The sequence below is a fragment of the Barbatula barbatula genome, assembly GCF_947034865.1.
Source record: "Barbatula barbatula genome assembly, chromosome: 25".
In the NCBI taxonomy this organism is placed as follows: domain Eukaryota; kingdom Metazoa; phylum Chordata; class Actinopteri; order Cypriniformes; family Nemacheilidae; genus Barbatula; species Barbatula barbatula.
In genome coordinates, this window is record NC_136788.1 from 5310837 (window position 1) to 5382925 (window position 72089).

The 72089-nt window shown below is 40.3% G+C and overlaps 3 gene segments (V, D, J or C); all 3 read left to right on the top strand.

Moving 5' to 3' along the window:
* Positions 1-1285: 1285 nt before the first annotated feature.
* On the top strand, positions 1286-1733 carry LOC306890870 (Ig lambda chain C region-like). The segment is given in 2 exons: positions 1286-1295; positions 1411-1733.
* Positions 1734-12388: 10655 nt separating this feature from the next.
* On the top strand, positions 12389-54408 carry LOC306890765 (Ig lambda chain C region-like). The segment is given in 2 exons: positions 12389-12429; positions 54020-54408.
* A 7449-nt stretch (positions 54409-61857) lies between these two features.
* Positions 61858-63085, top strand: LOC306890116 (Ig lambda chain C region-like). The segment is given in 2 exons: positions 61858-61895; positions 62643-63085.
* The last annotated feature ends 9004 nt before the right edge of the window (positions 63086-72089 follow it).

Consider the following 72089-nt stretch of genomic DNA (forward strand, 5'->3'; position numbering starts at 1 on the left):
TTTTACTCAAGTAATGCTTATAAATGTTTTTTTACACAATAATCCTAGTAACCTTTACTTTAAATATTATAAAAAATTACTTGATGATGTTTATGTATTTAAATGGTGTTCAATAAAATAACACTGACACACATTTTACTTGAATACTTTTATTTCTGTCATGATTCTGCCTGCTCTTGTCTTGATTTTCTGGTCTAGGGGCAGAATCATGACAGACTCAAGTGTTTTATGTGGAGAGAAACATATTATTGTCAATCAGGACATAATATGCGTTCTCTCCAGTCTCGTCATTTGGCCCCGCCCCTCTCGTTCCTAGTATAGCTTTCCTCCTGTGTCTCATTACCCACACCTGCCCATTGTTATCTCCTTTGTTAGTTTTCCTATAAGATGCCCTCATGTCTATTGTCTTGTGCTCGTTTTACTTGTATCCTGTTCCTGTTCGCCATGTATGATGTGTCGCTGCCTTGTATATAGAGTGCCTTGTTCATGTTCTGGTCCACTGTAGGTGTTTTGTTAAGTTATCTAGTAAGTTTTGTATTTGGTTATTTTTGCCCCACACGTGGGAAGTATTTGTTTTTGAGAGTTAGTTTTGGTTAGTGTTCTCCCCTTTGAGGGTGTTTGTTTTGTATTTTATTAAAGTCCTTGTTAACCCCTTCATCCCCGTGTCTGCCTGCACTTGGGTTCTTCTCACACATCACAACATATTTCTATGATATTCCTTAAAGATGGGAACATGAAATAAAACAAATCGTAAAACTTAGTCCCCTCGATGACAATGATGACATACTGGCATCTTCCTCTTCTACAGATCTGCTCAGTACGATGATTTTCATGACATGACTGGAGAAGGTCCTTAATCATCTCCCTGCTGGTATCCTGTGAAATACACAAATCAGTGCAAAGTGGTTAAAATACTGTACAGTATGAATTTTTCAATTTTCCTCAAAGGGTTCCTGTTCTGAGACAAACTGTCCACTTGTCTTAAAGGACAATTCCGGTGAAAAATGAACCTGGGGTAATTAACACATGGTTACCGAGTAGATCGTTCTCTGGGATGCGTTTTCATGATAATCGAATGTAAAGAGTTTTATCTCTAAAAATAGATTAGCTAATAACGCTAGTATATGGGGCAGAGAGGAAGTTAAAGTAAATCTCTAGTTAATTAATACTTAAATATAATGAATATATGTCATAAAGATTATATGTTTCTACATTAATGATTTAACGTTAGTTTTCCTAAAGTGTTTCTAAAAAGTGTGCAAACTGTATGAACATTCAGATCAACATGAATGAAAGTCACTAGAAAGTACCAAAACTAAAACGTGTTTTATTTGATTATTTTGATCTTTGATGTTTATCATGTAGAGACTGAAGTTGTTTGTGACTTTGTGACTATTGTGTGTTTGTCAGGCTTCACTCGTCCTACAGTGAGCGTCCTGCCGCCCTCCAGTGAAGAGATTTCCACAAAGAAAACAGCAACACTGATGTGTTTGCTCAACAAGGGTTTCCCCTCAGACTGGAGTGTGATGTGGAAGGTGGACGGGAGCAGCAGATCTCAGGACAGCAGTGTTGGGCTCCTGGAGAAGAACGGTCTGTACAGCTGGAGCAGCAGTCTGACTCTCTCTGAGCAGGAGTGGAGCTCAGTGGTCTCAGTGACCTGTGAGGCCAAACACAAAGATAACAGTCAAACAGTCTCTAGAGAACTCAAGAGACAAGATCAGTGTTCATACTAGACTCTCTCTCTCTCTCTCTCTCTCTCTCTCTCTCTCTCTCTCTCTCTCTCTCTCTCACTCTTTCCTAAAAAATAAACAAATAAAATCATATTGAATCTACGAGTCGTGTTGTGTCCTTCTTTGTCAATCCTCAAGCATGTAGCGATCTAGGAAATCTCATTTATTACAGTTTTTCTCAATTATTTACACACAAATATTGGTACTTGAGACACAATGGCCATAACATGTAACTCATCCACCAACCCCCTGAACCAATTCTGCTAAACTACAAGCACAATTCCTGCTTTACACTCACATTGCAGATCTAAAAGACACTTTTATTTAATAAAAATAAAATATATTTGTTACCGTGTATTTGTGTGTTCTGACTATCAAAACTATTTACAGTTTTTTTACGATTGCTTAAGCACAATTTTGAAAACAGGGCCCGGCTTGTCAACACACTATACACAATTAATACAACACTACACCAAAGTAGCACAACACTTCAGATCATTTGCAAAATGAAACGCATTTGTCAAAACTATCCACAACTTTTTAAAAACAATATTTTGTACGAAACACACACATTTCATATGACTGTAATATTTTTGAACCATTTACACACTGCTGTTGCTAACCTAAAACACTATTAGCAAGTCTAATTCTCAGGGATTAGAGTACTGTAAATGAAGCACACAAAAGTGCAACTATACAATAATTCACCAAACACTACACAAGACCAATGCTAAAGACTGAGGAAAATATCATTAATTTCTCTCCATATACCCAAATCAGTCAAAACGGAGAATCACAACAAAAAATGTCCCAGTTGTCATGTTACTACAGTAGTGTGCATAACACTGTTAGCTCAGCAAACAACAGACAAACGTAAAATACTGTATCCAGTACAGGTAACAATTACAGTAAATAACAACAAACACAAAATCATCTGAAAAAACTTTACTACAGTAAACATACTATACATTATCTCTTCGCCTAGCTGGATCTGGCCAGAGAATTTCATCAACATCACAAGCAATATCCTCATGAGCAAGACAACGCGGGAAGAACCGTCTTGAATGTCGAATCCATCCTTGCAAAGCTGCGGCATCGACTTGGTCACATGCGTCCTTCATGGCCTGAATGAGGGGTAACTGAGCCTGGGGCTGAAGATCGTAAACCTTCCACCACCATGCAGAGAAAAACTCTTCGATAGGGTTTAGAAACGGAGAGTATGGTGGAAGGTATAGTACTGTCAACTGTGGATGGTGTTGAAACCAGTTCTAGACCAAAGCAGCGCGGTGGAATGACACATTGTCCCAGATGACAGGATATTGTATCTGGTGCATTTTTATTACCTGCTGTGGCGATGTGGTGCGATCGGTCTAAAAATGTGAGAATGTGAGGTGTGTTGTAAGGGCCCATTTTGGCATGGCGGTGGAGGACCCCATGCTGTGAAATGGCAGCGCAAAGGGTGATGTTACCCCCACGTTGCCCTGGAACATTGATTATAGCCCTGTGGCCAATGATATTTCTGCCTCTCCTTCTTACTTTTGTGAGGTTGAACCCTGTATCATCAATATATATAAATTCATGGAGGATTTCCTCAGCATCCATCTGCAAAACTCTCTGAAATACAGTGAAAGAAAACATTGTGTAGTTCAGGATAGGTCTAGTGCAGAGGTGCCCAAACTAGGGCCCGCGCGCCAAAGTTGGCCCGCTGCAACCTTTATTTTGGCCCGCGATGCCCTATATGGTAAGAGAGGGAAAACACGGCAATCATACAGATTTTATTTTCTGATTTGACATAATATTAAAAAAAATTTCATGACATGTTTTTGAGTGACAATGATTTGCCAGCAGGTCATGACTGAAGTGCCCTTGAGCAAGACACCTTACCCCTGATTGCTCTGCAGTAATGTGCCACTGTATAAAACTACTTGTAAGTCGCTTTGGATAAAAGCGTCTGCCAAATGAATAAATGTAAATGTAAATGTAAAATTAAAGGATTAATTATTTATGATTAAGCAAATTTTACTCTTATTTGCGCATGCCTACTGTGACTCGCAGAAACGGCGCGAATTGCGTCAAGGAACGTTAACATTAATAATGGAGAGAGGACGGCAGTGGCACACAGACAAGAGACATTTTAAAACAAATTGGCAAAACGATTTTCTTTTTACTGAGGTTAATTCAAAGGCAGTGTGTCTAGTTTGCAAACAGTCAGTCGCTGTGTTGAAAGAGTACAATATTCGTTGTCATTATGAAACAAAACATTCTTCGGCTTTCTCAAAGTACAGCGGAGAAGCACGAAAGCAAGAGGCTAACAAGCTGCTTGCTAAACTTCGATCGGAGCAGAGTACACTGCTACGTCCTTCGTCGGCTCAAGAAAATGCCACACGGGCCAGCTATCAAATTTCTGCATTAATTGCTAAAGGTGGAAGGGCCTTCGCAACTGGAGAGTTTGTCAAAGAATGCCTTGCAGTAGCTGCAGAAGCAGTATGCCCCTCTCAAATAAGAAAATTTTCGCAAATCAGCTTGTCAAGGAATACCGTTACCCGACGCATAGTGGACATGGCAGAGGACATTGGTGAGCAAATCAAGGCAAAGGCAGCAGCCTTTTCAGCCTTTTCGATAGCTTGCGACGAGAGCACAGATATATCCGATTCCGCACAGCTGTTGGTATTTTTACTTTGAGTAAATGAAGATTTAGAAGTGACACAAGAGCTTGCTGGCACCGAGACTCTTTCCGGGACTACTAAAGGTGAGGACCTTTTCTTTGCGGTTGAGCGCGCGTAAGAAAGAACGAATTAAAATGGAAGAATATGGCTGGAATTACAACTGACGGAGCCCCAGCAATAGTAGGGAAGAAATGTGGCCTTGCTACGTTGGTGTCTCAGAAAGTCCATGAGTGTGGGGGGAAAGTCGTGAAGTACCACTGTATTGTACATCAAGAACAGCTATGTGCCAAATCAATTGGGCTAGTTGATGTGATGCGTGAAGTCGTCAAAATTGTGAATAACATACGCTCCAAGGCGCTGACTCACAGGCAGTTCAAGGTACTGTTGGATGAGATGGATGCGCAATATGGTGATGTGCTGTACCACCAGGAGGTTAGAAGGCTGAGCCGAGGAAAAGTTCTCAAGAGGTTTTTTGATTTGCGTGATGAAATCAGAGCTTTTCAGGAAAGCAAGAACAGTAACTTCCAAGTGCCAATGGACCAGAAATGGCTTTCTGACCTTGCTTTTCCTTGTGGACATCACAGAGCTGCTTAATGTTTTGAATGTTCAGCTCCAGGGAAAAGACCAGATTATTACCCAGCTTTTCGATCATGTCAAAGCCTTCAAACAAAAAACTACTGCTGCTCAAAAGACATCTCTCAGCAGGTAACATTCATAGTTAAAATATTGACCATTTTATGTGCATTCAATAATTATATTTTGTTTGTATTTAGTGCATATCCAGTGGTATCAGCTGTATTATTTTATATATTTGTTAATAAAGCTAATCGTTTTTTTTATAAAGTTCTTTTAACTTGTGTATTGTCTTTTAGCTTTTTTTCACTGTTTTACATACCTGCTGCATATCGTTCAAATCACTACTACACGTATCTCACTGTTCCCCCTCTCTCTCTCTCTCTTCTATCCTTAAATTCAGGTTTATTGGCTCATTTTCCCTATCTTAGAGAGGCAGGACTGATGAAAGATAAGGTACCCGAGTACGATGCTGTTCTCAGCAACCTTATCCAGGAGTTTGACCGTCGCTTTGAGGACTTCAGAAACAGTGCCGCTGACTTTGAATTATTTTCTCAACCCTTCACCATCAGTTTGGACACAGTCAGTGATGATCTTCAGATGGAACTAATCGACCTTCAGTGTGATTCAGAACTCAAACACAAGTTCAGGTCCCAACCGTTGATAGACTTCTACAAATGTGTCCCAGCAAACAGGTACCCAAAGATGTGCAAACAGGCACAAGTGATGCTGTCTCTATTTGGCAGCACCTATAACTCCGTGAGCAGACTTTTAGTCTGATGAATTTGAACAAGTGTAAACTGAGAAGCTCACTAACTGACTCTCACCTACATAATGTACTGACTTTGTCAGTAAGTCAGCTGCAGCCCAATATAGAAAAACTTGTGAAAAATAAGGACCAGCTTCATGTATCTCATTAGAGGAGACTGGCTGCACTGCTATTATAGCAGATTTGCTGTATTAGGAATTGATTTCATGTGCACTCAATTGCACCGTTTCTCAATTTGAATTGTTATTTCTATATGTGACTGTTGCTGTGTTTTAATTGTACACAACTTTGTACATGGCACTCTTTCTATGTTCTGAATGTACTTTATATAGTGTACAATGTAAGTTATTGAATATTGAATTGTAATTTCATTGAATTGTAAATTTCTAGTTTCATTGAACTATAAACCTTGGAATATAAACTGCATTCATTATACAAATCACAGAGTAATGTATTTACTTTATCAAATGCTAAATAAGTCCTAAATAAATGGGATAAAACTTTAATTTAAATATTATACAGTTTGGTATAATTTCACAGATATTTCGGCCCACAGCCCTCAGTCAAAGAATTGACACAAAGAATTTGAACAAAGAATTCTTCATAGGAATAAGTTTGGGCACCTCTGGTCTAGTGTATTACAGTCAATGCAAAAAAGGCATGTGTGGAGTATGCAACATCACAGTGCTAAAGTGAACAATACAAACCTCCACACACTCATGCCGCAGCCGTTTGACCCTCTCTGAATTCCGCTCAAAAAGCTCTCAATAAAGTTGTTTCATTTGAACCTGATGTCTTTTCAGGATGCGTGCCAGTGTTGACAGGGAGACCTGATGGATATTATGGAAAATGGCATGGTCACCGATAATGTTTGCTTGTAGTTCTCTGAGCCTGATAGCATTACTGGCCAAAACCATGTTTATTATCTCTCTCTCTTATTCTTGCGTGAATATGGGCCCTCTTCCTCCTTGTCGTTCCCGACCCTCAGTCCTATGTAGAGAATACAGTTTTTCTAGATTGTTTACACACAAATATTGGTACTTGAGACACAATGACCACAACATGTAACTCATTCACCAACCCCCTGAACCAAACTACAAGCACAATTCATGCTTTACACTCACATTGCAGTTCTAAAAGACACGTTTTTCAAAACACTACACACAATTCTCTGCATTTGGCACAATTTTCGGGCAGAAAAATCTCTTGTTTTCACAAGGAACACACTGACTCATCACATGGGCAAACACCTGTCACAAACGCCTATACCCCTTCTCCAAGCTATGGAAGTATGTGGAGATATAGCAGCTGATGCTTTTCATGGCTGGACTGAAAAACATTGCTTGTGATGTTGATGAGGTTCTGTGGTCAGACCCAAACCCAAGAGAAGATGCAGCATAGTTTATTTTCTGTAACTGTATACAGTAAATTCTTCCGTTGTTTTGTATGTAGACCACTGTTTGTGCAACTTTGCATTGGTTGGGATGTACACTGTACATTGTTTTTGTTGGAAAAATAAAATATATTTGTTACAGTGAATTTGTGTGTTCTGACTATAAAAACTATTTTATATATATATATATATACACTACAAATATTTTACAACACACTTATGTATGTACTGTCTGTAATAAGTGTAACACTGAACCAAATAAAGAGCAAAGTCATTATGATGAATAGAGAAGTGTTTTCCATTCATCATAGTGTTTTATAAAGATCACATCAGTGTTCAACTGGTTCTTATAAATGTTTATTCGTATGATGGTTTGTGTGTGTCTGTCATGAACTGTGACAGAGAACCCAAGTGCAGGCAGCAAAACAGATGAAGGGGTTGAACAAGGACTTTAATATATATACAGAAAACAGGAACAAAACAAAAACCCACGAGGGGGTGGCAAAACAGGGTAGGCCTACACAATAAACTGAACTAACTAAAGACTAAACACTAAACACTTGACAAGAATTGCATCACACTCACACTCACACTCACACTCACACTCACACTCACACTCACACTCACACTCACACTCACACTCACACTCACACTCACACTCACACTCACACTCACACTCACACTCACACTCACACTCACACTCACACTCACACTCACACTCACACTCACACTCACACTCACACTCACACTCACACTCACACTCACACTCACACTCACACTCACACTCACACTCACACTGACACTCACTAGACTAACAACTCAAAGACATGGCATAGCATTAAGCGAGAAACAGTAAGGCATACCAGTACAACGAACGAGCACAAGACAATAGACAAGAGGAGGCTTTAAAGGGAAACAAACACAGGATAATTAACAAGGGTCAGGTGCGGGTACTGAAACACTCAGGGAAGGTTAACGAGGAAACGAGATGGCGGGAAACACTGACGAGACACGAGAAAGCACATGGCAGTCAGAATCACAACAAAGCCATGTCTTTCTCACACAAAACCTAAGGCTATGCCATGACTCCGCTGCAAGACCAAGAATAAACATGACATGATAGCGGAATCATGACAGTGTCATTTCTGAGTTCTGAGAGTATGAGGCATGCTTTCAGAAAATGTGTGTAAACAATTGAGAAAACTGTAAGACATTTTCGGATACACAAATACATATTATCCTCTCTCTATTTCGTCTGTGTGTTTGCGTGATTGCATGCGTGTGTGCGTGCACTTGTTCGTGTGTGTGTGTGTGTGTGTATGCGTGCATGCATGTGTGTGTGTGTGTGTGTGTGTGTGTGTATGCGTGCATGCATGTGTGTGTGTGTGTGTGTGTGTGTGTGTGTGTGTGTGTATGTGTGCATGCATGTGTGTGTGTGTGTGCGTGCTTGTGTGTATATGTGTGTGTGTGTGTGTGTGTGTGTGTGTGTGTTAAAAAATTTAAAAAAATTAAATAAGCAACTAACACAGACAGACAGTAAATTAGTGGCAAGACATCAAAAGTAAATTAGTAAATAAATGATAAAATAATAGTAACTGTAATTTAAAAACTCAAATGTAACTCTATAGTTTTGCTTTATCAAGTGTTATATGAGCAGCCGGGAGTGCAGATGCCATGACAAGATAGAAACAGAGGTCATGACCCCTGCAGTTTTGATATGAGAAAAATATCCCGTGCTGTTCGCTAACTAAAACTTCCAGCATCACATTGTTGTAATAGGGAAGGTGCTGTTTGTAACCTGGATGTATGTATTACGGATGGGTGTTAACTATTTTTATTGCTAGCAGGGACTGTTGGCTTTGTCCCGGCTGCCTATTTCCGTGGGTATGTGGCTTATTTTAACTTTATTTTCTTTATCAGAAAATAGTTTAGTGGTTTGTTATTGTTTTTAGTTGGGCTTGTGTATCATGTCGCTGGACGAGTGTCTACCAGGAATGGCGTGAGCTGCGGCGTTTGCTATGCAAGATATAATGCGTTTGTTTTGGCCTTGTGCGCTTGGCGTTTTGCTGTTACTTGTGCGGCTGAACACAGAATCTGTTGCTGCTGTTCACGTGTCTTGACCGGCTCCTCATGTGGCCGCATCCAACGCTTTGATGCTGTTTGCTGCGCATTCCTGCTTATATGAACTTTGGTTTGCTCTGCTGCCATTGGCTGCCTGGTGTGTAAGTTTATGTATTTATCTTTGTTTTGTTTGTTGTTTTTGTCATTGCCTCACGTTTCATTGTGGCGCATTTCGTGCTTTGCTCGCTGATCTTGCTCTTTTGTTGTATGAGCAGTGTAATGTGAGGTGAGCTCGTGAGGTTATATTGTTTTTGTTGTATTATTTTATTGTGTTGAATTGATATTTGATTTCTAATGTATCTGTAATTATTATTTGTGTATAAAGTGTTTGTCTTTTATCTTCGTTGATTCGGGGAGGGGGGGGGGGATTTGGAGGAAGTTGCAGGTTTTTGTTATAAGTTTGTGGTTATACTGAATGCTGTGTTTATTAGTATTATTATTATGTTTGTTTCTGTGGGTGTGTTTGAGGAATTTGGTTTGAGTTCTTTCTTTCTAGTTTTGTCATTGGTTAGCTCAGTGGTTCTTAACCTTGTTGGAGGTACTGAACCCCACCAGTTTCATATGCGCATTCACCGAACCCTTCGTAAATGGAAAAATTAAATGATTTTTTTCAAATTCTAAACATAGGTATATATTTTACTGGTGCACAAAATGAACCGTGCATCAACATCCCTGTGTTTTATAGAACAAAACCATTAAAAAAAATTTTCATCTCCATGCAGGTTAAGGAAGTGTTCTCTTAGTTTTGCCGGTGCTAGACTAGAATTGCAAATCATGCAGTTAGGAGGCTGACTCCCACCACGTTCCGTTATACATGTGAATCCATATTGAACATATTCGTCCGACCAAATTCTTTTTTTGCTCGACATAGTTAGTATGAAGGGATTCAAATATTAAGAACGAAATTACACGACGTACCATCACGACAGTCACAAGTCGACTACTGGGTGCACCAAATTCCCTGCAGCACAGATAGGCCAAGCGATGTTGCGTGATCACCTGCAGCCAATGATGGCCAATCGGGGCGTGTCATCACGAATCATATGAGTCGGGTGTGTGTCTTGACCGCCACCGAACCCCTGAGACTGACTCACCGAACCACTGGGTTAGCTATTAGTCTCTTCCCCCTTAATCACAATTGTCTTTTCTTTCATAGTTATGTGTGTTTCGTATCTGAACGGTCAAAATAAGCAACAGTACTAAAGGTTATTTGTTTAGATATTTCAATAATAAGGACTTAATAAAGATGTTTTATATTTGTACCCAGGTCTCTGGCCTGATATATTTTCTCTCTGGTATTGAACCTGTGAGACCTCATTGGGTCTGATGTGCCATATTGTGGGATGACATTATTGTTCAGGCACTGTGGGAAAAACCTTCTGGCATGAAGAATCCAGGCTTGATATCGCTCTGCGGTTATATCATTGTAAGATTCATCCATCTCTTGAAGAAGGGAGACATGCTGGTGGGGACGGCGAAAATACAACTTACCTGTTATCAGATAACAAACAGACCAGTTAAAAATCTATAAACATAATAAAAGATTCATTGATTGAACATTAAGATCACTTGAATTACATGATAGACAAATATATTTAAGAGAATAACAAGATATGCAAATCAAAATCTTGATATTGATAATATTATACAAGTCAGAAACTGTTTGTAAACATGCTGAAATGTTTGAGAAAAGTGTATTTTTGATTATCTGTTGTGTAGTGTTTTGTAAATGTACAAATTGCACCAAATCAATAATAAATAAACATGTATCAAAAGTAAATAAATAAGCAACTGCTTAAATGTTTAAAAATAATATAATTAAAAATATAATTGTTGTTATTTAAAGGAAACTCTCCTCCCTCAGCAGCTGCAGTATGTGTGAGGTGTATCAGTGCAGTCACTGTTCAGTCTGACTGACGGAGGTTTTTGTTCGACTCTTTATCACTGTGTCAACACCAAGCTACTACCACTGTGTAAACTCTGACAGTAATAATCTCCTGCATCTTCAGTCTGAACTCCACTGATGCTCAGAGTGAAATCTGTGTCTGATCCACTGCCACTGAATCTAGATGATACTCCAGACTCGAGGTTTGATGCTTCATATATGAGGAGTTTAGGAGCTTCTCCAGGTTTCTGTAAGTACCAGTGTAAGTAAGATCCAGCAAACACTGCACTGCTGACTTTACAGTTTATTTGAACATCTCGTCCTGGTTGAACTGCTGTTGTTGATGGAGTCTGAGTAACAGTGTACTGTCCTCTACACACTGAAAGAAACAACAAACATGAAATATAAGACAACACTGAAACAAATGAAGATTTCACTCTTCAATGAATGAATAATAATGATGAAAATGTTACTACACAAACCTTGAGCAAACACTGTGAGTGTCCAGATGAAGATGATGCTGAACGTCATTGTTGTTCTTGTTGGTTTGTGTGTTGTGTTGTGTTGTCAGTCATGAAGTGTTAAACTCACAGCACTATAAACACTCTCAGATCACTGAAGCACGTGATCACAATGCAAACTCACTCTCTACATTTACATCATTTACATCAACGCACACAAACACTGTTTTCAATTCTGCACATTGTCTTTAGTATTTAAATCACATTGTTTTACTGCTGTTTCATTTCATGTGTGTTATTTATTGATCAGGTGTTGTATGGATCTGTGATGTTGGATGTGTTATTGTGTGTATACACTTGTGTATATGGAGGAGTGACAAAATGTATCGGTTCTCTTTACATCTTTCAATGTTTTTCTTGTCATATTATGACTTTGTTCCTGTCCCATCATACTTTGAGCTTATGAATCTCCTGTAAGTGTAAATTCAGAGGAATATTCTTGTTAAAGCAAACATCACATGAGCATTCAGTAGTGAACTATAAAGCATCACTGAATCATCTGTGACGTTTAAGTTTGGGGTAATATTTCTATACATACGGGAATATATTTATAAATACTGTATATTCACTTTTTAAAATATGTTCATATTTAAGACATATACAAACAGTTAAATGAAATGTGTTTGATGTGTGAATGTGTGATAAAGTGTAGAGATGTGTTTGTGATGTGTTTATAGTTACTGAAGCGTTCAGAGGTTTTTGTACAGTCGCTCTATTAGTTTGTATCACTGTGGTGGACTTTCGGCGGCGGCACCAGACTGGATGTTGGCAGTAAGTAAATAATTCAATAATAATATACAACAGATTTCTGCTTTTAAATATAAAGATCAAATGTGAAATATAAAATGAGACGAAGGTTTCAGCATATTTGTGTAGTTTAATAAATAACTTTTAATCATTTGCACAGTGTTCTAGTGCATTTTGAACTTTTAAAACAAAGCCGCTGAGTTTTCTTTTCTGCGTTAAATTGTGAGTAAAAAAAATTCAATTATTTATTAAATGAACGTGAAAAGAAAGAAAGAAATGTGTGTATTAATATGGATTAAAATTATTGATTAAACTGTATTATTTGCACAACTTCCAATTTACTATATTTTTTGGATCATCATTTTTTAATAGTACATTTGTTTCGTGTGAAATACAATTGATAAAGCTTGCATTGCTGAAATAAAACATCACTTGTTATATAGAGAGAGATTTAGATTCAATAACCAAATATTTGAATTATAATTATGACTATTTTATAAACTGATGATGTTATAGGTATTTTATGTTTATTATCTCAATATTCATAAATAAATAAAATGAATATACGTCATAAAGATTATATGTTTCTACATTAATGATTTAACGTTAGTTTTCCTTTGATTGTAAAAGTGTTTCTAAATAGTGTGCAAACTGTCACTAGAAAGTACCAAAACTAAAACGTGTTTTATTTGATTATTTTGATCTTTGATGTTTATCATGTAGAGACTGAAGTTGTTTGTGACTTTGTGACTATTGTGTGTTTGTCAGGCTTCACTCGTCCTACAGTGAGCGTCCTGCCGCCCTCCAGTGAAGAGATTTCCACAAAGAAAACAGCAACACTGATGTGTTTGCTCAACAAGGGTTTCCCCTCAGACTGGAGTGTGATGTGGAAGGTGGACGGGAGCAGCAGATCTCAGGACAGCAGTGTTGGGCTCCTGGAGAAGAACGGTCTGTACAGCTGGTGCAGCAGTCTGACTCTCTCTGAGCAGGAGTGGAGCTCAGTGGTCTCAGTGAGCTGTGAGGCCAAACACAAAGATAACAGTCAAACAGTCACTAGAGAACTCAAGAGACAAGATCTGTGTTCATACTAGACTCTCTCTCTCTCTCTCTCTCTCTCTCTCTCTCTCTCTCTCTCTCTCTATCTCTCTCTATCTCTCTCTTTCTCTTTCCTAACAAATAAACAAATAAAATCATATTGAATCTACGAGTCGTTTTGTCCTTCTTTGACAATCCTCAAGCATGTAGCGATCTAGGAAATCTCATTTATTACAGTTTTTCTCAATTGTTTACACACAAATATTGGTACTTGAGACACAATGGCCATAACATGTAACTCATCCACCAACCCCCTGAACCAATTCTGCTAAACTACAAGCACAATTCCTGCTTTACACTCACATTGCAGATCTAAAACACACTTTTCTTTTCAAAACACTAAACACAATTCTCTGCATTTGGCAAAATTTTCGGGCAGAAAAATCTCTTGTTTTCACAAGGAACACACTGCCATTCAAATATCCACACGGACTCATCACATGTGTAAACACCTGTCACAAACGCGTATAGCCCTTCTCCAAGCTATGGAAGACACATGTGGAGATATAGCAGCTGATGCTTTTCATGGCTGGACTCGACGTGCTAGCCGATATTTCCCCTGGTGCTTGGTCAGGGAAAACATTGCTTGTGATGTGGATGAGGTTCTGTGGTCAGACCCAAACCCAAGAGAAGATGCAGCATAGTTTATTTTCTGTAACTGTATACAGTCAATTCTTCTGTTGTTTTGTATGTAGACCACTGTATGTGCAACTTTGTGTTGGTTGGGATGTACACTGTACATTGTTTTTGTTGGAAAAATAAAATATATTTGTTATCGTGTTTTTGTGTGTTCTGACTATAAAAACTATTTTATATATATATATATACACTACAAATATTTGACAACACACTTATGTATGTACTGTCTGTAGTAAGTGTAACACTGAACCAAATAAAGACCAAAGTCATTATGATGAATGGAGAAGTGTTTTCCATTCATCATAGTGTTTTATTTAGATCACATCAGTGTTCAACTGGTTCTTATAAATGTCTATTCATATGATGGTTGGTGTGTAATATGAAAACAAAATACAATTTTGAGAAGAAAGAACATTGTTTTGAATGTAAAGTTTCATTTTGCAGGAGAATTTAGGGGTTTTGCCCCATTGTATTTTATATTATTTGTGTGTAGAGTTCTGAGAGTATGAGGCATGCTTTCAGAAAATGTGTGTAAACAATTGAGAAAACTGTAAGACATTTTCGGATACACAAATACATATTATCCTCTCTCTCTTTCGTCTGTGTGTTTGCGTTATTGTATGCGTGTGTGCGTGCACTTGTTCGTGTGTGTATGCGTGCTTGTATGCATGTATGTGTGTGTGCCTGCTTTTATTTGTGTGTGTCTGTGTGTGGTGTGTGTGTGTGTGTGTGTGTGTGTGTGTGTGTGTGTGTGTGTGTGTGCTTGTGTGTGTGTGTGTGTGTTTGTGTGTGCATGCTTGTGTGTGCGTGCTTGTGCGTATATGTGTGTGTGTGTGTGTGTGTGTGTGTGTGTGTGTGTTAAAATCTTTAGAAAAATTAAATAAGCAACTAACACAGACAGACAGTAAATTAGTGGCAAGACATCAAAAGTAAATTAGTAAATAAATGATAAAATAATAGTAACTGTAATTTAAAAACTCAAATGTAACTCTATAGTTTTGCTTTATCAAGTGTTATATGAGCAGCCGGGAGTGCAGATGCCATGACAAGATAGAAACAGAGGTCATGACCCCTGCAGTTTTGATAAGAGAAAAATATCCCGTGCTGTTCGCTAACTCAAAACTTCCAGCATCACATTGTTGTAATAGGGAAGGTGCTGTTTGTAACCTGGATGTATGTATTACGGATGGGTGTTAACTATATTTATTGCTAGCAGGGACTGTTGGCTTTGCTCTGCTGCCATTGGCTGCCTGGTGTGTTAGTTTATGTATGTGTCTTTGTTTTGTTTGTTCTTTTTGTCATTGCCTCAAGTTTCATTGTGGCGCATTTCGTGCTTTGCTCGCTGATCTTGCTCTTTTGTTGTATGAGCAGTGTAATGTGAGGTGAGCTCGTGAGGTTATATTGTTTTTGTTGTATTATTTTATTGTGTTGAATTGATATTTGATTTCTAATGTATCTGTAATTATTATTTAGTTTATAAAGTGTTTGTCTTTTTTCCTCGTTGATTCGGGGAGGGGGGGGGGGATTTGGAGGAAGTTGCACGTTTTTGTTATAAGTTTATGGTTATACTGAATGCTGTGTTTATTAGTATTATTATTATGTTTGTTTCTGTGGGGGTGTTTGAGGAATTTGGTTTGAGTTCTTTCTTTCTAGTTTTGTCATTGGTTAGCTAATAGTCTCTTCCCCCTTAATCACAATTGTCTTTTCTTTCATAGTTATGTGTGTTTCGTATCTGAACGGTCAAAATAAGCAACAGTCCTAAAGGTTATTTGTTTAGATATTTCAATAATAAGGATTTAATAAAGATGTTTTATATTTGTACCCAGGTCTCTGGCCTGATATATTTTCACTCTGGTATTGAACCTGTGAGACCTCATTGGGTCTGATGTGCCATATTGTGGGATGGCGTAGTCAAGGAGTCATGAAACTTAAGTTTCAAATCAACTTAATGTATGTTTTTCAATCATTACTATGTTCTGTTAGTTATAAAGAAACATGTCCTCTCACATTTTATAAGATGGCATTGTAACCTATAAAAAATGTCAGAAAGTATTTAAGTATGTACAACAATACTGTGGGTGCATTGTGGAAAGAGGGGAACGAAATGTAAATGGAGATATAAAATCCACAAAATATTCATTAACATCAAGCCAGTCTTCAACATTTAGCCATAAAGTTTCATCAACATCACAGGGAATGTTCTTATTGTTCAGGCACTGTGGGAAAAACCTTCTGGCATGAAGAATCCAGGCTTGATATCGCTCTGCGGTTATATCATTGTAAGATTCATCCATCTCTTGAAGAAGGGAGACATGCTGGTGGGGACGGCGAAAATACAACTTACCTGTTATCTTACCTGACAAACAGACCAGTTAAAAATCTATAAACATAATAAAAGATTCATTGATTGAACATTAAGATCACTTGAATTACACTGAAATGTTTGAGAAAAGTGTATTTTTGATTATCTGTTGTGTAGTGTTTTGTAAATGTACAAATTGCACCAAATCAATAATAAATAAACATATATCAAAAGTAAATAAATAAGCAACTGCTTAAATGTTTAAAAATAATATAATAAAAAATGTACTTGTTGTTATTTAAACGAAACTCTCCTCCCTCAGCAGCTGCAGTATGTGTGAGGTGTATCAGTGCAGTCACTGTTCAGTCTGACTGACGGAGGTTTTTGTTCGACTCTTTATCACTGTGTCAACACCAAGCTACTACCACTGTGTAAACTCTGACAGTAATAATCTCCTGCATCTTCAGTCTGAACTCCACTGATGCTCAGAGTGAAATCTGTGTTTGATCCACTGCCACTGAATCTAGATGATACTCCAGACTCCAGGGTTGATGCTCTATATATGAGAAGTTTAGGAGCTTCTCCAGGTTTCTGTAAGTACCAGGCTAAGAAATCACCATCATACACTTCACTGCTGACTTTACAGTTTATTTGAACATCTCGTCCTGGTTGAACTGCTGTTTTTGATGGAGTCTGAGTAACAGTGTACTGTCCTCTACACACTGAAAGAATCAACAAACATGAAATATAAGAAAACACTGAAACAAATGAAGATTTCACTCTTCAATGAATGAATAATAATGATGAAAATGTTACTACACAAACCTTGAGCAAACACTGTGAGTGTCCAGATGAAGATGATGCTGAACGTCATTGTTGTTCTTGTTGGTTTGTGTGTTGTGTTGTGTTGTCAGTCATGAAGTGTTAAACTCACAGCACTATAAACACTCTCAGATCACTGAAGCACGTGATCACAATGCAAACTCACTCTCTACATTTACATCATGTATCTGAAGCTCCTGAAGACATTAAATGCAAAAAACTAAATTCATGTTTCACTTGTTGCTTTATTATTCAGCTGGTGAGTCTATAATTTACACAAGACTCACTTCACACAGACACATCTGCCTCTATCAGCAGTTATTTACACTATTTATTTACTGTTAGTTCACAGATACAGAATAATAACAGTTAAACAAAACATAACCGGATCATCTTTAAATATCCTCTGCAAAACTGATTATGATGTTATTATTCATATTTGTGAAAATGTTCATGTGAGTAAATGTGAAATGCAGGTGTTGTGTTGTGAACATGATCTCTGGAGACAGAGCCGATCTATTCTGAGTCTCTTCATCCTGTCAATGCAAATGTGATGTTCAGCTCAACACTCTCAGTGTCAATGTTTGATGGTTCAATCATCTGAACTGAAACACACAAGTTTCACTTCTGCTCAATGAAGACATGAGACACTTATGAACTTATATGAGTGCTATATTGAAAATGCACAGAAACCTTTTGATTTTAAATCATGAATTATTCTGGCCATATTGTAATACATTATAAGCAAGGCACGTTTATTTGTATAGCACATTTCATTCACAATGGTAATTGAAAGTGCTTTACATAGAAGAAATTTAAAATATCCATTTGATAGAACAGTGAAGAAATAAGAATATTTTAATTTAATAAAAAAAAGTTATTATTCCGTTTAGAATATAAAATATATAAAACAAAGTAGAGCACAAACAGTCGGACGGTCAGAGGCACGGTGCACATTCATTAAATGCAAAGTTAAACAGATGTGTTTTGAGTCTGGATTTGAATGTGACTACTGTGGGATCACATCTGATCTCTTCTGGAAGCTGGTTCCAGCTGTGGCTCACATAATAGCTAAATGCAGACTCTCCTTGCTTAGAGAGAACCCTTGCTATTTCTAGCTGATGCGATCCTAATGACCTGAGTGTTCTTTTGGGTCTGTATTCAATGAGCATATCTGCAATGTATTGAGGTCCTAGGCCATTGAACGATTTATACCAGTAATAAAACTTTAAAATATATCCTATATGTAACTGGAGGCCAGTGTAAAGACCTGAGGACTGGTGTGATATGATCATATTTTCTGGTTCTGCTCAGAATCCTTGCCGCAGTGTTCTGTATGAGCTGCATCTGTCTTATTGTCTTTTTGGGGAGGCCAGTTAGGAGTCCATTACTATAATCCACCCTGCTGGTGATGAAAGCATGCACAAGTTTCTCTAAGTCTTGACTGGAAACAAAGCATCTAATTCTTGCAATATATTTCAGATGATAGTATGCTGATTTAGTTATTGCTTTGACATGACTACTGAAGCTAAGGTCTGACTCTAGAGACACACTGAGATTCCTGACTTGATTTTGTTGTTGTTTGACCTTTAGAGTGAAGGTACGCGTTCACCTTGAGAACTTCATCTTTATTTCCAAACGCAATGACTTCAGTTTTGTGTTTGTTTAACTGAAGGAAGATTTGGGAAATCCAACTATTTATTTCGTCAATGCATTTGAGCAGGGAGTCAATGGGGCTGTAATCGTTTAAGTATATCTGTGTGTCATCTGCATAGCTGTGGTAAGCAATTTGGTTATTTCTCATTATTTGGCTCATTGGGAGCATGTACAGGTTGAATAGGAGAGGCGCAAGAATATCTTCTGTCTCTGTGCTGTGATGCGGGCGGAACCCAGATTGAAAAGCTTTTCTCTTCACTGGTGTAATCTATGAATTTTCTGAACATATTTTGTGATACTGATCCGCAGCTGTTGGTGTATCTGATCATCATTTTACATCTTTTGAGACACTTTTGATACACTTACAGAAAAAAAACATATATCTGTTTTATCATTGTCTTTCTGTGTTTTGCATGTGTGCATGTGTTGTGTTTGTTTGTTGTATGAGCAGCTGCAGTAGTTCAGACGTGCATTCAGAGATGCATGGAAAGAATTTGGAGTAGGATTTACTTAAATAAAGTTAGGAACGTTTTGTCACTTACAAAATGTCAGTAATTTCAGTCTTTGTTCCCGCCATCTCGTTTCCTCGTTAACCTTCCCTGAGTGTTTCATTACCCGCACCTGACCCTTGTCAATTATCCTGTGTTTGTTTCCCCTATAAAACATCCTCATGTTCATTGTCCTGTGCTTGTACCGTGTACCGTGTACCGTGTACCGTGTACCGTGTACCGTGTACCGTGTACCGTGTACCGTGTACCGTGTACCGTGTACCGTGTACCGTGTACCGTGTACCGTGTACCGTGTACCGTGTACCGTGTACCGTGTACGCTGTGTCTAGTTTATGCCAAGTATCTTGTTCATTGTAGTTTGGTGAGTCAGTCTAGTATTGTCCTTAGTGTTTATTTTCCTAGTCTAGTTTAGTCCATGTCCTGATTATTATTTACCTTGTCTTGTTTTACCCCCTTGTGGGTTGTTGATTTGTGTTTATTTTTTATTAAATTCCCTGTTAACCCCGTCATCCCTGTGTCTGCCTGCAATTGGGTTCTCTCTCTACACCACGAATCTGACAGAATGAACGAGCCATTACTGAACCCAGCAGGCAGCATGGACACAGGAGACCGTGTAAAGGAGGCGCACCTCCTCTTTGGCCTCCGCCAGGGAGAATCCTATATTTGGGACTTCGCCGACCATTTCTTGCAGACCGCCAAGCGAGGCTGCTTCTCCGAGGAGGAGTTGAAGGCGATTTTCAACCGCTGCCTCGCAGAGCCACTCTCCCAGTCGGAGATGAGGAGGCTGGGACCCCTGGGCTTCACGGATCTGGTCAGCTGGATTTGCGATCGGGATTCGCCCAGGGTCTCAGCCCATCCCTACTCCACGGCCCTCTTGGACTCGGGCCCTGAGGGTCTGGTTTTGCAGATCGGGACCATGTGCCTCTCCTCACCCTCTGCACCCTTCGACTCCTCCAGCAAGGAGCTAGTCGTGCTCCCCACCGCTTCTCCGCAGCCGGCCACACCTACCGTGCACCGGCCAAAGAAGAAGCCGAGGAGGGGGGGTTGTCCAGCCCGAAGCTCCAGCCGGAGGAGAACACCGGGACTCAGCCCAAATATTTTTTGGGGGGGCGCCGTATGAGCAGGAGGGCCCGATCGTCTAGCGGGCCTCTTGTGGTCCCAAGTCCGGTGGTCCCAAGTCCTGCACCCAGTCCTGCCCGGCCGGCCTTCCAGCCGGCGCCAAGTCCTGCACCCAGTCCTGCCCTGCCGGCCTTCCAGCCGGTGGCTCAGCCGGCCTTCCAGCCGGCCTTCCAGTAGGTGGCTCAGCCGGCCTTCCAGCCGGTACCCAGTCCGGCAGTTATGCCGGGAACAAGAACAGTTCTCCCGAGGACTTCTCCCATCAAGTCCCCGGGGACTCCACGCTCGCGAGCGCCCCCGGGAACTAGGACTGTTCCCCCTTGTCCCACTCCCTTTGGACTTCCCCCCATGGACTCAGGTGTTCCCCCCATGAACTTTGTTGTTCCCCCTCCCCCCCTCCCCCCTCCCTTGTTTGTTATTTTTATTATTTCATCCCAACCCTTTTGTAATGTATTTGTGTCTGCCCTTGATCTTGTTTAGTATGTTTTGCCTTGTCTTGTCGTGTTCCCAGTCTGCCTTGTCTTGTTACACCTGGAGGTGTTCATTAAAGGGGGGGCTTCTGTCATGAATCTGCCTTCATGTCATGTCTATTCTTGGTCTTGAGGCAGATTCATGACAAAGTCTTGTGTTGTATGTGAGAGAGAGAGATGTTGGCTATCGGCTTTCTATGCTCTCTCTCTGGTCCGTGTCTTTGTTCCCGCCATCTCGTTTCCTCGTTAACCTTCCCTGAGTGTTTCATTATCCGCACCTGACCCTTGTCAATTATCCTGTGTTTGTTTCCCCTATAAAACATCCTCGTGTTCATTGTCCTGTGCTCGTTCATTGTATACTGTACCCTGTAGTTTGTACCTTGTACCTTGTTCGTGTATGCTGTGTCTAGTTTATGCCAAGTATCTTGTTCATTGTAGTTTGGTGAGTCAGTCTAGTATTGTCCTTAGTGTTTATTTTCCTAGTCTAGTTTAGTCCATGTCCTGATTATTATTTACCTTGTCTTGTTTTACCCCCTTGTGGGTTGTTGTTTTGTGTTTATTTTTTATTAAATTCCCTGTTAACCCCATCATCCCTGCGTCTGCCTGCAATTGGGTTCTCTCTCTACACCACGAATCTGACAGTAATGCTTATAAATCTTTTTTACACAATAATCCTAGTAACCTTTACTTCAAGTAATTTTAAAATAATATTTAATGTTGTTTATGTATTTAAATGGTTTTCAATAAAATAACACTGACACACATTTTACTTGAATACTTTAAGTAAATACTTCTATGATATTTCTTAAAGATGGGAACATGAAATAAAACAAATAGTAAAACTCAGTCCCCTCGATGACAATGATGACATACTGGCATCTTCCTCTTCTACAGATCTGCTTAGTACGATGATTTTCATGACATGACTGGAGAAGGTCCTTAATCATCTCCCTGCTGGTATCCTGTGAAATACACAAATCAGTGCAAAGTGGTTAAAATACTGTACAGTATGAATTTTTCAATTTTCCTCAAAGGGTTCCTGTTCTGAGACAAACTGTCCACTAGTATTAAAGGACAACTCCGGTGAAAAATGAACCTAGGGGTAATTAACACATGGTTACCGAGTAGATCTAAAAATAGATTAGTTTATAATGCTATACTCTTCTGCATACATACACGGTTGTAACAAGTGGTTATTTGAGTTACTGTTGCTTTTCTATCAGCTTGAACCAGTCTGGCCATTCTCCTCTGACCTCTGGCATCAACAAGGCATTTGCGCCCACAGAACTGACGCTCACTGGATATTTTCTCTTTTTCAGACCATTCTCTGCAAGCCCTAGAGATGGTTGTGCGTGAAAATCCCAGTAGATTAGCAGTTTCTGAAATACTCCCCATCTGGCATTTTAACATTGAGTCACTGTTGAATCAACGTCAGGTGCCAGAGTTGGATAACCATTGAATTTTGTTTAGATTTTGCAAATCTAATCAACGTTGAAATAGCAACGTCATTGCAACATCACGTTTCTCAACATAAGTGAATTCGCCAACATTGAATCAATATTGATTTATGTTTAGATTTTGCAAATCCAATCAACGTTAAAATTTCAACATCACTATAAAGTCCTGCTTTTCAACATAATTTTGTTAAACTGTATTCACTTAAGTATTGATGTGTTCAACAGTAACACCAAACACCTTGAAATGGATACATAAACACTAAGTTTGTGGACACACACTCAGTCAGCTAGGAAGTAGCGAATTGATCAAAGCAAGACCAGGAAGAAGATTAATAAAGACATCACACAAGTCAAACTTCAACCCATAGAAAAACGGCCCAAACATTGGGCAACATTGAACACAGCTGGTTAAATCTTTTTTCTTTCGGCCACTGCCACCCATCCTCTCTGGTGCATTTTTCAAATATTTGGCCATGTATTCATCTACTTTTGTTGTAGTGGTCTCAAATGAGCTCAAGACAGCATCTGATGAGGGAAAAAAACATCAGTATTAGCAAAGGCTAACCTCTCAAATTAAAGCAATTTTTAAATTAAAAAAGCAAAATTAAGTATATAACTAAGTATATACATTAGTATTTATCAACGTGCAAGATCATTGATAATCATGTGCTTGGGCAAGCAACAAAAGGTAGTTGGTAGTAACCAGTGCTGCTGCTAAATGTACTAAATATTTAAGCCTAAATGTTTTATAAAGAAAATCATTCAATCAAAATAGGTAAGCTGTACTCATCGGTTTTTCTATATTTTCCACATCAACCTGTATTTAAATTCGACAAATGTAAATTATTTAAAGAATATTAAGTTTGAATTACTATCAGATTCAAATAGATGGTTGGGTTAGGTATGTGGACAACTCACCGTTGAAGGAGACTTTCAGGTCGTGTTCTTCCAAATCTCTCGAAAAGAGAAGAATGAAATCTCAACTTTTGTGGATGAAAAGTGTGTCATTGTGCCACGTTCGACCAACAGAGACATCCCTAGGCCTAGCACGCACGCGCGCACGCACGCACTCCCTAGCACACGCGGTTAAACTAGTCTGCCCATACACACAATATTGATTATCACAATGTAATATGTCGGCCAGAGTCAGGCACACTTAAAACTTATTTAGGAATTTTCTAGTTACAAAATGTGTTCAAAAACGTTGCTTACCGTTTGAGCTGTTACACAGATTCAGGCCGCAGCGGTCCAGTCAGAATCACTGTTGCCAACTCCTCAGTAAGGAAAGTAGCTATTGGCTGTCCTACAAGTTGCTAGAAGTCGCCAAATGATGTCATCACATGATTTGCATAATTGACCATGTGCATTGTGCATGTTATTTTGATGGACGCTGTAGGAGAGAGGAATAACGTCACTGGAGAGACAAAAGGTGAATAAAAAACACCCCTACGTATGTTTAGAACCATAAATTAACTTTTTTTGTCGATTATTATTTTATAAATAATTCCAACCCTCCTCCTTTATCCGGGCTTGGGACCGGCAAAAGTGACACAAAAGAGACACTCTGGCGGAGTTACTTTGTTTTTTTTTGTTCCTTTTTTTTTTTTTTTTTTTTTTATATATATATACTTTTTATTTTGGTTTGGTTTTTAACCTACAACAAGACATAGTAAAATATGAACATTTTAACCATAACATTTAAGAACTAAATGCATACACAATCTACATTAACAGTCTAAATGGACCAAAAAGAGTCCTGTCAATGGCAATCTGAGAAAATGGTAGCTAGTCTAGTCCCAATTCAGGTTAATTTCGCCCCCCCCCCTCAAGGCTCTCCATAGCAGGTTCAGCAACTGAGGGAGCTGACTTAAATGAGTAAGCAGCTGATGTGCCAAAAAGCTGCAAAACATTATCAGGCAGTTGATGCTCATAGCAAGCCTCACCAGACAGCTTCAGTCCATAGCGAATGTACAGGATGGAGTTAAGGGTCTGCAAGGACATCCGATTTCTAAGCTTGCTTTTTACCACACTCATCTGGCTGAATACTCTCTCGACTTCAGCATTTGAGTGTGGTAAGGACAACACAGACACAGCAGCCATGGCAAGTTCTTGAAACGGGTTGATTTCAGCTGCATCTCTGAACTTCCAAATCTCACTCCAGAAACCCAGTGTGTTTTTTGTCTCATTCCATTTGCTAAGATGGATGGCACGCCATTGCTGGACAATCTTGTCTATCTCTGCAGGGGAGTAGCCAAGGAGCTTGACAATTTTTTCCAATTCTCCAAGACTCTTATTGTGCTTTAAAGTTTCCTCCACAATAAAAACAGACATGTACTGCAGTGCTTCAATGTTGTCTGGCAGTCTCACCCTCAACTCATTAGTGAAAGAGATGGTGAAGGCTACACACCGCTTTCGGACATTGTTTACATCCTCAGGCACAAGGTGGAGCTCAGCTGCCTTTGACTCAAAAAGGTAACCAAGGTACGGTGTGGGACTGATGTATCCATCTATTGGCCCTTTGAGTACATCAACATTTGCCAGTGGATTTATCACCCTGCTGCTCACAGACTTGATCAGGCTAACCAAGCTGTCAAGTAGCTTAAGAGGATCTACTTGCTCTCCCTCAAAAGCCTTGATGGCCAACTGTACCTCACCCAGCACTGACTTAAAAAAAGTCAGATACAAAATGTTTTGAGGATCACTATACATGGAATATAAAACCTCAGCCATGTAGCAGTGTTCACTGGACTTGGTGACTGAGAAATGCAGCCTAAGCTCCTCCCACTGGTCCAAAATGCGTGAAACTGCAGGTTCAATGGAGAGCCAACGTGTGGCACACACCTTGGTTATCTGTAAAGGTTTTTCACCACAGTTGATGGTCTCATATATGGCCCTGTAAGCCTCCCTGCGCTTTGGAGACACTGAAAACCAGTTATAAGTCTCTCGTACCAAGTATTCCACACTACGGGGGATGGTGTCATTGGAAGCGTGACTTACAGCAAGCTGCAGAGAATGGCACACACAGCGAATAAGAACCAGATCTTTGAGGCCATACTCTTCCTTCAGCACTTTATGGACCCCATTGTTAATCCCTGTCATAACAGAGGCATTGTCAGTCCCTATCCCCAGGATTTTCTCTTTTTTAAGACCACACTGCTCGAGGAAAGCCACAACAGTACGGGCTATAGATCTGGCATCTCCTCCCTCCAATTCAACAAGCCCCAGAAATGTTGAGACGATTGTCTGCTTGGTGTCACTAAAATACCTTATCACAACCCCCAGGTATTTCAAAACACTTACATCTGTAGACTCATCGAGGATGAGGCTGAAACGCTGGTCACCCACATCTGCGACCAACTTTTTCAGAAAGTATGGAGCTAGAACACCATTAATCATTTCTGTGCACTTTGTCCTGTGCATTTTGAAATGGGTAGCAGCAGTAGAGTCTGAGAAAGCAGATCTACATGCTTCTCCAATATGATCACATGCCAGCATGGAACAGTGTTCAGCGATAGCTAATGCCATGGTGGCCTCAGCTTTTTTAGTAGAGTCAATTTTGTTAAGCATAAATGGTAAGCTTTTTTGGGAGGAACTATCATAAGGCTTTGCCTTTTGAGTGTGTTTTTGAGTTGCCTTGTGTTTTTTTACATCGCTAAGTTTGGCATAGAAATCAGCCTTACAATACAAACAGTATGCACGTGTATTATCTCCAATAAACGGCTTTAACCAGCCTTTAAATTCAGGGTTTGATTCCCACTCCTTTCTGTATTTTTGAGTGTACAGTTTAGACTGAGACATGATGAGCTAGCAAACTAGTTTAGCTTATGTCACAGAGAGGCACACACACAGTGGACGAGAGTAAAGTGACTGAGGTTGTGTGAGTCAATAAAATGCAGGGATTTATTTTTGTGCAAGACAAAGAACATTTTATATTTCATGCTGAATTGTAAGCCCGGGCAGGATCAGCCAGCGGCGGCTTCCTGCAAATGCGCGCGATCATTTGCAGTCTGGACGCGGAGGAGTGAACATCTCCTGCTCTGACTGCAGCTGGGGAAGGGGCTGCTTCGCGAGGACTGAGCCGCATGTGAGTGCTTTGGTGCGGGCGAGCGGCTCACGGCAGCACCCGCTGCTCGTTGTGAAGAGTAAGAACGATATGTTCTTTCACGTCAGAAAGTCTCCAAAAGTCTCTAATAACATCAGAAAAAGTCGTTAGATTTGTCGCTAGTCGCTTTTTTGAAAATGTGTCGCTAGAGGGGTCTAAATACTCGCTAAATATAGCGACAAAGGCGCTAAGTTGGCAACACTGGTCAGAATCTGCTAGCCTGACGATAACTACGCCGACACACTTCACGCATGCGCAATGGCTGGAACCGTCAGAGCCAATATAATCCAGTTATATTCACCGCCTTTAATTGTGTGATGGACGTACAACAACCGTCCTCCAATCAAGCCCTTGTATTGAACGATGTTCCAAAATGATCAATCACACTGTAGTTGACTGTGTAAAAACATGACGGTAGTGTCCGTGACGTCACCCGTGGACTCCTGAAGAGCGTTTTTAAGCTCAAAGTGTGCAGAGCGGGCCGTCGCCATCTTGGCAGCGCGTCACCGCGCGACTCTCCGGTGCAATCGAAAATGGGCAAAAAGGCGGGAGCTGGTTACTGAAGCCACGCCCGACAGCGATCAACCTGTCACTCAAGTGACCACGCCCTATAATTATGCAGAACTTCAAGGCTAAATATAATTTAAACGGATGAGTTATAAAAAAATTATTATTGTTATTCCAATGAAAGCGCTTTTACAGACTCAACAGACATTTTATTCAGATTTGATCTTTCAACGTTGTTATTCATCTATCAACACTCTTTCAACAGTTAATTGTTCAGCATTGTTTGGATGTTGGAACAACGATATTTTTCTAATTATATATTTAGACAAACGTTTAATAGTCATGGTTGTATAAATAAATTTGATTTTATGTACAGCTAAAAAATTTTTATATTTCTATGTTGAATCCGTAGTGAGTTAACAACACCACTTCAACCATTTGGTGTTCAACGTTGTTTTGACGTTGAATTAATGTTTTTTCATAAACTGACATTATTTCAACAACATTTAAACGTTTAATGTCAGTCGAATGACAGCTGGTCTTGCACCAACAACCATGCCACGTTCAAAGTCACTTAAATCACTTTTCTTCCCCATTCTGACACTCGGTTTGATCTGCAGCAGATCGTCTTGACCATGTCTACATGCCTAAATGCATTGAGTTGCTGCCACGTGATTGGCTGATTAGATATTTGCGTCACGACCAGTTGGACAGGTGAACCTAATAAAGTGACCAGTGAGTGTAAATAATATGACAAGAATCATAAACCAGCATCAAGCTTCATCTGCTTCAGTCAAATTAATTTGGTCTCAAGGATCTCTGAGTACTTACAAACATAAACTTAAAACCAGAAACAGAATGCAAAATTAAATACGTATAGAAATAAAGAATTTAAACAATATATAGTCAGAGAGCTATGTACACTGAAGGATTTTTATTGTGGTTTAAACATGCCTTTACATTTAATATGCTTTATGATTTCATTATTGATTACTAACCGTGCATAATATGTTGAAAATATAACCAGTGTGTGAGTTGAGCTAACCAAGAGTTAGGGGGTTGATATTGAGTGTATTTTTCACAGGAAATGGTATGTGTGTGTGTGTGTAAAGATCAGATTACACACGGAGCCCCATGGAATGTGGCGTGGGGTGTTTCCATATAATGTTTTGCAGAGGCCCAGAGAGCAAAGCAGTGTGAGCTGGTTGGCAAGGCAGAAAATGTACATATAGTGGGTTGTTAATAATCAAGGGGTTTGGACACAGCCACAGCAAGGAACGATGTACACACATGAGACCACCGTAATAAAACATACAAACAATTCTCGCCCTCTCTCTACACACGCAAAGGTTCTCAATACAAAGCTCTAGTAAAGGTTCTCTGTCAAACTGGCAGCAGCACGGTCTTTAAGTATCCGCTTCACCAGGTGTCACTCATCATGCTGATGCCGCTCCCGCCTCCCAAGGCGCGGCCACTCATCTCATTAGTCTTAACTGACAGGCAAGATAGCCAATCAGCAACAACCTAAGAAAGTGCTAGTAAGAGAAACAGACAGGACGGAAAAACAATACAACACGCCCATACAATACTATAAACGTCCTTACGGATGTAACACCCCCACATTTAAGATTTTAAACTCAACGTTTAAATAAAACACCAAAACCTCATCATACCCAAAAAAAAATTTATTCAAACTCTAGAAAGAGTATCTGCGAGGATATTTTCAGATCCTTTCTTATGATGAATCTCTATCTGAAAGTTCTGTATGAATAACGCCCAACGCATTAGTCGAAATTAGACAAAACTACGAGTGGTTGGTGATCTGTAAACACAACAATAGGCAAATTAGAAGAACCCAGATAAACTTCAAAGAATTGTAACGCTAGTAACAATGCTAAGGTTTCCTTCTCGATGGTAGAATAGTTTGCCTGATACTTGTTGAACTTACGCGAAAAGAAACACACCGGATGGTCCACTCCATCCTGAGTTTCCTGAATCAGAACTGCACCAGCGCTGACTGCGCTCGCATCAACCTCTAACTTGAACGCCCGCTCAAATTGAGGAGCGCTCAGAACGGGACTGGTAAACATTAATGCTTTCGCATTTCCAAAGGCTACTTGACACTCTTCTGACCACACAAATGTTTTCTTAGGGCTGAGGAGATCCGTAAGAGGGTTTACCACTGTAGCAAAATTCTTGCAAAAGCTTCGGTAATACCCAATCATACCTAAAAAACGCCTCAACTCTCGCCTTGTAATGGGAACAGGAAAATCGGTAGCTGCTACTTTCTCGTAACCCAAATGTCATAACTTGGTATTGTAGGAAAGAATCTGGAGTTACGAAAGCAGATATGTTAGATGCACGTGGGGTTAGCGGTAGGCCTACTTGCCAATACCCTTTCAGTAAGTCAAGTTTACTAACGAACTTTGCTGAACCAACATTATCAACGCAATCCTCCATTCTCGGTAGTGGATAACAATCCGGTACGGTGACAGCATTAACCTTTCGGTAGTCCATACAAAAACGGAAGGAACCATCCGGTTTCTTTACCAGAAGACATGGGGAACTCCACGGACTTGAACTATGACGAGCTAAATCATTTTGCAACAAATAGTCAATTTCGGTCTTCATTGCAGACCTCTTAATTTCGTTAACACGATATGGATGTTGCTTTATCGGTTTTGCATCTTTAACTACGATGTCATGTTCTAGTACTCTAGTCTGAGATGGAACATCAGAAAATAGAGCTGGAAAAGACTTGATAAGCGCCAACACATCACCTCTTTTCTCATAGGTACAGAAGACAAGTGAGAAGACAAATTAGAAAGTGTAGCAGAGTTTTACAACTGACTACACTGTTGCAGAGTATTTCTCAGCATCAATCCATCCTCATCAGCATTTGCGTCACCTTCAACAACAGCCAAAACTTGTGACGTTACTAATGCCACTGTATTCTCAGTGTCCTGCTTCACATGTTCACATTCGTCACGTTCATGATAGGCTTTAAGCATGTTAATGTGGCAAACGCGTGTCTTGCGCCGTCTGTCAGGAGTGCAAATTACATAATCCGTATCACTAAGTTTCCTAACAATATTATACGGACCTGAAAATTTAGCAGATTAAGCAGACACTGGTATCGGTAATAATACCACAACTTTATTATCAGGCAGAAAAGACCGTGCAACAGCATGTCTATCAAATCGATCCTTCATCGCTGATTGCGCGTTTGTAAAAAACTTTCACGCAAGATCGCATGCACTATGCAATTTTTCTCGGAATTGACTGACATAATCAAGAACGTTTTTTTGTCGACACAGTCAATCAGTACTTCCTCAAACGCTTCTCCAATAAACGGAATTGGAGACAGTGGAGTAGGCGAGATACCATGATTTGGCTTTCCTGCAATGCGCTCAACACAATACGTGAGAACGATATTTAAGTGGAACTACCACTTGATATATTACGTTCCAATCTAAATCCTCCTCAACTTTAGAACACCACTTTCGCATAAGCAAATCATTGTCTCTGAAATATGCAGTATTTATTTTCTTAGCAGCCTCACGACTTATCACAGCTGAAAAACATTTCTTCAAAGAGGAATCATCGTTTTGTGCTATCACGATCTGAGAACGAGTAACCGGTAGCTTTAACGAAGTAAAACTTTCTAACACGTTCTCAGAAGTTTTCACCTTAGGAACGTTTTCAGAAACTTTCTCACGCTCCGCTAACACATTTCCCACCAGTGATTCAGCCAAGTCAATGTCACCCACAGTTTTAGCTGACTGAGCACGAGTCACTGCACAAGAAGAAAACACTTCTGGGTGCTGACTACCAACATCACCTACCAAACAAACCTGGGGAACATCAGTCACTTCTGGGACTGGCAAAGATTTGCCTCCAGCTAAGTCATTTCCTAAAATGAGAGTTATTCCTTTAACAGGAAGCGAGTTCCGAATTCCAACTCGCACAACACCTGAAAGCAGAGAACAGCATAAGTGCATTATGCAAAGGCACAGAAACTACTGAATTAACACATTCGAGCCACAATATGATTCGTCAGAGAACGGTAACACATCCGACAGTATAACCCAACAAACAGGTGACGTCTGCCAGACGTGCAGATCATGTCTATATTACTGTAAGTCGGTCTGTCCAGGACCATATCTGTACGTCTACACGACATGCAAATCTGGTCAGTATCTGGACGTCGGACAACGACCCCTCTTGGATGTAGATATTAAGTTCAATATTTACGTATAGCTAGGGGGGGTCTGTGGACGTGCAGAACTGCTGACATCCAATGGCAAATATAACATTAGAAAAACACACTATTTTTAAATAATAATTAACTAGGCGTTAGATAACTGCTTAGGTTGAAAGAAAGTGTATATAAGTGTACTTTTTAAAATATATAAATGTACTTTGACAAATGCCCGCAAAACCAGGCAGCTCGCGCACGGACTGACTGAGTGGACATCATCAGTACTTTTAACTCAAGTCCACTAAAATGACATCTACACATACCAAGGCTGTAAATGATAAAGTTAACTAATTTCAGGATAGAGGGTGATTGTTCGTTTTTCTCTCTTAGTCTGAGGGGAACTGTTTGATCGTCACCGATGACACGCAGCGAAACTTCTCTAGTAAACGGCTATACAATCGATGAACTGTCTTTTCCGGTAAATGCCAAGTTTAGTTGGATTTCTAACAAACTGATTGTCCGTCTAACGTTACCGTTTGTCGTTAAAGTCGTTGTTACAGTGTGTTACACCATTTGCGCTAATGGGGCAGCTATACAAATCCGAGTAAGCTCTCCTGTTAAAGCATATGTGACTGGGCATAAAATCACGGTTTAATGCCGCCACATTCGAAAGTCAGAGGGCGCTGTCGCGCAAGCACTCCAAATAAGCGCCACGGGCACACCGAAGAAGGATTATTTACACACGTGTCTGAAACCGCAGACTCCTTCACTATTCCCTATACAGCGATTGACATTTCAGTCCACTATATGGGGAAGAAGTGAATGAAATTGAGTGAAGGATTTCGGACACAGACGTAATATAACCTGCGTCTGACAGCACTGTCGCGGCCATTTGACATAACGGTAATCTCACACTGTGGCTTCATGTAGGCCTATTGCTTAATAAAATGTTAATGTTCATTTTCACCTTATTTGTCACGTTTTTTATTAGTTTTTAATAAAGATAACAAACAACAGTTTTCCATGTTTAGTTACTTTAACGTTTATTAAGTTTGATACAACTATTTAATGTTTTTAAAATTAAGCACCACTGTGTTGTGACTTCTGTCTTGTCTGGTCGCTGTCTGACACGAGGTGTGTTGTTGTTTTGTCGAGCACGTGCTCGCCGTTGTTTGACGGCAGGCACGTGCTCAGTGTCTACGTCATTCATCCCGCCCTTGTGTTTCCCTGTTAGGGCTTTCCCCTCACGGGTGATTCACTTAGTTCACTCACGCACCTGCTGCCCATCTTCCCCTTAGCGCATTCATTCCAGTAATAATTTTGCACACCGGTTCCCTATTTATCACTCAGTAGTTTTTCCTTATTACCCTTCTGTTTCTCTCGTCCTGTGTCTGACCGTTGTATGTTTAGTGCCAGCTCAGACTGCCTTAGGTCTAGTACCGCTAGTCTAAAGGATACCTTTGTCATTGCTACAGCCTTAGCCTTAGTCATAGTCTTAGTCTCTGCCACAGATCTAAAGACCTTACCTCGTCTCCTGTGTCCCGCATAGCCGTTTTCATTTTGTTCTCTCATCTGCCCTGTCACTCCCCTCCACAGTCTCCCGCTGGCGTCCCGGACCGCTCTCGCTTCACAGCTCCGTCAACACAGTCGCCGTTCCAATACGGCTCGTCCCCTCGTTCTCCTCGGAGGTGGCGGGTCGAGCAGTCTCCCCGAGTATTCCCGCGTTCTCTCGTCCGTGACGGTTGTGGGACTTTATCCGGGGAATTACTCCTCGCCGGCGGACGCCACGCCTCGGGGCGATTCGGATTTTGCTTTGACTTCTGTTTGTGACTTTTCAATAAACTGTGTTTTCTCCCCGCCATTGAGTCCTCCTTGTCTGCCATGACAGAACGGTCAGACCAGTATCCTGACTCAGCGGGGTCGGACCACTTGAGAGCCGCTCTTCAACAGCAGGGCATCATGCTGGGACAGCAGGAATCCCGTCTCGCCGCCGCGGCTCAGGAGGTAGATGCTCTTCACGGGCAGGTTGCAGCGCTGCGACTTCAAGTCTCCGAGCTTCTCCATGGAGCTGGTCAGCCTGGGGAGCCTCTTTCTACCGCTCGCGGATCTCCGAGCGAACCGGAGCCGTTCGCCAACAGCCCTCCGCTCTATGACGGGGATCCCAACTCGTGCAGGGCTTTCCTGTCACAGTGCGCTCTTGTCTTCGCGCTACAGCCCCGCCGCTTTGCCTCGGAGGAGAGGAGGATAGCTTTTGTTTTGACCTTGCTGACGGGACGAGCGCGAGAGTGGGGAGTTGCCGTCTGGGCGGCTCAGGCTCCGTGCTGCCGTTCGTTCCGGGAATTCCGGAGGGAGATGGCCAGCTTGTTCGACCGGTCGGTGCAGGGCGACGAGGCGGCCGCTCAGCTTTCCCGGATCGCCCAGGGAAGAGGTACTATTACAGACTACGCGGTTAGGTTCAAGACCTTAGCGGCTGCATGCGAGTGGAACGCGGGAGCTCTGCGCGCCCGTTTCCTCGACGGCCTTTGTCCCAGTATCGCGGACGAGATCGCGGCTCTAGATCCTCCCCGAGATCTTGAGGAGCTCATCAACCTGTGCCTTCGCATTGAGAGCCGGGTCCATGCCCGGCGCCGACGCCGTCCTTCTCCATCATCCTGGCGGTCTCGAGACATCGATCAAAGTGGAGGTTCTTCACGCCCTTCCCACCAATCGCCGCCGGAGGCGGAGCCTATGCAGCTCGGACGCTCTCGTCTTTCTCCAGCCCAGAAACAGCAACGGCTGCTGAATGGGTTATGTTTCTACTGCGGGAAGGCAGATCACTCGGTGGTTCACTGCCCAGTAAAAGCCAACGCCCACCGTAGAGCGGAGAGTCCGGGTGGGCGCCATATCAACTTCCTCTCCTGTCTCCCGCACATTACTGCCGTTTCGCCTGTCTTTTGGCCACGCGACGCACTCTAGAGTCGCTCTGATTGACTCTGGTGCCGAGGGAAATTTCCTCGATGTCGCTATGGCTAAGAGGTGGAAGATACCTACCACTCCTCTGCATCAGCCCATTTCGGTCCTGACGCTGGCGGGTCGGCCATTCTCCACTGTCACTCACGTCCCCCCTCACGTAAGCCTTTTTCTTTCGGGGAATCATTGTGAGAGAATTAAGCTGTACATCCTCGATTCCCCCAATACTCCCATCATATTAGGGCATCCCTGGTTGTCACAGCATAATCCTCACATTGATTGGGGAAATTCTTCAGTATTAGCGTGGAGCTCTTTCTGTCATGTGTCTTGTCTTGGTCCTGCCCCTTCTCCTGTGTCTGTGTCTCCTGTGTTTCAGGTTAGCGCTGCAGATTTGACTGGAGTCCCGGAGGAACACCACGGCCTGCGATCCGTTTTTAGCAAGGCTCGGGCTACATCCCTTCCTCCGCACCGTTCCTACGACTGCGCCATCGATCTTCTCCCAGGCACTTCTCCGCCTAAGGGTCGCCTTTATTCCCTGTCTGGTCCTGAAAGAGAGGCCATGGACAAGTATATTCGTGAGTCGTTGAATTCTGGGCTCATCGCCGCTCCTCCTCGCCGGCCGGTGCGGGTTTCTTCTTCGTGCAGAAGAAGGACGGTTCCCTGCGTCCTTGCATTGATTATCGAGGTTTGAACGAGATTACGGTAAAGAACAAGTACCCCTTACCGCTCAAGTCTTCAGCCTTCAAACTTTTACAGGGAGCTCGGGTCTTTACTAAACTAGACCAACGCAACGCCTATCATTTGGTTCGTATTCGCGAGGGGGATGAGTGGAAGACAGCATTTAATACACCATCGGGACATTATGAGTATTTGGTACTTCCGTTTGGTCTTACCAATGCTCCAGCCGTCTTCCAGGGCCTCATTAATGATGTGTTGGGGGACATGATTAATCGCTTTGTTTTTGTGTACTTGGATGATATCCTAATATTTTCTCCTTCTCTCCAGGAACACACCCAACATGTTAGAGAGGTTCTCCAGCGGCTTCTAGAGAATCAACTTTTTGTCAAGGCGGAGAAGTGCGACTTCCACTCCGATACGATTTCGTTCCTCGGCCATGTCATCTCTCCCCGGGGCATCGAACCTGACTGCGCGAAGGTCAAGGCTGTCGCGGAGTGGCCGGTTCCCGACTCCCGTAAAGCATTACAGCGGTTCCTGGGGTTCGCCAACTTTTACAGGCGATTCATCCGGGGGTTCGGTCAGGTGGCCGCACTGCTCACAGCATTGACCTCCTCTAAGGTTCCGTTCGTTTGGAATGTCCACGGACAGGCAGCCTTTGATAACCTTAAGTCTCGATTTATCTCTGCACCTGTGCTCTGTTTTCCAGATCCCGAGCGGCAGTTCATTGTTGAGGTCGATGCGTCTGATGTCGGCGTCGGCGCAGTCTTGTCCCAACGTGCCAGTCATGATGAGAAAGTGCACCCCTGTGCCTTTCTCTCTCACCGCCTCAGCCCTGCAGAACGAAATTATGATATCGGCAACAGGGAGCTGCTGGCGGTTCGCCTAGCTTTGGGGGAGTGGCGTCACTGGCTGGAGGGGTCGACCCAACCCTTCTTGGTCTGGACGGATCATAAGAATCTGGAATACGTCCGTTCAGCCAAGAGGGTGAATTCGCGCCAGGCTCGTTGGGCACTCTTCTTTGGCAGGTTTAGCTTCACCCTTTCGTACCGGCCCGGTTCTAAGAATGTCAAGCCCGATGCGCTCTCTCGCCTGTTCGAGGCTCCTGGGGGAGGTTCCTCGGTCGATGGCATTCTCCCTAGGGGAATGGTTGTCGGGGCCCTCGCCTGGGACATACAGCGACGGGTAACTGAGGCCGCTCGTGGGGTGCAAGTGCCGGAGAGGTGCCCATCGGGCAGGCTGTCTGTCCCGACCTTGTTACGCCCGGATGTTCTCCAGTGGTGTCATTCCTCCAGGCTGGTCGGCCATCCAGGAGTCCGGGGAACTCTGGCGTCTAAGTCAGCGGTTTTGGTGGCCTTCGGTCTCCGTGGATGTCAGACAGTTCGTGTTGGCTTGCCCAGTCTGTGCTCAGTGCAAGACATCACACCGTCCTCCCGCTGGTCTTCTTCGTCCCCTCCCCATCCCCTCCCGTCCTTGGTCACACATTGCCCTGGACTTTGTTACCGGCCTTCCCCCCTCCAAGAGGAACACCGTGGTTCTCACGGTGGTGGATCGTTTCTCCAAAGCGGTTCATTTCATTCCCCTCCCTAAGCTCCCCTCCGCCCGGGAGATGTCTCAACTGCTGGTGGACCACGTCTTCCGGCTTCATGGTCTTCCGGTCGACGTTGTGTCCGATAGGGGTCCTCAGTTTACTTCCCGGTTTTGGAAAGAATTCTGTAGACAGATCGGGGCCTCAACGACTCTGTCTTCGGGCTTTCATCCTCAGACCAATGGACAATGCGAGCGAGCCAATCAGGATCTCGGTCGGAGACTCCGCTGTCTGACATCCAACAACCCCAGCTCTTGGAGCCAACAGCTCTCGTGGATAGAGTATGCCCACAATTCCCTCCCCACTTCGTCCTCAGGTATGTCTCCGTTTGAATGCTCTCTTGGTTTTCAACCTCCTCTGTTTCCCACCCAGGAACTCGACGCTGCGGTTCCCTCTGCTCTGGCGTTCGTCCGGCGTTGCCGTCGCACCTGGACGAGGGCCAGAGAGGTCTTGGCCCGGACTTCCCAGAGAACCAAAGCAGCGGCCGACCGTCACCGGACTTCTCCTCCCGCCTATGTATGTGGACAACGGGTATGGTTGTCCACCAAGGACCTTCCTCTCCGGGGGCCTTCTCGTAAGCTGGCCCCCAGGTTTATTGGACCATTCCGTATTTCCAAGGTCGTCAATCCGGTGGCGGTAAGGCTCAGGCTTCCTCCTACTCTTAGTCGAGTTCACCCTGTTTTCCATGTATCCAGGGTCAAGCCCGCGGTCACGTCTCTTCTCAACCCGGCCAGTTTTTTCCTTATTACCCTTCTGTTTCTCTCGTCCTGTGTCTGACCGTTGTATGTTTAGTGCCAGCTCAGACTGCCTTAGGTTTAGTACCGCTAGTCTAAAGGATACCTTTGTCATTTCTACAGCCTTAGCCTTAGTCATAGTCTTAGTCTCTGTGTTACGTTCCACGGGGATTTGTGTATGTCTCTCTTTGTCGCTGTTGTGTTTGTTTTCATTCATTCCCACAGGTCGTGATCATTGGCTGGTCCGCAGTACGTGACGTCACTACTTTATGCATCGGAGCGGACGTTCCACCAATCCGCTGACGTTCCGTCGGGTTTAAAAGGCCCATTCACAAGATTGCAGCAGCTCGCCAGATTTCAGCCAAGTCGCGGGTAGCGAGCCGGTCCTTTTGGAGGCATAATCACGTTGTTGTTGCTCCTGTGTTCATGGTTTTGTGAGACGTCTGTCATTTCTGAATAACGCTCAATCGGGTTTGTTAAACTTTGTGATACATTTGTTTCTACGTGTAATCGATCTTTGTTAGACTGAACGTCCCTAGCATTAAGGCAGTTACTTGTGATTGCAGGGCTGTTTATAATGGATGCCGGATCTTATAAATGTAACCTGCGGCATACAGTACATTCATGTCAGTTAGTCGAAGAGTGATCGCCCCATTGTATGTCTGTTTCTTTAGTTAGAGTAGTTTATGTATGGCGACGGATACGCTGAAGACTTAGAGGTTTCTTTCTACATTTTTGTTTGATAGTGAGATAGTTTGGAAGGAAATTAGATATGGTAATTATGTTTTGATTATTTCATTGATTTGGGCGATCCTCTTGTATTTGATTCTATTCTTATTTTTTTCCTCTTTACCTTATTTGTTATTTATTACGTGTCCTGGAAATTCACAAATTAAACGTCTTGAAACGTAGAGATTTCTGGTTGTTTCTTCTACCCGCACCCATGTCAATCATACCTCACGTAAATGTTTCGTTCTCGTCCCGCTTACATCTTTAAACACGTAACACTCTGCCACAGATCTAAAGACCTTACCTCGTGTCCTGTGTCCCGCATAGCCGTTTTCATTTTGTTCTCTCATCTGCCCTGTCACTCCCCTCCACAGTCTCCCGCTGGCGTCCCGGACCGCTCTCGCTTCACAGCTCCGTCAACACAGTCGCCGTTCCAATACGGCTCGTCCCCTCGTTCTCCTCGGAGGTGGCGGGTCGAGCAGTCTCCCCGAGTATTCCCGCGTTCTCTCGTCCGTGACGGTTGTGGGACTTTATCCGGGGAATTACTCCTCGCCGGCGGACGCCACGCCCCGGGGCGATTCGGATTTTGCTTTGACTTCTGTTTGTGACTTTTCAATAAACTGTGTTTTCTCCCCGCCATTGAGTCCTCCTTGTCTGCCATGACACACTGTCTATGACATTTATTTAATGTTTGTCCTCAAAAACATTTCCTGTTTGTGCTTTTGGGCTCGACTGAATTGAGACAATCTGCTCTTAATAAAGATATGCAATGGTTTATAAACCAAAACACGGCACAAAACCCGCAAGTTTTATTTACACCCAGTTTAGAGCAAATGTTTCAGTTTTTCAGCTAATTAAAAAGCACTTAATAAGAGTTGCCAATATTCATTATATTCACTTTACCCTGTAAAATTAATTGTCTTCTCTGGGTTTTTTTTCAGTGTCATTTGCCCTCTGATTTTTTGTAAGTGATCAATGAGTGATCAACAGTCACTCTTGTATTTCTGATTTGCCTTGTTCTTAACATGCAGTTAATTATTGATTAATTTATTATTAATGATCAATGAAAATTTAATGCATATTAATTCCCAAAGACAATTAAAATGTCTCACTCCCATTCATGTTTCTTATTTTTCTCCCTTTTGCTTGTGTCAACAGCAGCTACATACACCCAGCCCAACGTCTTTGACTTTGTAAGTACATGTTTTCATTAACCTCAAAGACAACTGAATACATTTTTTATTAATATTGCTGTTTGTGATATCTTACTCTTATACCATGATCCGTCTATATCGTTGATTCTGATTGGCTAGAAGGCATCCATCTCGTGTAGGAGTGTATATAGTCATGCCTTCTTTCAGACGTGCATTCTCCTCCATCTCCCGCAGTTACTATTTGATGTACTCCAGTTCAAACTAATTGTGCTAAAATAAAAAAAATGAAGATTCTCTTTTCTTATGACATTTGTTTTTTAAAAGATTTTTTAAAGACTTCTTATTTGGGAATGCCATTTTGTTTAGCTCAATCTTCTGCACTTCCACTTTCAAAAACTCAGGCGCCATTCCAAAGCTAAGAAAAGAGGATCTATTGAAAGATTGAAAGGCATTTACACCTAGGATGGCTTGAGGATTAGTAAATTATGGGAAATCTTATTTTTTTGGGTAAACTTTAAGCCCATATTCAATGATCCAAATTTCAATGATTAAAATTTTGACCTAAACTTGTAACTGAATTTCTTCCAGGATCTTCAGTAACTGTCTCATGGCCCGTTTTAATATAAAGGGAAAAAAGACAAGATGGCTCTGGAGAAGACATGCATTGACAGAGCAATTCTACACTGTAAAAAAAAAACATAAAAAAACGAGCAAATGCATGGCAGCACAGGTTGCCAAACGTTTGCCATTTATGAAAATAACGGTAAAACCCCATGAACTGAAGTAACATGTTTACACAGCAACATGAAAAAAGAACATTGACCATACAGTGCTATAAAATGTTTAAACCGTAATCTGAGATAACATATTTCGTCTGTATAATTGCAAATACATGCATAGACCATGAAATGTAATGGCATTATTTGACTGTAAGTTCACGCAACATGTTTAAACCCTTATTAAATAAAACATGTTTTAACTGTAAATTTAAAAACATGGTGTAGCAATTGTTTAACTTAACATGATTTGAATTTACATATCAATGACATGTTGACACAATTACTTCATAAAGCATTGTTTGACTGTAAATTGAAAGAACATGTGTTGACCTTTATTTGAAAGAACATGTTTTGACCGTTATTTGAAAAAATGACCTGTGATGGACCATAATTTTGAAAGGCATATACAGCATTTTGATTTTGATTATGCTTACAGATAGTTTTATATGTAGTTCATGATATGTATGTTATATGTCACACAAAAAGTCATTAGAGAAAATCATTTGTATTTTTCCCTCTTTATTTTCTTCTGTTACAGTAATTTCCATGATAAATAACAACAAATATTAAAAACTTTAAACAGTGCTACAGTACCATCATCTGAACATTGCTTAGGCCTATATGCTTAAAATACAACATTGACAATTCAAATTAATTTCATCATTGCGTCTTCCACAAACTACACTTCGGACAGAACAATGGTCTGTTGGCCATGTTGATGCCTTTAAAAAATAAGAGAGAAAATGGTTATTTATCATACATCACATATCTATATTCATTATCATGTCTGATCATGTTACTCTTTTTAGGTGTTCTTGCATTTCTTACATAAAAAAATGATAGTTTTTTACTTTGTTCATTAAATATGTAATGCACTTACAAATTTTATGATGGTCCACGACACCTTACTTCTTCAGACAGTTTAGTGATGTGACCTCACCCACTGACAAGGACAAGGGTGCACTGAAACAGCAGAAACAACGTAAATACAGTAACACTTGTTGATTACAATTTTATATTTTATATTACATGCCAGCATATTTACCCAGTATGATTACCTCACAATGTCGCAGGAAATCTCCCCTTTTGCTTTCTATTGTAGACATTTTTTGGTGTGCGTTTCTGCACTGTTTTGACCTTTCTTGTTAAGTCCTGCCTTCACGCACGCCATTGGTCAAACTGCTTCTCAATCATTGCCCTCGGCCCAACGGCATCAGCCAAGTGGCAAAGCAGCAGCAGCCTGTTTAGTGCAGGTTGCAGATCATGGCTCCAAAACAGCGTAAAAATGCCTCAAGGAAAAATCCCTCTGTTTTTGTTTCGGTCGGGAAACGTGCTCATTGACATGGCAAATAAGATAAAACACGAAGTTGGGTTCGCTGGAATATTTACAGGCGTCAGATTGTTTTTTCTAAAATCGTAGGTGACTTTGTTAAGTAGGTTTGTGTGTAAACGTGGCCGTTTAGGCAACATATTCTGCTGTATGAATGCAATATAACAGAATGATCAACAAAACAATCATGGACCTCGATGTCGAGTGGTGAATGTCAAGTGTTTAAAAAAAATCTGTTGACGTATCATCCATGTAATCGAAAAGTTAATTGGCAACAGGTGAATACAATTACGATGGCTAATCACATACGGTTTTAAATCTTATTCTTAATGTTTGATGCAAGTTGATAAATTGGTTTCAGAATTGTGTTGTTCTTTTAGAACGTTGCTTTCACAATCATTTAAGAACACATGGACAAAAGATTTCATCTTATCAGGTGTGTTACCTTTAACCATATGGATGATGTATTTGTGCAAATTTTGTGATTGCTCTCTGAAGACAGTTAAGGGATATGTTAATCATCAAATCTTACACAGACATGAAGCAAATGCTCAATTTCCATGTTGCTTCCCAGAATGCAAATGTAAATTCTCAAAATACAATGCTCTCAAAGCTCATGTTTATCGCCATCACAAAAGACCACATACTCATTTTGATGATTTGACGGGCACATTTGTTTGCAACAATACAGACTGTCAACAACAATTGACAGACATGAAAAATGTCCTTTCTCATCTCAGGTCACATTTAGCCAAGGGAGAGGTGGTGTGTTGTCCTTTTGAAAAATGTGACAAAAATTTCAGTTTAAGATCAAGTTTCACTGCCCATGTTTCACGAAAGCACAGGACTTCTACATTTGCACAATTACGGATTATGGATACTGTATCTGAGCAACCTTCTTCAGCATTTTTTGATGTTACCGAGGATGAGGTTGATGAAAGTGAATTCACAGACTCACTGACGAAATGTAACACAAAGTCATTGTACATGAAAAATCTCTGCCTGTTTTATATGCAGCTACAAGCCAAATACCTGGTGCCATCGTCAACCATTCAGATGATTGCGGAGGAATTCAGTGGTTTAAATTATATCTGTCGTCAGTACACACAGAAGATGTTCAGGGAAATACTCAAGTCAAAAACGGCCCTCTCACAATGTGATATTGAATCTGTGGTGCAGACTTTGCAAGGCCAAGATTTACATTCAGCTTGTAATTCATTACTTTCCACAGAATACCAAAGAAGACAGTATTTTCAGAACAATTTTTCTTACGTGCATCCACAAAGTATGTATCTTGGTCGTGATGAGAACCGAAAACAACGTTATGCACAGTATATTCCATTGAAGAACACTTTAAAAACCATGTTAATAGATCCAGTGGTGTGGGAGCAGTGTGCCAAACATCAGCATGTACACTCCTCTGTGTTCTCTGACATCTGTGATGGCTCTGTATTCAAATCCAATGACTTGTTTAAGCAGCCTGAGATTACAATCCAATTTATTTTGTACCAGGATGCCTTTGAGATTGTGAATCCCCTTGGGTCAGCTAAAAAAAGACATAAAATGATTGGAGTGTATTTTACACTTGGCAACTTTGAGCCATTTTACAGATCATGCATTGATAACATTCAGTTATCACTTTTGTGTTATGAGAGAGACTTTAACTATTTTGGTCAAACCAAGATTTTTGCTAAATTGTTGGCAGATGTCAAAGAACTTGAAGAGCATGGATTTGTGACATCTTCAGGTGACATAGTACGTGCAACAATAGTGGCTATTATCGGTGATAATTTGGGGTCCCACTGCATCGGTGGTTACACGCAGAACTTCAGTACTGCCAAGCATTGCTGTAGGTATTGCTTGGTATCTCGCAGTGAACTTCAGATTGTGTGTGTAGACTTTCCCAATCGCACAGTTGAGTCCTATAAGGCGGCAGTGGAAACTCTAAGGACGACTGAAGAAAATGTTGTAAATGGGTTGAAGTTTGACTCCATTTTCAACTCTCTCAAATATTTTCATGTTGCTCAGCCTGGCCTTCCCCCATGCCTTGGCCACGACTTGTTTGAAGGCGTTGTAGCTATTGATCTTGCCATTTTCTTGGAATACTTTGTAAAAAGGAAGTGGTTTTCATATACACAGCTGAACAGGAGACTTGCACAATTTAAATTTCTGGATTCTGATGCTGATTCTGCCCCCTCCCAGATATGTGAAAAAGGCAGGAAGTTAGGTGGTCAAGCAGCTGAGAACTGGTGTCTCCTCAGATTTCTTCCTGTCATAATTGGAGACAGAGTAGAGTCACAAGACCCTGTATGGCAACTGACTGTTAAGTTGAAAGAACTGGTTGAGCTAGTGTGTGCTCCCAAGATTACCACTGCACAGATTGCATATCTCAATGTCTTAATACCAGAATATCTGGAAACAAGAAAGGAGCTGTTTCCTGGTGAAAATTTGAAACCAAAACATCATTACATGCTTCACTACACGTCACTCATTTTAAGTCTTGGACCTTTAATTCGTTTATGGTCATTGAGATTTGAAAGCAAACATTCCTACTTCAAAAGAAGTGTGAGAAGAACACAGAACTTCAAAAATGTATGCAAGACATTGTCACACAACCATCAACTTCTTCAAGCATATCTTCACTCACGGTCATTTTTTCCCCCAAAGCTTAAAAGTGTTGACTTGGCCACATACTCTCCTCATTTGTACAGTAATGATGTGTGCAAAGCTGTTGAGACACGCTTGCTCAATGAACCAGACTTTGTTTCAACACGGGTAGAATACAAGGGTACCCTGTACAGGAAAGGAAACTTAATTTGCCTTAAATGTGAAGAGGACTATTCTATTTTACAGTTTGGGCAGATTGAGCTGATTTTCGTGAAAGATGATGAGGTGACTTTCCTTGTGACTCCCCGCCCCTCAGTGTATTTGCATGATTATGGACTTTTTGAGATTTTGTCTGCGACAAAAGAATTAATTTGTGTAAATGCTGAGAAATGTCTGGATTATTATCCCTTAAATGAGTACAGTTTTATGGGACTGAAGGTCATTACTCTGAAGCACAGCGTTGTTCATCTGTAAAAAGGATAAACATCCCTCTCCCAACAGAAATGGATGCATTGTTGACTTTTATTGAGAATATGTTCCCAAACCCTATAACTTCAAAGCTAGCCATAGAGGGTTTGAACAGCCTAGGTGTGGAGACCGTAGATGACCTACAGTTTTTGAAAGATGATGATCTAGGTGGCTTTCTGAGACCAATTGAAGCAAGAAAACTCATAGCCCAAATCCCAAGTAAGTTTTCAAATCAATGTTTGTTTTTACATTTACACTAGTTAACATTTGAAGCGGATCAAAAAGTTAATTAAGTTCACAAGAACAGGTATTTGTTTTAACACAACTATTATGAAAGGTTTGATCCACTTTAAATGTTGACTTGTGTACATGCATACAATTAAAGGAACTGGAAAAACAACACCCCAGTCTCTTTCATTCTGTACTTTGTTAGCTGTACTCTTTACTTGTATTACAGTATGTCAATGTGTTTCTTGTTTCTGCAGTATGGTTTTAATGCAGTTTTTTGTTTATGCCATGTAGATATTGCTTCCACTCTGCAAAACACTGTCAATGATTTGTCTGCTGAATACACTTCTGATGCATCAGGTTCACCTGCTCCTGGATGCTCAATTTCACCATCCAGCTCTTCAAGTGGAAGATGTGAGTAAAACGCTGATACAACATTAAACAATCCAAAAATTTGGCAATTTTGCCAAAAAATAACTGGTGCATGAAAGGTGTTCATCCTGTAACCAACGGACATTGGTTTATCTTCTAGGTGACAGTAGTTGTGAAACTCCGTTTAATGACCATGACTGGCATTATAGTTTTGATGTTCCATGGCAAAAAATGCCAGCAAGTTTTATGGAAAAGTTGCAAAATGGCGAAAGGCCAAGTTGCTCTGAGAGAAGACAGTTGGTCCGCATTGTTGCTTCTGAGATCCTCGAAGTCAGCAAATGTCCAGCAAAAAAACATGTATCAGAAATAGCCCGACAAATGGTGATTGCATACCCAAAGTCTTTCAGAGATGAGATTAATTCCCAGGTTGTAGGAAGTGGATATGATTCTCTCCTCAAACAACTGGTGTGTAGAATTGACAATTTTAAAAGAGCAAAAGCTATTAGTACACCACTTTGTGGTACTCTAGAAGTATCAACAAAGAAACGAAAATTGTTATATGGTTGTATAAATTCTGATCCACAACTGCTAGTTGGAGAAACATCCGAATTGCAGCAGGAAAAGAAAGAGAAGTTGCTAGCAATGTTTCAAAATAATGAAAGGGATGTAAAGACAATCTATGACTTAATGACATCTACTTACTCCTCTCAAAGAAACAACATCCAATCTGGAAAGGAAACCAAGGATTTACTTGATGAGTGGCCATATCTTTTTCAGCCAGCAGGAATGAAAGCACACTTTAAAGAGCTCACTGGCATTGACATAAACAACAGCTTTGAAGAATCTGCTTCCAGTAAGTTCAGAAGAATATTAGACTACTTTCAATTTCAGTGCACAGAAAGAGCAAGCAGAGCAGGGAGAATCCTCACAAAGTATAGAGCTGGAGGGGATCATGTTTGTGGGGCAGTGATGTTGCTGCTAACCCATTTCAAAAATGACCAAGACCACTTTCTTGTGATGGTAGAAGATACCTCTGTTCCAAGTGATATATGCTCAGAACAGCTTCCAGCAACACCATGTATAGTAGTGTGTGGTGGGTATTATTTACTCTGATCTTGCAACACAATAATTCCTGGTTTCGGGTGACCTCACATTCTGTTAAATATTATGTCTTACTGATTGTGTGTTTGTTCAAAGGAGAGAACCCACTGACAGCCAGTGTGAACATGGTAGCAGTAGACCAGATGATTGTAAATGACCATCTCTTGAGTTTTACAGAAGCCCTGTATCTGATGTTCTCTCTTTACTATTTATTGAACATCAGTTACCCTGTAGAACTGGGAGCCACACTAGAATTCTTGCAAAGGTAATTCATAGACTGCATTCCTTTGGTTAAGAAGCATACAACAATTATGTAAGGATATTGTTTGTGTTGTGTTTTAAAGGAGCATTTTTAGGATAAATCCTCATAAAGGTACCAAGGTGGAAAAGAGAGAGAAAAAGAGAGCGTACTCTGTCAACCCCAGAGTATTGAGTCTGACGTCAAAAATTGCTGCATTTGACTGGGGAGAGTGACAGGTATAGAAGCTCTGTTGTCTTGTATAGTAGTGTAAGACTTCATCTTCTGTGTTTATCATTCATTGACGATAAGTGCACCAAAGGACAATAATTTTTATAATTAACTCCAGTAATTGTCTGTGGCCAAAACTGAGAGTATTTGGGAAAGGCTTGTTGCTGTTTCTCCTCTTCTTTTGGTTTGGGTTTTAATCATAACTGTTTGTGTCCCCACAGAAGTAGTCTTTCAGAAGATTGACATTTCGCTGAAGAACAGGACAGACCGACTTTTAGTACTTCAGTGCATATTTTCGTTCCTTAAATAATTTTGATTACTTTGTGATGTGATTTAATTTAAATGTATTTATTTATTTGATTTGGACAGTGCATAATGAAGAAACATGGAATACATGCATGTAAACATGCCGGATTGTAGCCAAAGGCTAATTTGCATCCGTATAGTCCCACGGGCTGAAATCACACTGGTCACAAAACGTTACATAATTAAATGTACATCTACATTGTTCATCAATAAATTGGCTAAAGCCCCATATACAATATTCACAATTCAACTTCAAAATTATAAGAATCCAGGCCCGGTGTTTTTGTTTCTTTTAAATTGAACACACTTGTTTTCTGAAACATGACTTTTTTTCCCATTGTTTGATCTTGAAGGTTTGCGATATAATAAAAAGCTGAAGTTGTTTACAGCAATCTCTGGCTACCATAATTTATTGTATAACATTTTACAAAAATGTGTGTTTCAAGAGTATTTTTAATTAGTTTTTTAGCATTACTTCTGTCACATAGTATACAAAGATGTCCCTGTACATTTGGTTTAAATAAATAAATTCACTAGAATAAATTCACTAGAAAAAGATTATGGCATGAAAACATGTAAGCCCAGATTTGCTAACTATTTGTGGCAGTGCACACTTTCTGAATGTTTCAGGGTTTTCAGAAGACATGGTAGAAGGGCATGTGCAGTGATTATTGCATCTTTATTGGAAATGCATTTGTAGGAAATTTCCTTCATGAAAGCGTCCCTTAACCCTTTTTGTGCCTGACCTGGCAGTAATGGTTGCTAATTGCACTTATTTTTTATTTGGTCATTATGGAAGGGAGCTGCTGCAGTTCTGTTCTTGCACATTGTTAGTTTACTCGTAGAAAACATTTAAATTCATCCTGAAGTCAATTGTATTTTCTCTGCCAAAAACAATATTAGCACATTTTAAGTTAGGATGCTTGTATTTACCTTTAATGTGATGAAAATGAATATCTGTCACAGAAGAATGCATGTAATCACTGGCTTATAGATTTGGCTTTTTTGTGATAAAAAAGCCATTTATTTGCAATGAAAATTTAGAAAATGTTTGAAAAGTGGAAATAAAGTGCTTTATTAAGAGAAGAGTGTTTATTAAAAATGAATTATTTATTGGGTAGGCTAAGGGGTCGGTGTAGAAGGGCTTTTATTCTCACAACAAAGAAGCATCCAATTAACAATTTTAATAAATATAATCATTTGCACTCTATGATAATTATTGGATCCTGTTAATCTACAAAAATACTAAGGTGCAACTATCTGCCAATATAGATAGCATCTAATTAGAATTTACACTTACTGCAAATTTTATACTTATATTTATTAAATGAAAATTATTTACACCTAATAGCATTACGTAAAAATGCTGATATTGTCACTTGGTGAGAATAAAAATATATCTGTATTTTTCTTAGTGTAAATAGCATCTACAGCTGGTTATTTCGGATTTTGATATGGAAATCATGACAATTAGCTTACCTTAACATTAAATGGTTTTCCAGAAGTGGTGTAACAAGTGGGTTGGACAGGAGTGTGTGTTTGGATGAGGATACCAATAAGTGAAATGCATAATCAAAATGTAACCTCTTTAACCAATCCCAGTGAGTGGTGAACACACACCACGAGAGCAGTGTGAGGAGCAATTAGGGTAGGGTGAATTGCTCAAGGGCACCACAGTAGCAACACGCCGGCCATGAGACTCGAACCAGCAACTCTTGGATGACAAGGCCGACTCTCTAACCACTAAGCTACAACTGCCCCGCTGTAATAAAATGCTCTAACAGCCACAAGAGAAAACTGATGCCTTTCGCCACTAACCACAGCGGCAAAAAACTAAAACATTTTATTTTATAAACAACACAGTCCAGCGCCAGATCGCCTCTTTAACAAACGAACGATATGTATGACATGTAATATACGATTTGTTAATTACAATGTTGTGGCCTAATGGTTAGAGTGTTGGGCTTGTTATCAGAAGGTTGCTGGTCTCAGTGCCAGCAGGTCATGATTGAAGTGCCCTTGAGCAAGACACCTTACCCCTGATTGCTCTGCAGTAATGTGCCACTGTAAAAAACTACTTGTAAGTCGCTTTGGATAAAAGCGTCTGCCAAATGAATAAATGTCTAATTAATATTTACACTATCGCAACATTTACATGATATTAATAGAATATATAGCTATTTGTTTTTAGTGTAAATCACAACTGTTGCTTTTTGCACTTAGTGCATAGTCACTGCCTAATTCAACTGGAAAGGCTATATTTGGTGTTAATGTTTGCATTTTTAGTGGAATTTCACCGTTCTGATAAAAATGTGATATGACTGTGAAATTCTACTGGTTTTCTCTGTAAAACTATTTTTTTTTCACTTCTGACCAAAAAAATATACGGGAATGTTTTTTAAGGACATGTCAGGATAACAATAGACAACAATTACTGTTATTTAAAGGAAAATGTAATTTTTTTGCAGTAACATATTTAAATAGTTAAAAAACAGGGAAAATGTACATTAGATGTCAAAGTTAGCATTTTTATGGAATTTCACAGTTCTGATCAAAATGTCATAATACTGTTAAATTCTACTGTTCTTTTTCTGTAAAAATAAATTTATTTTTTACAGTGTAGGTAAGCACAGACCATGACAAAATGTGCAAAAGGTTAGATGTTTCAATCCATAATGGATTTGCTCAGTGCAAAATGTACAATTGCAGAACAAAAAGCACAATTTTCTTATAATGTAAATGTGTACTTTGTAAATGACTACAGGCTGCCTTTGCATATTTATATTTTTTGTCTTTCTACTTTTACAGCTCCAGTAATGAAGTGGAGCAAGGAATGCGACGGAGGAGATTAGACAAAACACTTCGGACGACTGAAGCATGCATCAAGATTGGAAGGAGGGGACACACACAATAAAAATAAAGAGTTCTAAAACATGGATAGTATATAATACAGTATAAATGTAAATGTGGTTTATTATTTGTTGTTTTTAAATGCTATAGGTTTTTACACATTACATAGAGACTTCTAAAGAGTTCCAAAGCATATGAATGACTGTTTTCTATTTTTAAAAGTTTAAATGTACACAACCAAATAGAGACTTGATAAAGCATGCACCATCAAGAGAGGGGGGGGGGACACAAAGTTCATTGGTCCTAAGGTATATGGATTACTGTTTATTTACGTTGTTTTTAAATGTACAACCACATAAAGACTTCCCATTAAATAAATACGTTTTAATTGAACGCAAAGTGTGTCTCTTATTTTTGTTAAAATGTCTAAAATGAGTCTGCAATTGACGTTATAAGACGTTGAAAATAAGTCCGCAATGACCACATTTGAACTAAATTTGAACTTTGTATAGGACGTGCAGAAGACGTCCGACAAAGACGTTGAAATGACGTCGTTTCGACGTACTTTTGCTCAGTGGGAATTGACTGCATAGCCCCTGTATCTCGGAGAATGCAGATTTCTTTCCGATCCTCCTCCTTTCCAGATAAGGAAACAACCCCTGGCATAACGAAAGGATTATAATTTGTGTCACAAACATCAGTACAACATAATTCAGACGGTAGTACAGTCTTCATTAATGCAACACTCTTCGGGTTCTTTGACTGCGGTTTACGCAGAAGCACCAGACAATCAGCAATCAAGTGTCCTGGCTTACGGCAGTAAAAACAATCCCTTAACTCTTTCGATTTCGGCATTCCAGCTTTCTCTCGAAAATCTTGAATTTGAGACGGACTACGCACAAATTCTCAACACACAAGTGATACAAGTGATGGTGTCATGAATTGGTTATCTGTTAATTCAGTTATATCCCAGACGAGCCCCCATTATGTTACGACCCTCCTATGACTCGTAACCCTCTAGGGTTTTTAGGAGGGGAACATATGTAACCACCTCCGACACACATCAACATGTAACACTGAGTGAGGTGAGAAAACACGAGAGACCACTGAATAAAGTGAATATGAGTTTAATAAATTTAATGAAAGTATGTTGATAAACAAAACCCAACCACAAAGGAAAGGGGAAAACGGATTGTGCCAAACAAACAAAAGTAATATAAGCAAAAACAGTTATCTAACACATTTAACTTCTAATACTAAACTAAAAAGAAAAGATCAAAAGAAAAGACTTCAACGTCCGTGACGTCGTAGCTAAACTACACTAACTAATAAACATAAATACAGTGGGTGGCACAAATCCCTGACTAGTGTTTTAATACAACAAATTTACTACGTGTGTACAATGTACGTCACGTGACATCTTACCTATCCCCTTCTCCTTTGTGGACCGCAACATTCACAAGTGAAAAGGGTTTGGACACAGCCACAGCAAGGAACGATGTACACACATGAGACCACCGTAATAAAACATACAAACAGTTACAACCAGCGTCGACTGTTAATAAACCCGGGCATGTTGATCAGGACATAATCTTTCCTGTATCTCAGTGGTAAGACGGCACTAGCAATGCCAAGGTCGTGGGTTTGATCCCAGAGGATTACACAGACTTAGAAACAAATGTATAGTATAATGCAATGTAAGTCACTTTGGATAAAAGCGTCTGCCAAATGCACAAATGTCATAAAATCTTATGTTGATCAGGACCACAAAACACCATGAAGAGATTCATTTATCCATAACAATCCTAACAATCACACCTGATGATATTTAGTTTACTTCATAGAAAACCATACCAACTGTTACTATACCAACTATGATTATATTACAATTCCATATATAAATAGGATTTTATTCATTCGTCATATTTTAATTGATGTATATGTTTTATGCTCTAAATTACTGTAGTTTACTGTTTATTGATTCAATCATCTGAACTGAAACACACAAGTTTCACTTCTGCTCAATGAAGACATGAGACATTTATGAACTTATATGAGTGCTATATTGACAATACACAGAAACCTTTTGATTTTAAATCATGAATTATTCTGGCCATATTGTAATACATTATCAAGCTTTTCTCTTCACTGGTGTAATCTATTAATGTTCAGGACATATTTTGTGATACTGATCCACAGCTGTTGGTGCATCTGATCATCATTTCACATCTTTTGAGACACTTTTGATACACTTACAGAAAAAAAAACATGTATCTGTTTTATCATTGTCTGTGTGTGTTTTGCATGTGTGCATGTGTTGTGTTGTGTTTGTTTGTGTTGTATGAGCAGCTGCAGTTTGTGTGAGGTGTATCAGTGCAGTCACTGTTCAGTCTGACTGACGGAGGTTTTTGTTCGACTCTTTATCACTGTGTCAACACACCATTACTGTTGATATAGTGATAACTCTGACAGTAATAATCTCCTGCATCTTCAGTCTGAACTCCACTGATGCTCAGAGTGAAATCTGTGTTTGATCCACTGCCACTGAATCTAGATGATACTCCAGACTGGAGGCGTGATGCATAATATATGAGGAGTTTAGGAGCTTCTCCAGGTTTCTGTAAGTACCAGTGTAAGTTATCACCATTATTCACTCTACTGCTGACTTTACAGTTTATTTGAACATGTTGTCCTGGTTGAACTGCTGTTTTTGGTGGAGTCTGAGTAACAGTGTACTGTCCTCTACACACTGAAAGAAACAACAAACATGAAATATAAGACAACACTGAAACAAATGAAGATCTCACTCTTCAATGAATGAATAATAATGATGAAAATGTTACGACACAAACCTTGAGCAAACACTGTGAGTGTCCAGATGAAGATGATGCTGAACGTCATTGTTGTTCTTGTTGGTTTGTGTGTTGTGTTGTCAGTCATGAAGTGTTAAACTCACAGCACTATAAACACTCTCAGATCACTGAAGCACGTGATCACAATGCAAACTCACTCTCTACATTTACATCATTTACATCAACGCACACAAACACTGTTTTCAATTCTGCACATTTTTTGTAGTATTTAAATCACATTGTTTTACTGCTGTTTCATTTCATGTGTGTTATTTATTGATCAGGTGTTATATGGATCTGTGATGTTAGATGTGTTATTGTGTGTATACACAGTTGTGTATATGGAGGAGTGACAAAGTTTATCGGTTCTCTTTACATCTATCAATGTTTTTCTTGTCATATTATGACTTTGTTCCTTGTCCCATCATACTTTGAGCTTATGAATCTCCTGTAAGTGCAAATTCAGAGGAATATTGTTGTTAAAGCAAACATCACATGAGCATTCAGTAGTGAACTATAAAGCATCACTGAATCATCTGTGACGTTTAAGTTTGGGGTAATTTTTCTATACATAAGGGAATATATATATATAAATACTGTGTATTCACTTTTTAAAATATGTTCATATTTAAGACGTATACAAACAATAAAATGTAATGTAATGTGTTTGATGTGTGATAAAGTGTAGAGATGTGTTTGTGATGTGTTTATAGTTACTGAAGCGTTCAGAGGTTTTTGTACAGTCGCTCTATTAGTTTGTATCACTGTGGTACACTTTCGGCGGCGGCACCAGACTGGATGTTGGCAGTAAGTAAATAATTCAATAATAATATAATACAACAGATTTCTGCTGTTAAATATAAAGATCAACTGTGAAATATAAAATGAGACGAAGGTTTCAGCATATTTATGTAGTTTAATAAATCACTTTTAATCATTTGCACAGTGTTCTAGTGCATTTTGAACTTTTAAAACAAAGCCGCTGAGTTTTCTTTTCTGCGTTAAATTGTGAGTAAAACAAATTTAACGATTTATGAAATTAATGTGAAAAGAAAGAAATATGTCTTTTGATATGGATTAAAGTTATTGATTAAACTGTATTATTTGCACAACTTCCAATATACTCTATTTTTGGATCATAATTTTTTAATAGTACATTTGTTTCGTGTGAAATACAATTGATAAAGCTTGCATTGCTGAAATAAAACATCATATGTTATATAGAGAGAGATTTAGATTTAATAACCAAATATTTTAATTATAATTATGACTATTTTATAAACTGATGATGTTCATAAAGATTACATAAATCATACATCATAAAGGTTATATGTTTCTACATTAATGATTTAACGTTTGTTTTCCTTTGATTGTAAAAGTGTTTCTAAAAAGTGTGCAAACTGCATGAACATTCAGATCAACATGAATGAAAGTCATTAGAAAGTACCAAAACTAAAACGTGTTTTATTTGATTATTTTGATCTTTGATGTTTATCATGTAGAGACTGAAGTTGTTTGTGACTTTGTGACTATTGTGTGTTTGTCAGGCTTCACTCGTCCTACAGTGAGCGTCCTGCCGCCCTCCAGTGAAGAGATTTCCACAAAGAAAACAGCAACACTGATGTGTTTGCTCAACAAGGGTTTCCCCTCAGACTGGAGTGTGATGTGGAAGGTGGACGGGAGCAGCAGATCTCAGGACAGCAGTGTTGGGCTCCTGGAGAAGAACGGTCTGTACAGCTGGAGCAGCAGTCTGACTCTCTCTGAGCAGGAGTGGAGCTCAGTGGTCTCAGTGACCTGTGAGGCCAAACACAAAGATAACAGTCAAACAGTCACTAGAGAACTCAAGAGACAAGATCAGTGTTCATACTAGACTTTAGTCGTTCACTGCAGATTGTGTTTCATCAAAATTCAACAAATAAAATCATTTAAATCTTTATGTCTTTACCTTATTTTTTGTTCATGAAAGATCAGGGCTGTGTTTCCCGTTGTCTCTTAGCGCGCTACGAAGACTCTAAAGATAAACCTCCAGTACAGGTATTGCTTTTGTAGGCGTTTTTATTTACATCAGGAGGATACTTTCTATCATCCCACGTCAGCAGGTGTTGTTCATGGCTGTGATGCTGAATTCATGGATATCCATCATTCGACAAGCAATGATTCCCTCTATACAGGGACTGCTTCACTGCGTTGTGTGTGATAGTGGCGTTCTTTATTAAAAAGCACTTTAGAAATAGTTGAAGTTGCATTTATTTGGACTCAATGGATGAAATGAACCTGCAATCTCACGCACAAACGTTTCAACACTCACACTCACTGGAAATCTCTCGGATGTCACTTAAAATATATTTCAATACTTAACTAAGAACGTGTTAGGAAACACATATGAACGATCAGGTGCAGCTCAAGCCTGCTTCATCACATCTGTCCGAAATGATCAAGCAAACCCGAACACCTTGAGAAGATAGTTCAGGTGTGTTTGACTGAGGTTACAGCTGAAATCCTCAGGACGGATCTCCAGGAGCAGGGTTGGTGACCACTGGTATAACTTTAAAACAACAGAGTGATGAGAAGGCTTCAGGAAAGCGGCCCAGAACATCAGCTCACATTTTATAAATAAATGCCACTCAATAAACCACACAACACCTACAGATGGAGTCGATTATTTAAAGAAAAAACTACAATGTAGAGCCTCGACTGTGTAGTGATCTCAGAAAGTGATGTTATTTATTCAGAGATGTTGAACTACATTCATATGTCATTATTTTGTGAGTGTTTTAATTGGAAGGTAACAATGGCAATGGCATTTTATTTATATAGCACTATTACTTTCAACCAGAGATTGAACTTTGTAGAAAATATACCAAAAACACAAAGATAGCAGTCAACTATTAAAAGCCTTATCGAAGAGATAAAGACTTAAAGGAAGACACATATGGATCCTTTGCATTCCAAAGTTGAGGGGCAACAAAAGACAAGGCTCGGAAACCCCTGCACCTTCCATTCATCATGGGAATAGACAGTCTGGAAGACTGAAGAGATCTACAAGCCTTTCTCTCAGCCAGTATGTCAGAAATGTAAGAGGGTTTTAGCGATTTAAAAAGAATGAGCAACATTTTAAAATCGACTCTATAGCGCACTGGCAACCAATGCAGAGATCTTAAAACAGGACTGATAAGAGCACGTTTATGAGTCCCACTTAATAATCTAGCTGCCACATTTTGGACCAGTTGTATTTGGGACATAGAAGATTGACAAATCCAAAAAAAAAATAGTCAAGTCTGGACGTAATGAAAGCATGAATGACTTTCTCAAAATTTTTAAACGAAAGAAACATCTTAACCTTTGACAGGAGTCTCAGCTGGATAAAAGGATGATTTTGCCCCTACATTTACCTGCCTATCAAACTTCAAGTGTTCATCAAAGATAACACCCCTATTATTTACACGGTGCCTAACACAAGTGGACAGCCCTCTAAGACTTAAAATGGGCGCAGCCACAGAATCTTAAGGTCCAAAGACAGTGATTTCGGTCTTACTTTCATTAATATTAAGAAAGTTTAGCGATGGCCATGCGCTCACATCAGTCAGACAGGCAAGGAGGGCATTGACACCTTCCGAGTTTCGCTTAATAGGCAGATACATTTGCGTAGCATCCGCATAACAGTGAAAAGACAAACCATATTTTGTAAAAATATAAAACCCAATGGGAGCATATATAAAGAAAATAAAATGGGAGTCAAAATCGGCCACATGTTAAAACAGCGCTTTTAGAGGTATTGACTGAAAAAGTTCTGTTAGCAAGGTATGATTTAAACCCGTTCAGAGCTCGGCCTGTAATGCCTGCACACTGATCCAGACGACCAACAACAATATCATGATTAGAGATTAGAAATAGGTCTAAAGTTTGATAAAATAGTGGGAAGAAATAAACCAACACAGACAAACAATAACTTACTGACAAGACTTTACATCGATCAAAAATAAATAAATAATTGAATAAATAAATGAATTAAAATCATTACAAATTATAGTTATTGTAATAAAATAATAAATAATTGTAAGAATGGTGCGACATTAATTCATTGTGTTGAGCAGCTGCAGTATGTGTGAGGTGTATCAGTGCAGTCACTGTTCAGTCTGACTGACGGAGGTTTTTGTACGACTCTTTATCACTGTGTCAACACATCATTACTGTGATAACTCTGACAGTAATAATCTCCTGCATCTTCAGTCTGAACTCCACTGATGCTCAGAGTGAAATCTGTGTTTGATCCACTGCCTTTGAATCTAGATGATACTCCAGTGTAGCGGTTTGATGCTCTATATATGAGGAGTTTAGGAGCTTCTCCAGGTTTCTGTAAGTACCAGCTCATTCTGGGACCAAGGATATCTGTGTATGCTGCACTGCTGACTTTACAGTTTATTTGAACATCTCGTCCTGGTTGAACTGTTGTTTTTGGTGGAGTCTGAGTAACAGTGTACTGTCCTCTACACACTGAAAGAAACAACAAACATGAAATATAAGACAACACTGAAACAAATGAAGATTTCACTCTTCAATGAATGAATAATAATGATGAAAATGTTACTACACAAACCTTGAGCAAACACTGTGAGTGTCCAGATGAAGATGATGCTGAACGTCATTGTTGTTCTTGTTGGTTTGTGTGTTGTGTTGTGTTGTCAGTCATGAAGTGTTAAACTCACAGCACTATAAACACTCTCAGATCACTGAAGCACGTGATCACAATGCAAACTCACTCTCTACATTTACATCATGTATCTGAAGCTCCTGAAGACATTAAATGCAAAAAACATATTAATGTTTCACTTGTTGCTTTATTATTCAGCTGGTGAGTCTATAATTTACACACGACTCACTTCACACAGACACATCTGCCTCTATCAGCAGTTATTTACACTGTGTGTTAGTTCACAGATCCAGAATAATATCAGTTAAACAAAATATAACCGGATCATCTTTAAATATCCTCTGCAAAACTGATTATGATGTTATTATTCATATTTGTGAAAAGGTTCATGTGAGTAAATGTGAAATGCAGGTGTTGTGTTGTGAACATGATCTCTGGAGACAGAGCCGATCTATTCTGAGTCTCTTCATCCTGTCAATGCAAATGTGATGTTCAGCTCAACACTCTCAGTGTCAATGTTTGATGGTTCAATCATCTGAACTGAAACACACAAGTTTCACTTCTGCTCAATGAAGACATGAGACACTTATGAACTTATATGAGTGCTATATTGAAAATACACAGAAACCTTTTGATTTTAAATCATGAATTATTCTGGCCATATTGTAATACATTCTAGGCAAGGCAAGTTTATTTATATAGCACATTTCATACACAATGGTAATTCAAAGTGCTTTACATAGAAGAGATTCAAAATATCCATTTGGTAGAACAGTGAAGAAATAATAAAAATTAAATTTAATAAAAAAAATATACAGTTTAGAATATAAAATATGTCAAATAAAGTAGAGCACAAACAGTCGGACGGTCAGAGGCACAGTGCACATTCATTAAATGCAAAGTTAAACAGATGTGTTTTGAGTCTGGATTTGAATGTGACTACTGTATGAGCACATCTGATCTCTTCTGGAAGCTGGTTCCAGCTGTGGCTCACATAATAGCTAAATGCAGACTCTCCTTGCTTTGAGAGAACCCTTGGTATTTCTAGCTGATGTGATCCTAATGACCTGAGTGTTCTTTTGGGTCTGTATTCAATGAGCATATCTGCAATGTATTGAGGTCCTTGGCCATTGAACGATTTATATACCAGTAATAAAACTTTAAAATCTATCCTATATGTAACTGGTAGCCAGTGTAAAGACCTGAGGACTGGTGTGATATGATCATATTTTCTGGTTCTGCTCAGAATCCTTGTCGCAGTGTTCTGTATGAGCTGCATCTGTCTTATGGTCTTTTTGGGGAGGCCAGTTAGGAGTCCATTACTATAATCCACCCTGCTGGTGATGAAAGCATGCACAAGTTTCTCTAAGTCTTGACTGGACACAAAGCATCTAATTCTTGCAATATTTTTCAGATGATAGTATGCTGATTTAGTCGTTGCTTTGACATGACTAATGAAGCTAAGGTCTGACTCTAGAGACACACCGAGATTCCTGACTTGATTTTTTGTGGTTTGACCTTTAGAGTGAAGGTACGCGTTCACCTTGAGAACTTCATCTTTATTTCCAAATGCAATGACTTCAGTTTTGTGTTTGTTTAAGTGAAGAAAGTTTTGGGACATCCAACTATATATTTCATCAATGCATTTGAGCAGGGAGTCAATGGGGCTGTAATCATTTAAGTATATCTGTGTGTCATCTGCATAGCTGTGGTAAGCAATTTGGTTATTTCTCATTATTTGGCTCATTGGGAGCATGTACAGGTTGACATTTAGTCATTTTAGCAGACGCTTTTTTGAATAGGAGAGGCGCAAGAATATCTTAATGAGCGCTGTCTCTGTCTCTGTCTCTGTCTCTGTCTCTGTCTCTGTCTCTGTCTCTGTCTCTGTCTCTGTCTCTGTCTCTGTCTCGTGATGCGGGCGGAACCCAGAATGAAAAGCTTTTCTCTTTACTGGTGTAATCTATGAATTTTCTCAACATATTTTGTGATACTGATTGGTGCATCTGATCATCACTACATCTTTTGAGACACTTACAGAAAAAAATAATTTATCTGTTTTATCATTGTCTGTGTGTGTTTTGCATGTGTTGTATTTGTTTGTTGTATGAGCAGCTGCAGTAGTTCAGACGTGCGTTCAGAGATGCTCTTCTGAATACATACACGGTTGTAACAAGTGGTTAGTTGAGTGTCTGTTGCCTTTCTATCAGATTGAACCAGTCTGGCCATTCTCCTCTGACCTCTGGCATCAACAAGGCATTTGTGCCCACAGAACTGACGCTCACTGGATATTTTCTCTTTTTCAGACCATTCTCTGTAAGCCCTAGAGATGGTTGTGCGTGAAAATCCCAGTAGATCAGCAGTTTCTGAAATACTCAGACCAGCCCGTCTTGCACCAACAACCATGCCACGTTCAAAGTCACTTAAATCACTTTTCATTGCCCATTCTGACACAGGTGAACCTAATAAAGTGACCAGTGAGTGTAAATAATATGACGGGAATCATAAACCAGCATCAAGCTTCATCTGCTTCAGTCAAATGAATTTGGTCTCAAGGATCTCTGAGTACTTACAAACATAAACTTAAAACCAGAAACAGAATGCAAAATTAAATACGTATAGAAAAAAAAGAATTTAAACAAAATATATAGTCAGAGAGATATGTACACTTTAGAGGTTAAAGTATAGTGAAGGAAGTATATTGTCATCTAGTGGGTAAAGATGCTACAAGAATGTTTAACCATTTTTTTAGAATAAGCATTTCATCCATTATTACATATGATTCATGATACCATTAATATAATAATAAATACACAATTATTAATAGTCAAGTAGGTGTAATAAGGGAGAAAATGTACATCTAGTGGGTTGTTATTGCAGAATAAACCCGGACATGTTGATCAGGACATAATCTTTCCTGTATCTCAGTGGTAAGATGGCACTAGCAATGCCAAGGTCATGGGTTTGATCCCAGAGGATTACACAGACTTAGAAACAAATGTATAGTATAATGCAATGTAAGTCACTTTGGATAAAAAAGTCTGCCAAATGCACAAATGTAATAAAATCTAATGTTGATCAGGACCACAAAACACCATTAAGAGATTCATTTATCCATAACAATCCTAACAATCACACCTGATGATATTTAGTAAACTTCATAGAAAATAATACCAACTGTTACTATACCAACTACTTTATATAAATATGATTTTATTCATTGGTCATATTTTAATTGATTGATAAATGTTTATGAGGACTAAAATCTATCACAATATATTGCAGGGTTTGTACATTAAATAAATATCACATGTTTTGTTTTTACAGGTGTAATAAATAAATGTTACAGAAATCTTTGATTATCTTTATAAATACTAAATATATTTAACATGATTTATGTTCAGATGATATTGTGTTATTAGTGATCAGTGTTGTGTGTGTTTGTGTTGTTTGAGCAGCTGCAGTATGTGTGAGGTGTATCAGTGCAGTCACTGTTCAGTCTGACTGACGGAGGTTTTTGTACGACTCTTTATCACTGTGTCAACACATAACCACTGTGATAACTCTGACAGTAATAATCTCCTGCATCTTCAGTCTGAACTCCACTGATGCTCAGAGTGAAATCTGTGTTTGATCCACTGCCACTGAATCTAGATGATACTCCAGTGTAGCGGTTTGATGCTTCATATATGAGGAGTTTATGAGCTTCTCCAGGTTTCTGTAAGTACCAGTGTAAGTAGGTACCACCAAGCACTCTACTGCTGACTTTACAGTTTATTTGAACATCTCGTCCTGGTTGAACTGCTGTTGTTGATGGAGTCTGAGTAACAGTGTACTGTCCTCTACACACTGAAAGAAACAACAAACATGAAATATAAGACAACACTGAAACAAATGAAGATTTCACTCTTCAATGAATGAATAATAATGATGAAAATGTTACTACACAAACCTTGAGCAAACACTGTGAGTGTCCAGATGAAGATGATGCTGAACGTCATTGTTGTTCTTGTTGGTTTGTGTGTTGTGTTGTGTTGTCAGTCATGAAGTGTTAAACTCACAGCACTATAAACACTCTCAGATCACTGAAGCACGTGATCACAATGCAAACTCACTCTCTACATTTACATCATTTACATCAACGCACACAAACACTGTTTTCAATTCTGCACATTGTCTTTAGTATTTAAATCACATTGTTTTACTGCTGTTTCATTTCATGTGTGTTATTTATTGATCAGGTGTTGTATGTATCTGTGATGTTAGATGTGTTATTGTGTGTATACACACTTGTGTATATGGAGGAGTGACAAAGTTTATCGGTTCTCTTTACATCTTTCAATGTTTTTCTTGTCATATTATGACTTTGTTCCTGTCCCATCATACTTTGAGTTTATGAATCTCCTGTAAGTGTAAATTCAGAGGAATATTCTTGTTAAAGCAAACATCACATGAGCATTCAGTAGTGAACTATAAAGAATCACTGAATCATCTGTAACGTTTAAGTTTGGAGTAATATTTGTATACATAAGGGAATATATATATATGTATAAATACTGTATATTCCCTTTTTAAAATATGTTCATATTTAAGACGTATACAAACAGTTAAATGAAATGAAATGTGTTTGATGTGTGAATGTGTGATAAAGTGTAGAGATGTGTTTGTGATGTGTTTATAGTTACTGAAGCGTTCAGAGGTTTTTGTACAGTCGCTCTATTAGTTTGTATCACTGTGGTGGACTTTCGGCAGCGGCACCAGACTGGATGTTGGCAGTAAGTAAATAATTCAATAATAATATAATACAACAGATTTCTGCTTTTAAATATAAAGATCAACTGTGCAATATAAAATGAGACGAAGGTTTCAGCATATTTATGTAGTTTAATAAATCACTTTTAATCATTTGCACAGTGTTCTAGTGCATTTTGAACTTTTAAAACAAAGCCGCTGAGTTTTCTTTTCTGCGTTAAATTGTGAGTAAAAAAATTCAATGATTTATTAAATGAACGTGAAAAGAAAGAAAGAAATGTGTGTATTAATATGGATTCAACTTATTGATTAAACTGTATTATTTGCACAAATTCCAATTTACTATATTTTTTGATTCATCATTTTTTAATAGTACATTTGTTTCGTGTGAAATACAATTGATTATTGCTTGTATTGCTGAAATAAAACATTTCAGCAGATTTAATAACCAAATATTTGAATTATAATTATGACTATTTTATAAACTGATCATGTTACAGGTATTTTATGTTTATTATACTTAAATATAATGAATATACGTCATAAAGATTATATGTTTCTACATTAATGATTTAACGTTTGTTTTCCTTTGATTGTAAAAGTGTTTCTAAAAAGTGTGCAAACTGTATGAACATTCAGATCAACATGAATGAAAGTCACTAGAAAGTACCAAAACTAAAATGTGTTTTATTTGATTATTTTGATCTTTGATGTTTATCATGTAGAGACTGAAGTTGTTTGTGACTTTGTGACTATTGTGTGTTTGTCAGGCTTCACTCGTCCTACAGTGAGCGTCCTGCCGCCCTCCAGTGAAGAGATTTCCACAAAGAAAACAGCAACACTGATGTGTTTGCTCAACAAGGGTTTCCCCTCAGACTGGAGTGTGATGTGGAAGGTGGACGGGAGCAGCAGATCTCAGGACAGCAGTGTTGGGCTCCTGGAGAAGAACGGTCTGTACAGCTGGAGCAGCAGTCTGACTCTCTCTGAGCAGGAGTGGAGCTCAGTGGTCTCAGTGACCTGTGAGGCCAAACACAAAGATAACAGTCAAACAGTCTCTAGAGAACTCAAGAGACAAGATCAGTGTTCATACTAGACACTCTCTCTCTCTCTCTTTCTCTCTCTCTCTCTCTCTCTCTCTCTCTCTCTCTCTCTCTCTCTCTTTCTATCTCTCTCTCTCTCTCTTTCCTAAAAAAATAAAATCATATTGAATCTACAAGTCGTGTTTATGTCCTTCTTTGACAATCCTCAAGCATGTAGCGATCTAGGAAAACTCATTTATTGCAGTTTTTCTCAGTTGTTTACACACAAATATTGGCACTTGAGACACAATGGCCATAACATGTAACTCATTCACCAACCCCCTGAACCAATTCTGCTAAACTACAAGCACAATTCCTGCTTTACACTCACATTGCAGACTAAAAGACACTTTTATTTAATACAAATAAAATATATTTGTTACCGTGTATTTGTGTGTTCTGACTATCAAAACTATTTACAGTTTTTTTACGATTGCTTAAGCACAATTTGAAAACAGGGCCCGGCTTGTCAAAACACTACACACAATTAATACAACACTACACCAAAGTAGCACAACACTTCAGATCATTTGCAAAATGGAACGCATTTGTCAAAACTATCCACAACATTTAAAAAAATATATTTTGTTACCTTACGAAACACACACATTTCATATGACTGTAATATTTTTGAACCATTTACACACTGCTGTTGCTAACCTAAAACACTTTTAGCAAGTCTAATTCTCAGGGATTAGAGTACTGTAAATGAAGCACACAAAAGTGCAACTATACAATAATTCACCAAACACTACACAAGACCAATGCTAAAGACTGAGGAAAATATCATTAATTTCTCTCCATATACCCAAATCAGTCAACACGGAGAATCACAAGAAAACATGTCCCAGTTGTCATGTTACTACAGTAGTGTGCATAACACTGTTAGCTCAGCAAACAACAGACAAACGTAAAATACTGAATCCAGTACAGGTAACAATTACAGTAAATAACAACAAACACAAAATCATCTGAAAAAACTGACAATATTGTACAGAAAATACTTCAGTAAACATACTATACATTATCTCTTCGCCTAGCTGGATCTGGCCAGAGAATTTCATCAACATCACAAGCAATATCCTCATAAGCAAGACAACGCGGGAAGAACCGTCTTGAATGTCGAATCCATCCTTGCACAGCTGCGTTGTCGACTTGGTCACATGCGTCCTTCATGGCCTGAATGAGGGGTACCTGAGCCTGGGGCTGAAGATCCTAAATCTTCCACCGCTATGCAGAGAAAAACTCTTCGATAGGGTTTAGAAACGTATGGTGGAAGGTATAGTACTGTCAACTGTGGATGGTGTTGAAACCATTTATGGACCAAAGCAGCGCGGTGGAATGAGACATTGTCCCAGATGACAGTGTATTGTATCTGGTGCATTTTTATTACCTGCTGTGACGATGTGGTGCAATCGGTCTAAAAATGCGAGAATGTGAGGTGTGTTGTAAGGGCCCATTTTGACATGGCGGTGGGGGACCCCATGCTGTGAAATGGCAGCGCAAAGGGTGATGTTACCCCCACGTTGCCCAGTGACATTGATTATAGCCCTGTGGCCAATGATATTTCTACTTCTACCAGAAAGACTCGGGAGGCAAAGTGTAGAGTATTGAACATTTATTAAACAGCTGGTAAACAGAATATATGGTTATGGTAAATATGGTTATTGGGTTTCTTTGGAGTAGGCCCTGTCCGTGGCTCGCATCCGGAGGGCCACAAAGTCCTCCACTTCCCATCTTAAGATGGAGACGGCGGCGTAGCCAACCCCTAAGATGTTTGTTGGCTTATCTCTGGAGTGGGGCCTACCCCCAAGAATGAAGAGAGATTTCTACTCACCCGCTGGTTAACGTCTCTAACGGTTCCTGTAGACAAGATTTAGAATGCAAATGTTAATTGATATTGCCGAATGCTGGTCACCGGCCCCGATTGACCACGACACTAGGACAAGGCCCTGATGGGCCACGACACTGAGACAGGCCCCGATGGGCCATGACACTGAGACAGGGCCCCGATGGGCCACGACACTGAGACAAGGCCCCGATGGGCCACGACACTAGGACAAGGCCCTGATGGGCCACGACACTGAGACAGGCCCCGATGGGCCACGACACTGAGACAGGGCCCCGATGGGCCACGACACTGAGACAAGGCCCCGATGGGCCACGAAACTGAGACAAGGCCCCGATGGGCCACGACACTGAGACAAGGCCCCAATGGGCCACGACACTGAGACAAGGCCCCGATGGGCCACGACACTGAGACAAGGCCCCGATGGGCCACGACACTGAGACAAGGCCCCGATAGGCCACGACACTGAGACATGGCCCCGATAGGCCACGACACTGAGACAAGGCCCCGATAGGCCACGATACTGAGACAAGGCCCCGATAGGCCTCGACACTGAGACAAGGCCCGATAGGCCACGACACTCAGACAAGGCCCCGATAGGCCACGACACTCAGACAAGGCCCCGATAGGCCACAACACTGAGACTGGGCCCTGGTGGGCAACAACACTGAAACGAGGTGACTGAGGAAACTAGACACCACCACCAGTAATTGCATGAATTTACCTGGATCTTGACCGGATAGAGCTCGTTGAGCTGCCGTGATGATAGAGGAGTCCAGTCTTATGTAGGACTCGTAAGCAGACGATGACCATCTGCCCATCCGTTTGATGGTTTCTGCTGGAATTCCGCGTTCGGCGGCAGTAGTGGCTGCTCCGATCCTGAATGAGTGTCCGGTGTACAGGAGGGGGGAGAGATTGCATGCTTCTGAGGCCGCGGCTAGTTTGGTTCGGTAGAGTAAAAAGTTGAGAGTGGGAGGGGGGGTTTCGGACGGACTTTCAAGTAGAGTGTCATGGACGTGAATGGACGGAAGCTGGTGTTGATTTTTGGGAAATTTATTGTGGCGCCGGCTCGCTTCGTGTCGGATTTTGTGTGTTTAAGGGTGATTGAGAAGGCTTGCGAGGAAAACTGGATATCGGAAAGCGAAAGATCTTTCGTTGGGTCGAAATTTTTCATTGAGTCTGGCATTAGTTCCCCCGGGCGCATGAAGCCATAGAAAGCTGAGAGGAACATGGCCTCCAGCAGTGCGTTTACATAAGGAGTAAAAAGCCTGCCGCGGAGGGAATCAATAAGTCTGTGTAATATAGATAGTGTGATAGGCTTACGTCTATCTGGATGACTGCGCGCCGACTGGGTCAAGCCTTTAAGTAACAAACGCACTGAGGGATTGGTGAAGAGACTCGGATAATCGTTATTATGATTCCTTGCGTAAAATTGAATTCCCGCCAGTAATCTCCGAATGGAAGATATGGTCTGGTTCCGGTTCTCATAATTATGGACGAGAAAGGAGCAGACTGAAGAGGTCCAGATGGGGAATAGCGGAATTTGGAAGGCGAAGTAGAACAATTTAAACTGGGACCAGGCGAAAGTGTATGCCTTGAGTGTCGAAGGGGCACTCCTTTGGTCATGTAGCGTCTGACTGATTGTCGAAGATAGTCTAGTCCAGTTTTATCTCCTCTAGATCAGGGCAGCGCAATGGGTCCTGGTCTGCTGAAGGGCAGAGTCGTCTAATCATCTGCAGACGAAGACGCGATAGAGCATCAGCGATTTCATTATGGTGACCCGGAACGTGTCTGGTTGTGATTATAAAATTATGGAGAACTGACTGCCAGATCAGACGTCTTACGAATGGCATCATCGTCTGGCAGTGAGATCTCCCTTTGTTAATTATGGCAACTGTTGCCTTATTATCGCAGTAAAGGGTGATGCGTTCGCGAGACCACGCCGATCCCCAGATAACGCTAGCGACCGCTATTGGATAAATCTCGTGGAGAGCGGACGAAGCGAACCCGGAAGCGGGTTTGGGGAAATCGTGTGGCCACTTCTCAGCGAACCAATGTCCTTGAAAAAATCCCCCGAAGCCGATAGAGGGGGCGGCGTCTGTAAACAATTTCGGGTCGAGCGGTGATTCTGAAGCGTCGTTATAAAAAAAGTTTGTCTGTTCCAATTATTTAGTAAGTAAGACCAAAATCTGAGGTCGGAACGGCTTCCTTCGTCTATTGAAATCGTATTGCTTAATTACGACACCGAATGAGTCAGGGTAAGCATGCGTGTTATGAATGACCGGCCTTGCGGAATTATGCTTGTGGCAAAGTTTAGGTGGCCTAGGAGGGAAAGCATATCTCGTTTGGAAGCTGCGTTGCATGCCGAGAACTCTTCTATGAACGACCTGATTCTTATGAGTTTATCACGGGGAAGGGAAGCTTGCATTTTGACCGAATCGAGATAAATGCCTAGAAATGTTAAAGCCGTGCATGGTCCCTGTGTTTTCTCAGTGGACAGGGGGACGCCGATGTCCTCGAAAGGTCTGTCTGAGTGTGTCAAGGGTGGACGTTTGGGAATTGGGGAAATCAATACGTAGGAAATTGTCGAGCAGGTGTAGGACGAAGGGCAGTTTATATACGTTCAGCAGGATCCAACACAGGGCTTCGGAGAGACAATTAAAAATGTTGGGGCTGCTTCTGCAACCGAATGTGAATCTTGCGGCGAAATAAAATTTAGACTGCCATTTTACGCCGAACAGGTGGCGATCTGCGGGGTGTAGCGGTATGATTTTGAAGGCGTCTTTGATGTCGGCTTTGGCTAGCAAAGCCCCAAGTCCGGCTAGCTTCATTAGCCTAATAGCATTTTCGACGGATGCGTAATGTAGTGAAAAGGGTTCTAGAGGGATGCATTCGTTGACGCTTGCGGTCGTGCTGGAATGAGGAGAAGACATGTCGAAGATGAGGCGTTTTTTACCTGAATATTTTCTCGTGGCAATGCCAATTGAGTTAATCCGAAACAAGGAATAAGGAGGGGAGTCGAACGGGTCGGTTACATAACCTTTATTAACTTCGTTCTCCAGCATGGATGAGACGATTGCAGGTTCTGACATAGCTGATTGTAGGTTTTTTGCCAAAGGAAGCTGTGAGATGTGACGTGATGCCGACCCGGAACCCTTGAGGTAGCCCGGTTAGCAAATAATCTACGAAACATCTATCGGGGTGCGTCGATAGGTAGTTCGAGAGGATTGGGACTTTAATGGGAGTAGATACGAGATTAATTAAAATTTTCTCTTCCGATCGCCGGCTTCCTCTCGGATAGCTGGCCTGAATCTTCTGGGGCAGACGGATTTCGGGTGTGGGTCTTTGCAAAAGCTACATACGTGGGCGAATTTGCATTGGGAAAAAGAACAGACAGATTCGTTAAAATTATTACAAAGAGAAGTGCCGTTAAAATTTATGATGTCCCGACCCCTAGCGTCTGAGCGCTTTCTTACGTTTCCAGCGCCGAGAACTATGGGCGAATCTGGACTAGCGATTGTTTTAGGGCAAAACTGTGCCGAATGTCCGTGGGAGCTTCAAATGGGGCATGCGAGTGTCATGTGGCCGCCAAAATGACGAACGAGTAGTTCCATGTCTACGATGGACCAATCGATTCTAGAGTTAAAAAGTGAGATGAAAGATGCGGATTTAGCAGAGAAAGATGCGTGGTATTCGTAGAACAGTGTTCCCCCGTAGCGTTGGCTGAAATCTGCCATCGTTCCTAAGTAAATATCCAGTTCCTCCCTTCTATCCGGGTAAGCTTGGCAGAGTATATCGCGGTAAATTCAAAAAGCGATCACGAATTCGCCGAACGACAGGTTCCGTTGGAGTCTGGGATCGGACGTCCGGAGAAAGACTGCCACGTCACCGAACTCGACCATTTTCCTGTCGGCTGCCGGCGAGGGGAGTAGGAGTAAAGCCAAGTTAATGTCCTTACCTTGGATGATGTTATTCCTTAGAGCGGGAGATACCGTAGCCGCTGCCGGAGGGACGAATCGCCTGCCAAAAGCTTTGGCTGAGGTGGCGGTGGCCAGGGAAAAATGTGCTGTCGCCGGCGGAGCAGTTGCGTCCTGGAATGGTGTCTGGATGATACTTGGAGTAGCTACGGGATGCTTGGTTGATCATATATTCCGGGGATGAGAAGGTCAGTCGATGGTGTGCACTGCGTCCTGATGTTAAATCCTGGGTTGCTGAGCGCTGTCTCGAAATGCACCATCTTTGTTTGTAGGCCTTGAACGGTGGCGGACAGAGATCGAATGGCCTGCAGCAGCTGATCGTTGGCGCCGCAGGATGCTTGCGGAGGAGAGTAGATCTTTGTGGGCTGCTGGCACTTTTTGGATTGCCGAGGCGGAGAGGATTTACCGGTTCGCTTCCTACCGGCTTGTTTGAGCTGGGTTGGTAACGCTGATGTTTTCGGAGATGCGTCGGCCGTTGCGGGAGGGGCGCCCAGGGCGTTGAAGGCCAGCACGAGCAGATCGTCCCAGGAAAGATAGGGGTCGGCTGGAATGCCAGCTGCCTCTAGTTTGCTGAAGATCACTTCTGACGGCCTATTATTTCTCCTTCTTGCTTTTGTGAGGTTGAACCCTGCCTCATCAATATATATGAATTCATGGAGAATTTCCTCAGCATCCATCTGCAAAACTCTCTGAAATACAGCGAAAGACAGCATTGTGTAGTTCAGGATAGGTCTAGTATATTACAGTCAATGTACAAAAGTAATGTGTGGAGTATGCAACATCTCAGTGCTAAAGTGAACAATACAAACCTCCACATACTCATGCCGCAGCCGTTTGACCCTCTCTGAATTCCGCTCAAAAAGCTCTCGATAAAGTTGTTTCATTTGAACCTGATGTCTTTTCAGGATGCGTGCCAGTGTTGACAGGGAGACCTGATGGATATTATGGAAAATCTCTATCTTGTTCTTGCGTGCTTGTATGCATGTATGTGTGTGTTCCGCTTGTATGCGTGTATGTGTGTGTTTATTTAAAAAATGAAATAAGCAACTAACACAGAGAGACAGTAAATTAGTGGCGAGACATCAAAAGTAAATTAGTAAACAAATGATGAAATAAATAGTAACTGTAATTTAAAACCTTAAATATATCTCTAAAGTTTTGCTTTATCAAGTGTTATATGAGCAGCTGGGAGTGCAGATGCCATGACAAGAGGGAAACAGAGGTCATGACCCCTGCAGTTTTGATAAGAGAAAAATATCCTGTGCTATTCGCTAACTAAAACTTCCAGCATCACATTGTTGTAATAGGGAAGGTGCTGTTTGTAACCTGGATGTATGTATTACGGATGGGTGTTAACTATATTTATTGCTAGCAGGGACTGTTGGCTTTGTCCCGGCTGCCTATTTCCGTGGGTATGTGGCTTATTTTAACTTTATTTTCTTTATTAGAAAATAGTTTAGTGGTTTGTTATTGTTTTTAGTTGGGCTTGTGTATCATGTCGCTGGACGAGTGTCTGCCAGGTTTGGCGTGAGCTGCGGCGTTTGCTATGCAAGATATATAGTCTATACTAATGCGCTTGTTTTGGCCTTGAGCGCTTGGCATTTTGCTGTTGCTTGTGCGGCTGAACACAGAATATGTTGCTGCTGTTCACGTGTCTTGACCGGCTCCTCATGCGGTCGCATCCAACGCTTTGGAGGAAGTTGCACGTTTTTGTTATAAGTTTGTGGTTATACTGAATGCTGTGTTTATTAGTATTATTATTATGTTTGTTTCTGTGGGTGTTTGATGAATTTGGTTTGAGTTCTTTCTTTCTAGTTTTGTCATTGGTTAGCTAATAGTCTCTTCCCCCTTAATCACAATTGACTTTTCTTTCATAGTTATGTGTGTTTCGTATCTGAACGGTCAAAATAGGCAACAGTACTAAAGGTTATTTGTTTAGATATTTCAATAATAAGGATTTAATAAAGATGTTTTATATTTGTACCCAGGTCTCTGGCCTGATATATTTTCTCTCTGGTATTGAACCTGTGAGACCTCATTGGGTCTGATGTGTCATATTGTGGGATGGCGTAGTCAAGGAGTCATGAAACTTAAGTTTCAAATCAACTTAATGTATGTTTTTCAATCATTACTATGTTCTGTTACTTATAAAGAAACATGTCCTCTCACATTTTATAAGATGGCATTGTAACCTATAAAAAATGTCAGAAAGTATTTTAGTCTGTACAACAATACTGTGGGTGCATTGTGGAAAGAGGGAAACGAAATGTAAATGGAGATCTAAAATCCACAAAATGTTCATTAACATCAAGCCGGTCTTCAACATTTAGCCATAAAGTTTCATCAACATCACAGGGAATGTTCTTATTGTTCAGGCACTATGGGAAAAACCTTCTGGCATGAAGAATCCAGGCTTGATATCGCCTTGCGGTTATATCATTGTAAGATTCATCCATCTCTTGAAGAAGGGAGACATGCTGGTGGGGACGGCGAAAATACAACTTACCTGTTATCAGATGACAAACAGACCAGTTAAAAATCTATAAACATAATACAAGATTCATTGATTGAACATTACAGTTTTTCTCAATTGTTTACACACATTTTCTGAAAGCATGCCTCATACTGTCAGAACTCTACACACAAATTAAAATAAAACACAAACACAATGGGGCAAAACCCCTAAATTCTCCTTCAAAATGAAACTTCACATTCAAAACAATGTTCTTTCTTCTCAAAATGGTATTTTGTTTTCAAATGACACACACAAACCATCATATGAATAAACGTTGCACAAACAGTGGTATAAAACAACAGAAGAATTTACTGTATACAGTTACAGTAAAAAAACTATGCTGCATCTTCTCTTCGGTTTGGGTCTGACCACAGAACCTCATCCACATCACAAGCACTGATTTTCAGTCCAGTCATGAAAAGCATCAGCTGCTATATCTCCACATGCGTCTTCCATAGCTTGGAGAAGGACTATACGCGTTTGTGACAGGTGTTTGCCCATGTGATGAGTCAGTGTGGTTATGTGAATGGCAGTGTGTTCCTTGTGAAAACAAGAGATTTTTTCTGTCCGAAAATTGTGCCAAATGCAGAGATTTGTGTTTAGTGTTTTGAAAAAAAGTGTGTTTTAGATCTGCAATGTGAGTGTAAAGCAGGAATTGTGCTTGTAGTTTAGCAGAATTGATTCAGGGGGTTGGTGAATGAGTTACATGTTATGGCCATTGTGTCTCAAGTGCCAATATTTGTGTGTAAACAACTGAGAAAAACTGTAAGATCACTTGAATTACATGATAGACAAAA